We start from the raw sequence: 52,540 nt of genomic DNA, 5'->3' as shown, positions 1-52,540 counted from the left end.
CAAAACCTATTTGCTCCAAACATTCGCTTTATGGAAGAAATCCTCACACAACACATACCAAAAAGATGAATTTCTCGTGTCTGTGCAGCCTTTGGCCTCAATCCTAACGTGGAGTGTCAGATAGAAGAAGATGAATCAATCAATCATGGAAAACCCACTTAAGATTCTGAGCTGTAGAGACACAGAGAGACCATTTAGGATACGACACAGACTGCATTGTACGCCGCTGCAGAGGGGGAGCTTTGGCCTGGGTTCCCCCCACATGTAGTAAATGTAATTCTGAAGCTGGTACTTTTATACACGTTGGGAAACATATGAACATTTTGGAGAGAAGTGAAGGAAAATGTGGTTTCCTTGATCTGATATGACTTCACCCCCTCGTTGCATTCTGGGAGCTAAAGTGAGCGGTGCAAGGAGAAGAAACAACGGCAAACTGAGGTTTTACTCCAAACTGGAATACTACTGTGTAGATCCTGGATTCATAAAGATACCCCTCTACGTACAATTGGTATGAGGGCAGTTTGGAAGTTCTTCCTCTGGAAAAGTTAACCACACGCTCCATGACGATGTCAAAGGAATTGGCAAGCAGTCTTAGGCGGTGGACCCGTCCTGGCCGGACACCCCGCCAACTTAAAAAACACTTGTACTGATACTGACTCGACCTGATAAAACAATTGCGATGTACTCACATCTGACTGGTTCTAGAGTGCTGTCTTGTTAACTTGTAAAATCAAAACTGTTACTACATCGTTATGAATATTTTCAATTTGCACATAAAACGTGAAAAAGTGAAAATGACCCATATTACGACACCATTAGGGTTCGGTACACACAGTACACAGTACAATGCGGCTTGTTGTACAACGAGATACGTACGTTCACAATATGAAATACATTATTGACCCCATGAGGACATTGTCATGGACTAAAAAGACTGCAAACGTGATGAGACATAACTTGTTGTGTTGTCATCCTAGTTTTAATACAAGTAAATGAAAGAAGATTTTTAATATGTGTAGGTTTTTATCCAGGTACTCGCTACCAAGTGCTCCTACTCAATGTGGAGATTATTGGCTGGATCTCTGCTTGTGTAAGAACAGACTTCACATGATCCAGGAGAGAACATGATGAGAACTCACCGCCATTGGTGTTAAAGTGTATAAATATAAACTGCTTTGGAATAACGCTTTATAAATGCACTCCATTCGAAGGTGACCACAAGGTACAACGGTTCAAAGCCCACTGCGGTAATCACTTCTACACATGCTACCAAATGAAAGGCAGAATGGCTTTAGTTTTTGTAGCACCTGTGGATGGCTCTGACCTTCACTCGACCTCAGTCTTCATAGAGTCCATGTCCGACAGTCCAATCTGATTTCCCAGGTTGACTTTTTACCCCATTCCGCAATATGCTTCCCCCGTATTTCCTGCCTCTCGGCCCCCCGCGCCGGCTCTCTGGTTGGCATCTGACCTGACGTGTTGAGGGTACAATGATTCATTGGGCCTCGTGGCCACTCACCAAATCACACCGATTATAAACACTTCCTCAGTTGACAGGGGGTCATCGTGGGGACATTAGTGGTACATTTTCTCCCCGGATTTCAGAACAAGCTGAATTGTAAGAAAACGCCATGTAGGAGCTGAGAATCTGAAGCGCAAGATCAAAAGTTATCAAAGATTTTATTTCTTAAAAAATACTTTTGGGGAAGAAGAACTTGTCTGACTGCTGTTTTTTTGTCAGGGTGGTCCTATAAATCAGGATTGGCAGTGCGGACCCCGGCCACTGTCTATTTTGATGTGCCGGTGGACAACACACCACGAACAGCTCCCGTAGCTACGACTACGTTGTGCGAATGTTAATCATTGGGATACCAAAGATATACGTCTATATGGTAGGAATGTGTCATTAACAGAAGTCTCTTACCGTGTGTTTTGTGGGCGCAGGAGACCACGTTGCTCACTGAGGCTGTGCTGCTCCCCTGTGGAGGGTCGGTGTAAAGGTGCCTGTCCCTCACTATCTGCCTATCTGTGGCTCAGGACAGGACATTTAAACCCCAGGGTGGGACATTTACTCATATTTTCCTTTGGTCTATTGAATCGATAGATAAATGTGTATGCAAAATACAATATTTGCATATTCAACCATTTCAGAAAACTTAGGGAAAGAAACATTTTGTAAGCAGTCAAATGGGGACGCTTCATTGTGGTATAAAGGAGTTAATTGGATTCTCACATTTCATTAGTGAAATATCTATTAAACAATCTATCTATTAAGAACAAGTCTGTTCTTTTTTTTTAATTAAGTTTATTAAATGAAGTTGTGGTGGCTGCAACCAATAACAATGTCAACCGGTGGTGATGACGTGCGGTATGATTATTTGAATTGGGATACTTTGTATTTGTTTGACAAACGTTACATATACTCTGTATGTATCACAGGCCGTGATCACAGTTAATCTGCAGTGATCTTCTGCCACTTCCTCTGTGCCGGATACTCGCTCGCCGATCTGTCCAAACATCATACGGGCTGTTGTAGGACCATCGGGACGAATTGGCTCCCCTTGAACCCGAAAGAAGGACCTGCCCAAAAAGGCTGAGAGGGCCATACGTTTGATCTGGGAAGGCAAACTCCTGTTTGTGAAGTGGATGGACAAGAGAGCTGTAACAATGGGCTCCGCTGTGCATCAGGCCTGCAGCGGACAGACAGTGAGGAGAAAGGTGGGGGAAGCTGGGTGAGGATGAACAAATCCATACCGGTTCCGGACAGCATCTTAGATTACAACCAACGCGTAGGGGTTGCGGACTTGTCCGATGCGCTGATCGGCTATTACAGCGAAACAATGAAGTGACATTTCTCCATCACTTCATTGACATTTTAGTAGTGAACAGCGATCTGCTCCACAAGGAGCCGAGGCGAGACCCGACCCAGGCTCCGCATCGACCCACAAGGCCTTCAGGGGGCAGGTGATGAAGGAGCTGCTCGAGTTGGCTGCAGGCACCTCACCCGCCACCCCGTCCTCACCCTCTGCTGTAGTTGGGAGTATTGAACAGCATGCGCAATGTTTAAGTGAAATATATAACTTGGTGCATGACACATTCAGATTGTGCCAAAATGGCCTTTTTGTGCCTGAACGCACTAAACTGTACTAAAAACACCTTAATTCTCTTCTGCTTGACTTAATCCAAGTCAAACTTTGCGGAGGGAATGTCTCCACGCATGGAGCTGTGAATGGGAAGTTTAAAGCTGCATCATTCCAACAGGGTGCCTTCATTTGTTTTTGCAAACCTGAAACTTTTATTTCTGCCGTGTAACATTTTCATTTACTCTTAACCAGTAACACATTACACTAACATTAACACATCTGAACAAATCTCATAGGTGTTGCCTATTACATCATCAAAAAATATTCAAATAGAACCGAGGTATAATCTTTCAAAAATGTATGTATGTCATTTTAGCAGAGACCTAAAAATAGTCTCGTTTTAAAAAGGTACAACATGATGAGTGAGTTGTTGTCGCTCTAAAGGACCCCCCACATTACCATGGAGACCTTTTCTCTCACACCTCCTCAGAGAACAAAGAATTGACCGTGAGAAATCATGTCTTCATGTGAAGACATGTGTCACAACTGTGTGCAGAGATGCATCTCTGCCCAAACCGGTTTAAAAACGCATGCATCCATTTTGTAAATGTAGTTCTGCTGGCGCCGTTCACTTAATTTTACCAAAACTTGTCTGGTTTTTGATTCTCCGTTCAGCGTGGAGGCCTTTAAGAAAAAAGAAAAAAAAGAACTCAAGGTACCAACTGATTTAAAACCAAAGGATATTTTTTGTATTTTGTGTGTTTGATGCTTAAATCGAATAGATACACTGGCCTAAAATCTCTCTGTGTTTCAGATACTGGCAGCATCGCTCAGAGTAGTTTAGTCTGCGTGGGCCACTGAGTCCGGACGAGTGAGGTTCAGGTCCCTGAGATTTGGCTCCTGGTGGCTGAGAGTCAGCGATGCAGAGACGGTTCCTAGGACGCAGCAGCCGCCCCGCTGGTCGTCCTTCGTCTCCGCGGCTTGCTTTGGACGGAGCGGGCCGACGTTAAGGTGTTTACGCAGAGCACCCGGCGACACGTTGCATCAAAATGAAACACGACAAAATCAAAAGCACAATGGAGGCCAAGTTACAGAGTGGACTTTAAGAAAGATGTTAGCTGAAGATCACACCTTTGGCAACAGGAACCGAACAAACCCTCATTTCACATTATATCATAAATCCTCAGAACCGTCTCTCGCTGGTAAAAGCTGATGCACACATTTGTAGGGGAAAAAATAACAATAACAATGTACACTTCCACATTCCACACGTCCGATTTTCTTCCAGAGCGGCCGATAAAGGAGATACACACCATGCACCTGACCGCCTTGATGTCGGAAAGGAAGCCAATGAGCGGAAATGCCAAAGATTTGACACAAAACAAACAGCACGTTTGCAACTCGTACGAGTAAATACAGTGACTGCATGTGGAGGCCCGGGAGCGGACTCGGGAATCGAAGTGCTGCAGCGTTTCTGAACTACATTTACAACTCGATTCAACCCAGAACTGGTTAAATGATTATTGCTCCGACTAAAATTACAAAAGGAACATTTTCCGTCAGCGTGACGTGAGAGCTGCCCCGTGACCGACCTCGCTGAAGTAATGAGTGAGCGCTTTGAACACCAAATGAAGACGCTTCGAGTCCCTGACGTGTCCCCTCTGGTCCCAGTGGACAGCACGTCCGTCGGTCCACAAGTCTTTCTCACTGTGGGGCTCCCCGCTTTGTACCAGGGCCTCGGTGGGAGCGCCGGGCCCCCCCCCCTCCACCCGTCCCGACTGGGGTCGGTGCTGAAGACGCACACGTCAACCAGGTGAAAAAAGGCCAAAGTCAGAGTTACATGAATGTGCAAAGAAACTAATTGGTTTAAATGACGACTTCAATGACCTAAATATTTCCAATGCCAGAACAACAGGGGGGGGGGGGGAGTCGGGGGGGGGGGGGGGTCCAGACATTTATCTGCCAGGGAGGAATATTTCTACACCTGTATGCCAAGAGACTAGCTGCTCAGGCCATACAAATGCACATACCTGGTTGTTATTGGACCAGGCCAAAGTTTAAATAAGCAAAGAACGTTGTACTAAACCAAGACTAAAACAGTGGGGATGTGTTTGTCTATACGAAGGTTAAACCCTCGGGGAATATTGGACTAAACGAAGGCGAACTCAATCATTGGTTTGCTCTCGTGTGATTAAAACACTGCAACCACGACAGCACACAAGTATTTACCCACAATTACCCACAGTTACGGGGAACTACCTCAAAACAGTTTGTAACATTGTAAAAATGCTCAGGCCATCAAAATGCTGATGTTTACCAGTTTGAGTGCTTCTGGGTATTAAAAAAAAGGCATGTACACTAAAAAAAAGACCACGGGAAACGAGCCCGCAGAGGTCCAGTGAGACGCGGCTCAGTCTAGTGAAATGATATCCGATAGGCCGCTGTCCGTCCCTCCGCCGCCGCCGCCCCCTCCTCCCGCGATGACCCGGGTCTCGTGGCCGCCGGTGTCGTAGTGGCTGCTGGAGGAGGAGACCAGGGCCGAGCTGGTGCTGGCCGCGCTCTGCATGCTGCTGGTCAGGTTGTCCAGGAACATCTGAGGCCGGTAGTGCTGCTCGGGCAAAAACAAGTTGATCTGGATCAACGGGGTTACAGTCAGAACCTTTCAGGATGAGTGAACACGTCTCCAAACGTACAGCAACGCTTGTTTCTTCAATCGGCCTTTATGAAATGTACCAGCTAATCACCTCAGTCCCACAGGAGCTGCTTTGACTTCACTTAGCTAAGAGAATATTGCTTTTAAAATGAGTTGAGAACAAGAAAAGATTTGTTTTGACGTTTCAAATATTAAATATATTAAAATATTAAATAGATCAATTCCGAGTGCAGATTTCCTCATTTTAATATAATCCTATATACAAATCCTTGTCCCTATAAGCAAATCCCTTGATCTTTGCTTAGGAGGATAAAAGCAACTTGAACAAATAAAAGTGTCAGTCTCTGCTGCTGATAGATTCAAATACAAAATACGATGAGCGACATCACGCATAGCGCAGCCAGCGACAGCAAAAAACGGTCACAAACATACCTGAGGATCTCCTTGAATTAAGGAAAACAAATCCAGACCTGTAGGTCACAAAAGAAAGAGGAAACAGATCATTAACGGTGGTACGTGGTTACAGCGCTGACAGCGGCCCCTCCCACGCTGACTCACTCTGCATGTCTGTTGGGATGCTGGCCAGGGTGGACGGGTGGAAGGGGACTGCGTAGTCGGCCAGCGTGGAGGTCAGGTAGGACGGGTCCAGGGCCTGGACGTTGGGCACGCGCACGGTGGGCTGGTAGGTCAGCACGCTGAGAGGAAGAAGGTTAGCGGAACCGTCACTGCTGGAGTCTCATCGATACAGAGAACAGCTCATATTTTAAAAACTGAGGGGGCGTAAGTGATGAGCGGACACGAGCCCCCGCTGAAGCTGTGCAATGCACCCGCGCTGTATTTCACATACTTAAAAATGATGCACTTATTGTTTCTATATTTAGTTAACGCTTTGCTGCGTAAAATAAAGACGAAAAGAATGCAGCTCGATGCCGAACAACACCCTCCGCTAAATACTTTGGTTGTGGACGCGCTCTCCGGTGTGCGCGCACGTGTCTGGGCGATCGTGCCGTCCGCTAGCCCGCTACCGTAGCGACACAAGCGCTAAGCTATCGTTAGCTGCTGCGAGGAACGACTTCATCAGAGTGTGCAAAGTGTTTCAATTGGCTCAGGCGCCGAAAACGTGTGAGCTCACCCCTTCGCGTGCATCTCCTCGTTCTTGCAAATGTAAACGCAGCGCTTCTTCAGCGGAGGGTCCGAGTCCTCTTCGTCCGAGGAGGACGAGGAGCTCTCCAGGGTCAGGTCGATCACGTCGGCCTTCTTGGCGGTGCCGGACTCCGTAGAATGAGGCACCGCTGATGACTGCCGTAAGGGAGCCAAGGCTGGAGGACGAAGGGGAACAAATCATGTGTTGTGCGGTTCCCATGGAAACTGACTAGGCTCCAGCGGTCAGCATGATACAGTTATTGTTCTTATTGTGGGGCAGATTTAAACTGCTGTACTTTTCATACCGTGTACACCTTCCGCTGGTCGATAGGACCAATTCCAAGATGATGTACTTACTCTCAATTTTGGGAACCGACTGAGAGGACACTTTGACGGCCTCTTTCTTTGGTCTCATGGGACACCAAGTTCCGTCTTCCTGGAACTTGATCTCATCCACATCGGAGCAGTCGTTCAGGATCTCCAAGAACAAACTGAACAGAGAACCAAACACTTGCATCAATGGAAACATCTCTAAAGAAACTCTAGGATGGACTCCCTTTCTAGTCTCATTGTCGCAGTCTTTTGGGGGGAGTTTTGAGGGATGTGAGGCTTTTGGGACAGAGGATGTTGCATGTGCACAGACTGTAAATCCCTCTGAGGCAATGTTTGTAATTTGGGGCTGTAGAAAATAAAATGAATTGACATTAATTAAATGGATTATGATCATTGTGCGTTCCTCAGCTTCTGATCCACAAACCTGTTTTTAAGTCTCAACAGAAATGTCTGAGTTCATTATGCTGGAATTGTGCATTTTAAACCCTTTATTTACTGCTCCCATCAAGAATTTATTGCCCCCAATTCCAAATCTGATCTGACATTCAGATTTACGTGAATGTTAATTAAATACGTTTCCCATCCATAAGATAAACTTGACACATGTGCTGCTTGACCACAATCCAAAAGGCCCTGGTTCAAAACTATAAAGTTGATAAGCGTTATAGGGAAGACACATCACTCTGTCGGAGTTCTTGCTGATGCAGCACCATGTAAAAGAGTGACACTCCTTTCATCTCGTAAACAATCTTTGGCAGAGCGTCGATAATTTTGTCGGAACAGTTTTCTCACTCACACGTCCAGAGAGTAGAGGTGAAATATGGCAACTGGGCAAATTCACAGCAACGTTTTATAGATGTCCCTCCCATGTAGGGCGACTGGGGAGCACGGTCGTCCTCCAATCAGAGGGTTGTCGGTTTGATCCCAGGCTCTGCTAACCCGCACGTCAATGTGTCCTTGGGCAAGGCACTTAACGCAACGTTGCTCCTGTAGCTGTGACTACAGTGTGTGGATGTTAGTTACTGATGGCAGGTGTCACTGTGTGTGGTTCTCCTGTCATCAGTGTATGAATGGGTGTGAATGGGTGAATGATGTCATGTAGTGTTAAAGCGCTTTGAGTGGTCGGAAGACTAGAAAAGCGCTATACAAGTACAGTCCATTTACCATTTAAACCAACCAAATAAAAGATGGATGTGATGACCGCCACTGACCCGTCGATGATGAGACTCTCGTACGCGGCTTTCTTGTCGCACACGGGACAGATCCAGGTGGGCTTCTTTTCGTTCATCTGCAGGTAAAGGGCAGCGTCGAAACACTGCAGGTGGGAGCAGGTCACCGCCCGGCACGGCGCCGTCAGCCGCATCTTACCCAGCTGAGGGGCGACACATAAAGCAACACTTAATACAGTCTTACATGACATGTGAAGCAGTAGGTCTAAATATATGACTAAATAGACAAGCACAACATGTTCTTTCTTCTCATAGAGAAGCCAGATAGCTATGCAGCTAACGGTATCAAGTTTGACCACTAACTTGCTTGACATGGGGTCGATCAGAGGTGGGGAGAGAAGTTATTTTTTTAAACTCGATATAGAATATTATCCCAATTCCTCCGTGGCAACCTTGTATGAATATCCGTATGCCAAGAATGTTTTTTTTTTATGTATTACTATATACACTATTGATACAAATTAATGCATTTTTGGAAGCAATTCTTTTTTCAATCCACTAGATGGTGCTGAGTAAAGTCATTAACAGTTGGCTTGAATTGAGTGTGAAAACAAACAAATGTTTGTAATGTAACAAATGCAAATGTCTGTGGAACATAAAAGAAAAACTGCACGCCAAAAATGACCATTTGAATATCAATTGTTGTGGTTAAACATCGCACACGTTCAGTTAAATTCAGTTAAAGTTAAAGACTTTTCTCAGTTTTTGGATTCTTTCTTCACTGTGGGTTGATACCTCGAGAGAACGGTGAGTGATCTCCAGCTTCAGTGCTTCGCTAAATGTTATGTACTTGCTGTGCACAATGCATGCTCTAATGACATCTCCCTACAAAATGCAATCTAATCTTTACTCAGATTTCACCTTCACTCACCGGGCACATGAGTGAGACTCGGAGGCTTGTTGTGGCCACCTCGCTGTCCGGATCTGCTGTCAGCTTCTCTTTGACTGCAGCAGCGTTCAGGGGAAGGGGACAGAAAGAAATGATTCAACCACACGACACAAACAAACATATGAAGAAACTTCCCCTTCGGTGTACCTGACATCACCATGGGGACGACGCGCGGCGGCTATCGGCAAATGGCTGTGGCTGGATTTGTCCCTGTGTAATCGCATATGTGTGTCTACTTGACTTTAGGGTGTATTTCATAAAAGTGTTTTAAGTTTAGGTGTATAAAAAAAACACTGTGCTGTGGGCCGTGGAAACGGACTTTGGGTGTGTTTCCTTTTTAAGTAAAGAACCCCTGTGAGGTGTGTCTAATTCAGGGCGACAGTGAAGTGTCCTCTGTAGTTACTTAGCGCTCTGGAGTGGTCCGGGTTCCTGATGCCCTTCATCCTCAGCCTCTGCAGCAGCAGCGGTGACGTCAGCTGCCTCACCAGGTACACAGACATGGAATAGGTCTGAAAAAGAACAACGATCCGTGATGTCCAGCACAAACGTGTGGAAAAGAGAAGAGAGGAAGGAAAAGAAGAAAAAGATGTTGATGTTCTCACTTTGCCAATTTCAGGCGCCCATGTGACTGAAATCTGATTGGGGACCGCGGAGGAGAGTCGGACAAGAGAGGTGATGTTTAGAGATCTTCCAGGTCTCTTCTGTTCCACGCCGTTTTTCGGTGGCGGTGCGTAACCCTGGCGGAATAAGGGGCGTTGTTAGCGTTGTTAGCGTTGTTGCGGCCGAATGAAGGATTGGCCTCTATTGGGACTGTTCTGGAGTAAACTTACTGGCAGAGGGAAAAGTTTCCCATTAACCTTTATACAAAGACTGTTTGGGTAGTTATCCTCTTGAGGGCAACTCGTCTCTGACAAGCAAAACCTGACGACACAAAAAAAAAGAGAATTTAAGAGGATGATTCTAGAAAATCCTAAGCAGACTAGTACATAAGAATATAAAAAAGGTTTGAGTAATAGCCAAAGCAAAACCTCAGCAAAGTCAAGTTGAATATGAATGAGTTTCATTTGAACCATTTTCCTTAAATTAATTGAGTTCTACAAGGAAATGTAATGTTGTGTGGATAAAACGGTAGCATTGGACCGGTTTCTACCGGCAATATTATTGTGTTGGAATATGTGATATTATGATTATGGTTTCTCTTGATTACTGGAATTAATCTATTAGGCTCCATGTCTCGGGAGGAATTGAAATGACAGATCTTCAATCCGACATTCAGGAAGCATCAGCATCATCACATGGCTGAATGAAATGATGGTAAATGATGCGGTATTAAGTATTTAGTGTCTTCTGCTCTCCAGTCGAGACGGCATGCCTGAAACCTGGGATGTACCCTAGAAATAAACATCCCATCACCTGCAGATTACCTCACTTACTCGTGTAGGTAAAGCAGAGGAATCAAAGATTGTTTCATAACCAGCTGAAAGTTTATTTAACTAACATACATTTGATTTAGTTTGAGGTTCTATGTTTCTGCGAATGTCCGAATGTATTATTTCCAGGAGAGAAAGCTGAAGATTCTCACCTCAGCTGAATCTGAACCATATAGTCCCTTCGGCCACCTGGTAGAAAGTCCCTGTGAAACAGACCAGGTTAAACATACAATTACAACACAGTATTCTTCACATTTATCATATATGGACCTGGATGGGAGTGTTTTCCTCAGCATCAGCCCTACCTGGATATGCACACCTCCCGAACTTGCTGTGGCGTCAAGGCAAAGATGAAATATTTTTCTTGGTGGTGCCTCTGTGCAGGACTCGCTCCTGAAAACACAAATGCTGAGTGTTAGAGCACCAATACCATGAACTATGCCTCAAAACACACACAGCACAACTAATCATCTTTACACAGAGCACAGGGTTTACATGTGGGCGACTGTGGGTGAGTGGGGAACACAGTCGTCCTCCAATCAGAGGGTTGTCGGTTCGATTCCAGGCTCTGCTAACCTGCAGGTCGATGTGTCCTTGGGCAAGACACTTAACCCAACATTGCTCCTGTAGCTGCAACTACAGTGTGTGGATGTTAGTTACTGATGGCAGGTGTCACTGTGTATGGTTCTCCTGTCATCAGTGTATGAATGGGTGTGAATGGGTGAATGATGTCATGTAGTGTTAAAGAGCTTTAAGTGATCGGAAGACTAGAAAGGCACTATACAAGTACAGTCCATTTACCATTACACATTAGGGTACTACATTGTTTTTGATAGTCTGCATTCAATCCCATCATGTGGCATCACAAAGGCTCATTGTGCTCTGAATGAGGTCATGTGCTTTACTAAAGACAGCAGCACTGGGAGGACATTCAACTCAAGGAAACTCATGGTGTCATATGTGATCATGATCCTTTTTAAGTTCTCGACTCGATCGCATTAACACTATATACTCATCGTACGTGAAATGACTTTTTATACACCTAATTATTTGGAGACCATAGACTTGCACGATATTTGGACATGACCTTGATCATTTTTACATTATTGAGTTACGTTAGTTACATTTTTTTGTTTATTTGTGCAGGTGGGGGGGGGAGGGTGACGAATCGAAGCGGCCGCGCATTCGTAGGGACTTTTCTGTTAGTCTCACAATAGTAAAGTCATCTGGGCTGAACTCTCACCCCGGGGCGAGAGTTTGACATATGTGGTGTAGGGGATTGGGGGTGCATGAATGGATGAAGAAAGGGATTAGCGGCCTAAAAAGTTTGGGAACTGCTGATCTAAGATAAATCGATTTTTCTTGTCACTCGTGTCCCTGCATCTGTACTGCACATTGTTTGCAGTTGTGTTTAGCTCCTTGAATATAAAATGAATTGCACTTTGAAAGGGTATACTTGCATTATTTGCTTGTATATTGTCATTGTATGAGGCCTAAAATGGTCTTGTAGCAGTTATTTCTGGGACCATCGATGGTCTGACAAAAACATTTCTCATGCCCGTCATATGGGAGGTTTGGTAAGACGGCTCGTAAGCATTCAAGGCAAATGCTGATGAACGACTACAGATTGGTCATTTAAAGATTGAAATAATGTTTGTGAACAATGTAACTCACTATCCACTACATCTTGGGCATTATTTCATCAAACGAAGGATGTTTCCCCATCGAAAGTGAGTCTGAAACTCATATGAGACATGATTGTGGAATCATATCCAGGAGCTATTTCTTGGCTGGTTGTATGTACACAATTTTACACATTTATGGGCTTTTTTTCATCACCATTGTGGTGAACAGCAAACGGTTATGTTATAATACTAAACCTTAAATTTGTATTTAAAATAAGTAATAATAATACGTTTTACAAAATAGTTTCAGCGGCTCTGTGTAATTATTTACAAACAAACAGAAGAAACAGACCTAGACTTGAAGGCTTGATCAGGACGTCCAGCACGTCATAGAAGGGCAGCGGCTTCATCTGCACGTCAGGGTGGACGGGGGGGACGAGAGGTGCCGGCTGCTGGAGATTCATGCTGAATTCCTCTTTGTTGTCGCGCCACATGTGGCTGTTTCACCGGACTAACGGGCTGAAGTCTGCGTTACTCAGCCGACTTCTGCAAACAGAGATGTGTGCGAGGTCACTAAGGCGGCCCCCCTCACATCAGAGGGCAACAGGGACTTCATGTAGGCCGACTCAGGGGCTGGGAAATGGGTACACAGAGACACAAAGCAGGTGATGAGCAGAGCACTCGCGCTGAGTCCCGGTCTGATCAGAAGACAGAGTCAGGTGTTGTTTTCCGTCACATTGTCAGACACTTCCCGAGCCACTGAGAGCAACAGGCTTTCGCTGCTTTTATCGTTATCTTTCAAACATGTTTTCAAAAGTGAGTCAGTTGGACATGCTGGATTTATTCTAACGCTTTTCACCAAAGATGAGTTTAGCATTACTTGAGAGGGTGCAGTTAGTGGCTCCTATAACTTGAGAAAGTAGCGGCAGGGGAGTGGGGCTTAGCGAAGGCTCAGCGCATGGCACAATCAGGAGCAAAGAAAACATATCAGTCCATCGCCTTTGACATACGCTTTTCCAAAATAAGGGCCGATGGGAGCAGGGACGTTGCCTCTAAATAGACCTGTTTTGTTTTTCCCAAAAAGCAGCGTTATGCTTATTTGATCATCATGGAAGGATTCCTCCATGTTTTGTTGTATCCCGGCTCTCGGATTAATTAATATAGGTTGATGTTGGACTTGAGGTCTTAACAGCTTGTCATTTTCAATGATTAAAACAAATGCGTTTCACGTGACAAGTCGTTCACATTGACCTAGTCAGCACACTGCGAGAAGGGAACGGACATGTTGGAAAGGTGCCCAGATAAAAGCCTTCATGCGAAAGGTGAAAGGTCAAATGTGACTGTCGCGTAATCAGTTGGCAGTGGTTGTTGCCCCGGTAACCACAAGCCACCTCAAGCAGCGTAACGTCACACTTTATCTGGGATCGGAAGCGCAAACGATCAACACAACTCACATTTGGATGTTACCCTACATATTGAGCGTTCACTTCAACAACGTAACGCGGAGGCCTTTCGATCAGTTCGATTAACGCTGTAAAACAACACGTTAATGACCGATTTCATCCGCAGCAATTCCACTTTGGGTGCTAAACAGACACGTAAAAGTAACGGCGGAGTTTGTGCATAACGCAACAATATGAACGGAGTATGTTATTAAATCGACGGAACAAATCGGCTTCCAAAACCTGTCCAGCTAACGTTAGCTATATAAAGTTGTGACATTAGAGACAGTTCAGCGTCTTTATGCTAGCCGAGTGTAGCTTCGTGTTATCAGCTGCATGGCATCGATCTCGCGCAGAGAACAATGGAGATCACGTCAGGGTTACTCGATAGCTTCAACCCCCACACGCTCATAGCCGATATATTTGGTAGCAACGACTGCTTAACTAGTTGTGTTTAAAACACAACTCAGTAATGTAATGGGTGCAGCAGGCTAGCAGGGGACCTATTAGCCGCGGCTAGCATTGAGGCTAACTCCTCTATCTATCTTACGTTGCGCCCTCGGCGTGCGCAGCGCTGCCTCGCGACAGCCCGTCGTCCGAGAGCGTCACGCGTCGACCACGTCGGTCCTTTCGAGTCGTGCTTACATGTTGCAATGTTGACAGAAAGTAAGACGCCGTCAATGTTTTTCTTTTTTGCCTACCCGAAACTCTCCGCCATCTTGTTGTTCCCGGGTCACCCCGCCCAGCGTGACTACTTCCAGGTGACGCCACAGCTGGAGGTGGAGGGTCGGGACCGGACGGGACCCCCTCCCTGCGCGCAGCGCCGCTCGCGCCAAAAATAAACAAACAAAGGAAGTGACCCGACTGCGAGAAGAGATTCAACTGGGCTGCAAACTCGTTAACGAAGCTGCTAGGTTTGTCAAAATGTGACTCTCGTGCAATAAAGAGTCTTTTTGCAGTGAAAGCAAGCGACACGTGACAATCTCCGTGCGTGACGTGCGCACAGTCCTTTCAAAATAAACCATCGTCTCCCAGAAAACATCCATATCACACAAGCAACATCCCAATGTTAAGTATAGTTAGTTACCAAAATCGCTGTCTCAGTACAACCATGGAAGGTAACGGTATTTATACTCAGGGTCCATATACTAATAAATGTTAAAAAATGTGCTTCAGAAATTTGAAGTGCTCCAGAATGAACGTGTGATTTCATGCTGTCATTGTTTGTTATTTTGCTTGGATATCCCAGATGAAAAGTATACTCGTAATATCATGTTACGTAATCAGTTACTACGAAGTGAATGTGCCCCTTTTAGCAGTTTGGTAATGGTTTTAAATTAAAATACAATAGTGTGACTGATATGCTTCTTTAATGGGAGATTGATATAAAAGTGTTCAATCCCAGTAGATGGCACTGTCCACGCAAACACTTCAGTAGCAGTACAAGTAGATAGATAGATAAGTACTTTATTGATCCCCTAGGGGAAATTCACAACCAGCTTGACTTGTACTAGTGTTGCAAAACAAATACATAGAATGAACACGAATGCCTTGTAGCACAAACATTTCTCAAGGAAACAATGATGGATTTAATCCCCCTTGATCAAGAAGATGAGCTGGAGCCCCAACTATTTTATTTTTCTGCTTCACATACTTAAATACAATACAATATCACAATAAATACATAAAAAGTCTCTGAGAGCGGTAAAGTCCTGTAATGGCTCATATTAAAAAAAAAAGACGTACAAAATCAAAAGATATAAAATGAATACAAGTTAAGTTAAAAAGTTAAGTTTAAAAGTGTTTTTGTGCCCATGATGAATGCCCCAGATGAATCCATTTAATGAATAAATAAATAAACTCATTGATTATTCAAAACAGTACTTTTCATACAAAAATGCTCAAAACTTCACATAATAACAGAGTGGGAGGACCGTGGCCATTTTGCTAAAAGACAAAACAATTAATTGTGAAAAAGCGTAATTATACAGGTGATGGCGCCGAGCTTCCATCTAAATATGTATTCTCATTACATCAAGCCACAAAACACAAAGTGAAGCACGACACTTGACCTTTTGCTGGTCTGTGACCCTGTTTTCTGTTGGATGAGGAACCATTGCATACATCAGGGTTTTGTCTGGAGCCCTGGCTTTAGAAATATTGTTTAAAAAAGGCATTTTCCCATTGTTGGCCATATCGGGGGAAATACATGTCCTCCTGTCCTGAATTCCACTACAGGCATTGCTGCCGTAGGAATGTGACAAAATGTGTGCCACTAAAACCATACGCAGGTGTTGTCGTGGAGAGTCGTGTGGGATTTCCCGCTGAACAGATAGAAAATGAATTGTAATGTTATGGGACAACTCTTAAATCATAGCAAATGGTGGAAGGCTAACACAGGGGATTGAGGAAAAAGGATATTTATTTACATAGTTTTGAAGGTCTGAAGACCAAATTGCAAACAAAAGGTAAATCTGACTAAATAAGGCCGTTACAGTAGTGCAGGTCACAGTTCCCCCCCATCCCAGTGTCTCTCTCTCACAGCATTTCAATACACGATCCTTCCAACTCAATAAAATACCTCCCAGGTGCAGCGGATTTATTTCATGGCCAACAGTATAGACTCTAAAGCTTTGAACTTAGGTGTTATATTGTGTGTAATTGTATGACTATGTAAGGCAAGAGCTCTTGTGCCTGTTGTTCAGAGAGTTGTCTTGTATTTTCCCTTTATTTCTAGAGCATAATAAATTCTGTCGGCCTGTGTATGGCTGTGTGTTGTACTGTCTGCATTTCTAATAAACAACAGAAATAATCTACAGTAATAAATATTATGTGTTTGGAAAAGGACCCACAAAAAGGCCCAAACCCTTTTCTGTTACGCAAACAATTAACTCAATACAGCAGCAAAGGGGGTAGTCCAATAGTTAATAAAATTAATAAACTGGTCCTACACTATGTAATTAAACAACAAGAAACTGAATATAACAAGTAGACTAGATTAAATGGTTGTATTTAAATTGTTGTACAGCTGCTTAGTCACATCTCATAATACAATTCTATAAGTGGCGTACACTAGGAATCAAAACGGTGAGATTATTTTATTGAAACTTTACAAAGCGACAGATTAACAGCTTGTTGCTCACAGGACTCCCGTGTGTGCATTTAGTGCAAATTCATGCTCATGCATCCGGGCATTTCCTGGGTACAAACACAAATACACACGCACTGCACGTGGATGGACAACATGCTCGACTTGACGTCATACATACAATGAACGGTATCTTCCTATGCGATTTTGAACACAGCCGAGGCACATATTCCCCGCGCGGTGTATTCTGGGAAGACACAGCAGTTTCAAGATGGCGGCGAGCAGGAGGCTGGGCAAGGTAAATCTCCCGAACCCGATATTTTCTTTATATTTGTACTGTGTGAAGGCGCACTCGCGGCCGCTGGACGGTTTCGCCTAAACTTAGACGAGGTCATGTCGTTTCAAGAGTCACGCGTTGCCGGTCTTCGGATTCAACCTTAACGTTGTTGGAAACGAGAGGTCACTACTGGCCAACCAGCTAACGTTAGTCGGCCAAATATTACCTTTGCGCACCGGTAAGTTAGGCCAAAGCTTCGAGAGGAAGCTCCTCCGGGAGGCGACCACGCAGCTTATGCGCCGTTCGCCAGCCGAATGTAGTGTTTGTGCGGCTGCGGGTTGTGTCGCCGAGGGGGGGGATTCTTTTTTTTTATTGTTTTGGCCGACGTAAGCCCGCGACCGATTTTCCACGGCACAACACGGCTAATCAGCTAACGCGTTAGCCCGAGAGATCTTCGCTGCGTTTCAGCTAGCTAACGTTAGCCAGCTAGCGGCGGCCGAACTCGCAGTTAGCCCGGTCTGGAAGTTCGTCACGGCGGCGGGTGAGACGGAACTCCACGGCCCGCGTTCTGCATTGGCGGTGCGCGTGTTAAGCGTCACTTCGGGACGGGACGTGGGGTTTTCCAGACAATAATTCAGCGTGGCTTTGTACAGGAACTGGTCACGCGACAAGCGCAGCGGTGTTAAGATTCAACGTCAGCCGGCATACCGGAATAAGGAAATACGATGGAAGCGGAGTAAAGCGCTGCCCTGTTTCACGGATCAACATCGAGGCCTTAGTTTAGGCCTCGATGTTGATCGCAATTACCAGCTGGTGTAAAAACGTGCATCATATAATTACTCGAACGGGAAGTGTCGGACTTTACACGGCAGATGTCAGTGTAATAACCCGCCTCCTTCTGACCGATCCCACCCAGCCCCGCTGTCCTCATGAGATACGGAGGATGACTACACACTATTCCATAGACAATCACCTACTTCTCCGTAGGCTGAAATTATAATAAAATAACACTGAAAGACGTATTATATTGGTTAAAATTGTCCACCAAATTTTGGAAATGTAATATGAGCCTGTTGGTATCCTATTTATTTGATTATTTATATATATATATATATATATATATATTATATATCACTGTTGTGGTTACCATATCATTAGTGTGTGTATATAAGATATGGTAACTAACCAACTGTGCGGTTGTGTGTTGTTTACAGTCTGGTCATTTATTTTTATTAACAGAAAAAGAGCAATTTTATTTATTGATTCCATGGCACATTCTCTGCCACAACTTAGACGCATGTGCGCTACCTTCTTTACATGAGCTGAACCCACACGCCTCAGTGCTGCTCCCCTTGTGCCTGTATGCCAAAAACAACTGGTGAAAGTCACTAGCACAGCAAAAAAAAAAAACGACTCATTAAAACAAAAAAGATTGGGTCCCTCTTCACCTACCTGCCTTCGAGCTAAACTGCTGCGAGGCCCAGCTAGAGTTGTCAGTCAGTAATTACTGGAGGTGTCGGAGTGGTGGGCGGGGTGCACCGGGTCCGATTCCATGAACGTTTTTCCCTTCTGTAACTTTCGCTGTCTGCTTGCTTTCCCAGGAACTTGACGAGATTCGCAGGTCTGGAATGAAAAACTTCAGAAACATTCAAGTCGAGGAATCAAACCTGTTGTCATGGCAAGGGCTCATCGTTCCTGTGAGTAGCCGCTCCTCGTTCCTCCGTCTTATCTGCCGCCCGTCCACCTGCGCTTCCCATCGGTTGACCCTCTCTGTGGTTGTTTTTTCTATTTCCGCTTGCAGGACAACCCTCCTTATGACAAAGGCGCGTTCAGAATCGAAATCATCTTCCCCACGGAGTATCCCTTCAAGCCCCCCAAGATCACATTCAAGACAAAGATCTATCACCCCAACATCGACGAGAAGGGCCAGGTGTGCTTGCCTGTGATCAGTGCAGAGAACTGGAAGCCTGCCACCAAAACTGACCAAGGTATGTGTGTGTGTGTCTTTTTATCCTGCATTGCAGTGTTATGATAAGTGATTTTTACGTTAAGTTTTAGTATAAACAGGGTTGCATTAGTCCCTTACTTCAGTAAACTGAAAAAAAACATGAGCACTGGAAGATATTTACTACAAAAGTAGATTTAAGACCTCTATTCTCAAGCATCCAGAAACCGATGCTTTTATTCATGAGCGGTTTGTGGCGCCTGACAAGCTCTGATCGATCAGCCAGTCTCTCCAGTACCAAACTTTGGTTTATGGGTCGGATTGTGGTCACTACAGCGAGATGTTCAGCTCCATGGGAACCCCCCCAAGATGACAGCAGATAACGTTGGGCGCTTTCTTTCTTTTTTATTCCAACAAGAGGCGTTTGGGGCTTTCCTGTCTCATCATTTCTCAAAGCATACACCGCTATTTTATTCTGTTATCACAAATTCCGGCAGTACACCTGCCTCGTTTTTTTTACTCTAACTCTTTATCAATTGACTTTTCTATCACTTCAGTACACCGTCATAGTGGGACAGAAAGCCATGTAGTGTTTGAACACTAACGAAACGCGTCGCTCTGTTCGAGCGTTCCAAGTCTTTGTAGGGAGACACGTTGTTCACGTCTAACTGGATTTCCTTGGTTGTGTGTGTTGCAGTAATTCAGTCTCTCATCGCGCTGGTGAACGACCCCCAGCCGGAGCATCCGCTCAGGGCAGACCTAGCAGAAGAATACTCAAAGGACCGTAAAAAATTCTTGAAGAACGCCGAAGAGTTTACAAAGAAATACGGAGAAAAGCGGCCAATGGACTGATCAGCTGACGAGCGTGTAGCCCCCCCTCTCTGTCTCTCTTTCTGTCGCTCCCCCCTTTCCCCACACACCCTCCCACCCATCCCCCCCCCTCCTCTCACCTGCCCCGACCAATTACTTTCTCTCGCCCCCCCCCCACCAATCCTCATCACCCCGCCTCCCCTCACAACCACCACACGATCCTCCCTGCAGTCCCTAAAGCCGCCCAGCTGAAACCGGGGGTGGCGGCAGCCTCCGCCTCCCTCCCTCCCCCCCCCATCCAGGACTCTCTGTGGATCAGACAGCTTCCACCCTCCCCTCTTGACTTCAGCTCCTCCTTGGCCAAACTCCTCCAGACCATTTCCAACTTTCTACTCTTTTCTTAATGGGAAAAAATGGGTAACGAAAGGCTAAGGAATAGTTAGATGGCAAGTCGAAGTAAAATGTAATCTCTTTTCCTCCGTCTAAGCAACTTTGTGTTGAATAGAGCTAGCCTAAACTTTATTTTTTCATTTTTTGCATTGCAGGAAAACCGGTTTATACTTTCTTCTTTTTCTGCCCCACCGTCAATCTTTAAAGCTTAAAAAACCTAAACAAAAAAAAGACGCCTAGTGTTACTGAAATAAGAAAAGCTGTAGGTAGCACCCGGAGGGTGCGTGGCAACTGAAACGTTTGCCGTACTCACCTACGCTGCTTTTAGACATGCCACCAGTTTGTAACACACTGAGCAGAAATGAAACAATGGCAGGCCGTAAATTTAGCTCTTAAGATTCTTTATTGTGGAAATGAGAGAACCATATCAGTTTCCAATCACAATACGTTTTTCTTAATATAATTTTGCCTTCTCCATTTTGACAACTGATGCAAATACAATTGGTAATTGTGGGGAAAAGTCCCTTTGGTTGATTAGAATCTGCAACGCATGTATCCCGCGATCAGGCAACACCCCGCCCCCCACATGTAACCACGTTAGATACAGAGCCCTTTACCAGACGGACTGTCAGCTGGCCAGCTGCAAAGGGACCTACTCGTGGAGGGGGAGAGGCCGGAGGAGGTTGCACTTAGCTGGAATGCTCAGCTCCTGGAGGCGGTCCTTTAAAAAAAACAAGCACCTTGAAGGCAGCTGGGAGAGGGCTGGCTAGGACACGGGAAAGGGGACTGCAGTGGCCAAAAAAACAACACCATGTAACAGCTGTTTGATCTGGTCCCAATATTGTTTCATAATAAAGATGGCAAACCATTTGGCCTCACTGTCTGCCTGGTAGTCAAGTGGATGCTGCTCATGTTTGACATAACCTGTTTTTTGTGCTGAACCCATGAATGTGACTAGAAATGTTGCATTATAAACCAAGCGGAGCTTCAAATATAGACTCCTGCACCGGGACTCTCGCTAGATTGTCGACCTTTGGTCGTTCTTTACCTTGGAACCTCTTCTACTATTCTGGAACATAAATATGTATTAAGTGGAAGAAAATGATTGTCATTTTTAATTTACCCTCATTTTAACAGTAAAAGATCATGCATCATAATCTTAGACAATTACTCTGTCATTGACCAAGGGATCAAATTGATGAACGTAATTTGTCACCTCCCAGCCAAAATGAAAAAGTATTACTTTATTATTAAAGTACTGCAGAAATAGTCAGACATCAGATTTGTTAGCTCGAACAAATCAATTAAAAAAAGTTTCAATAAAATTTATTTCAAATGCCCAGGTACTGGCTGTAAATATTAGTGTTAAAATAACACCTTCCGTGACACACATTTGGCACTTTGATTCGATTAGTTCAGTACTTGTACTATACAGTCCTGAGATTTTTGGTAGTTATTTCACCACACAAATACATGACTTCCATCACCTGGCAGCATTATGCCCCTTTAACGACATTTTACACACTAATAGAGGCAATATACAACACATAAAAAACACTGACAGTTAAAAACTCAGGATCAGATAAACTGAACTCAAAGTGAGCTCACTTTCTGCCAACATTCCTTCTAGCACAGGAAAACCGGGTGAACAGGACTCACGTGACTAACGGGAAGCCAAAGTGCAAGCAGGAAGTAGCTCCTTCATTAGCACCGCCTTAAACGACATTAGATCACACTCGCCATTGTTAATGTTACATACCACCATCAACTAAGTTAATCATTTATTAGTCGGCATTAAAAACAACTACAGCGCTCTTCGAGTTTTTGCTTTTAGGAACCCTCTCTAGAAGAAAAAAAAAAAAAGATGCGCCTTTTGTTACAGAGACGAGTCCATTCTTGTAGCAGTTTGAGGTTCATTGAAAACGGACATGAACTAGGAAAAGTGACCTCAGTAAAGTGCAGATCTCCGCCGTAATGTAGCACTAAGGTGGTTTTACACGCCAATTAAAAAAAAAGAAGACAACTTGTCACCGGACACGAGAAGACGTGCCTGGTTCCGTTTGTCATTTGCTAACCGAACCCTAAATAATGGCTTATTTAAAGGGTGCAACCTGAAGTCGTTGGTCACCTACCGGACGGGAAAGAGTAACAGCACCAAGTGTGAATCACTGCCACGGAGCGGCGCTCCAGCATAAACACGATGATGTGGACGGTCCAGCAGCGTGCGAGAGTGGCCATGGACAGATGCACAAACGCACACATGATCCCCTGGTCGAGATCGAAATTGTACCACATCATTTTGAATTGTCAGCATCCCGGTTTTGTTTTCTTTCTCCCGGGACACAGGGAGGGGCCCACATTGCATACTCATGATTAGGGCCCCCGATTTAAGAACGCGTCAGTCAGAGGAGTCAGGTCCTTGAAGGAGCAGAGCTGCACCCCCTCCCGGCGGTACAGCCCCTGGAGGGCCGGGTCTCGGAGCACGCTCAGCTCATGCTGTCTGTCCGCCGAGCAGGAGAAGTCATCGGGGCCCTCCCCGCAGCCTCCGTCCAGGGGCTGACTCGGGTAGCCCGGGTGGACCATGAGCTCCGCCGTCACCGCGGGGCGGTCGGAGCCTGAGGCGCCGCCAGAGGCCGGGCTGGAAGAGGCCGCCGCCTCCAAGGCTTGGCCGATGGCCCTCTCCAGGTTGGGTACGGACATGTTCTGGCCCATGGTGGTCAGCCCCAGGTACACGTCTGGCCACCTGTGGACATGGAAGACGATGTTTGTCGGTCATCGAGCAGGCGGGGGGGGGGAAGCAAATAATTCGCTCACAACGCCGGAGGCGCTGTGACCAGCAGCCACATGGGTTTAAAATCTGGTTCACACTAAACTTATCAAACATTCACATGATACTTCGGTGACCGAAGTGTACAGCTCAGTCCAGGTTGGGTGTTTTGCGTCCTATTTGTGCCTCAAATCGTAATCAATGCAACCAGTAACATTTCTATGTCAGATAGTATTGTACCGCAATATATTGTCCTCTAAAGAAAAGCACATAGTGAGTAGTCTTGTTAGGTGCATCACTTATGTAATCCCTCGGTTATTTGCAGGACTGAATCCCCATCTGTGATTGATGAAAGGAACCTTATCAGATCTAATGGGATTTAGAAATTCATCCATCTGTGTGCCATGTGTTTACATGATAGAAAATGATGTGTCTCATATCCATACCTGATCTCTCCTGCAGATTGACTTTACAGCTCTGCGATACCACCTAATTAACGTAACTAAAATTCTGCGTTGCTGCGTTTTCATCCATATCTAAATAAGACAAGGATCTTTTGGTTGTATTGGGCCGCATCCATAAACTCCTGAAACCCCTTCTCCTTTGTGCAAAGAAAGCAGCAGACCTGATTCCGTAGCGGGCGAAGACCGGGATGGAGTCCAGAGCGTCCTTCTCCACCTGTGCGTAGAACCTTTGGAGGTGTGCCGGCAGCGCTGGGCAGCTGTGTAGACCCGTCTCCACTGGAACACGCGTGTATGGAATCTTGAAGTCTGCCAGGACCTCTGCAAACACCTCACGCACCCCTGCAACAACAGAGTAAACCACATCAATGCTCCACGCCCAGGGGCACTGATGTCATTTCATCCATTTAATGTTGTCATGGCCACAATAAAGAAGCTGGTCATGCATCAGCAACACTTAACACAATTGCTAGTTTTTAGTCCAGCAACAGAAAATCACTGGCAACCTTTTTGATCACTAATAGCATTAGCATTTTTTTTTTAAAGCTAATCAGTTCTGCATACTGACGTTTGAGTTCAGAGTACAGTTATTGTCTCCAACAAGACCGTATGTATGTGGGCTTGATCAGCCCAATAAGTCTTGTGTTTATTTATGACTGTATTCAATTACCTACCGTGGTTGCAGTAAATCACATTAAAATGTTTATTGACTGCTGACTCCTCTTATCTGGCCGGCACGTGCCTCAAGTGCCTCAGCAACTGCTTTAGTTTGGCCTCTTGTGTCACCTACGGAATACAACATTTCTATTTCCACGCATTTAAGATCATGTATGTATGACTAGCACTTAGCGGATGACTAAACCAGCACCGACTGCGATGCAACGCCTCCCCGTGTCCGCATGGTGGTGCACCTTCTAGCTGCATAGATTCAAATAATCAGACCGGTTGATCGAGTCATGCAAGAGAAAACCGAATGTCTTGTTATTTGTGTTCATTCAATAAATGATATTTCTGACATTAGTACTTTTTTCATATTTAGAAATGTGAAGCTGCTTGAGGCGTGTGCTGTACAGTAGCAGATCACAGATGTTGGCATTTATTTGGGTTTTTCCCCTCTGCATTACCTGGCAGCACGTGGACGTGTTGGTGTCCGTCCATGTGGAGCGGCAGGTGACCGGTCAGTTCCCGGAACAGCCCGACTTGGGCCCTCAACTCGAGCTCCACCTGGGAAGGAAAATGACACAAAGACACAAGGAGGTTACTGAACTGCAGAGAGACACGACCGCTTCTCCGCAGAGCAACATTTATTAGTTAGGAAGACACAAGTTGCCCCGACGAAGGTTTCCAATCGACACATGTTGTGACACTGATCAAGTGTGTGCTGATATTTGCATTTGTAGTCTGGATTGTCTGTCACTACAAACACAGGTGAACTTGTGCTTACAGTTAAAGGTGACCTGGGCTTTGCCCAAGTCTTGTATTTGATACACTGCCGATTTTGCAGGTTTTCCCACTTACAAAGAATGTATGAGAACGATTTTTTTCATATATTATTTTGCAAGTTATTGCACGAATTGTATTGGAGTAAGTATTTGATACATCAGAAAATCCCAACTTAATATTTAGTACAGAAACCTTTGTTTGCAATTACAGACATCATGTTTCCTGTAGTTCTTGACCAGGTTTGCAAACACTGCAGCAGGGATTTTGGCCCCTTCCTCCATACAGCCACTTCTTCGGCTGTGTGTTTCGGGTTGTCGTCATGCTGGAAGACCCATCTTCAACGCTCTTACTGAGGGAAGGAGGTTGTTGGCCAAGATCTCAGGATACACAGTCCCATCCATCCTCCCCTCAATACGGTGCAGTCGGCCTGTCCCCTCTGCAGAAAAGCATCCCCAAAGAATGATGTTTCCACCTCCTTGCTTCATGGTTGGGACGGTGTTCTTGGGGTTGTACTCGTCCTTCTTCCTCCAAACAGGGCGAGTGGAGGTTAAACCAAAAAGCTCTACTTTCCTCTCATCAGACCACATGACCTTCTCCCATACCTCCTCTGGATCATCCAGATGCCATCCATCCATTGGCGAACTTCAGACGGGCCTGGAGATGCGCTGCCTTGAGCAGGGGGACCTTGTGTGCGCTGCAGGATTTTAATCCATGACGGCGTAGTGTGTTACTGATGGTTTTCTTTGAGACTGTGGTCCCAGCTCTCATTTGACCAGGTCCTGCCGTGTAGTTCTGGGCTGATCCCTCACCTTCCTCAGGATCATTGATGCCCCACGAGGTGAGATCTTGCATGGAGCCCCACACCGAGGGATATGCATCGTCATCTTGAACATGTTCCACTAATTGCAGTTGTTGTCTTCTCACCAAGCTGCTTGCCTGTTGTCCTGTAGCACGTCCCAGCCTTGTGCAGGTCTACCATTTTATCTCTGATGTCCTTACACAGCTCTCTGGTCTTTCCCCTTGTGGAGAGGTTGGAGTCTGTTTGATTGAGTGTGTGGACAGGTGTCTTTTTATAACAAGTTCAAAAAGGTGCAGTTAATACAGGTGATGAGTGGAGAACAGGAGGGCTTCCTAAAGACAAACTAACAGGTCTGTGAGAGCCAGAATTCTTACAGGTTGGGAGGTGATCAAATACTCATGTTATGCAATAAACTGCAATGTAATTTTTTCAAAATCATACAATGTGATTCTTTTTGCCGCTAACAGGCTCAGATTGGGATTTTAAGTAAAGCAACATTATGGAAAAAAGGATGCACGTTATGGAGTCCTGCTCAAACAAACATTTTATTATTCATCACAAATGGGACTGCACGATAACAATAAGATAAGATTTTGGGTGTCATCAATTCTCATTGTCACCAAGCGTTCGGTGACTTTCTCGATGACCACTAATGTTGGTCACGGAGTTCCACAAGGTTCTGTGCTTGGACCGATTTTATTTACCCTCTATATGCTTCCTTTGGGCAAAATTATCAGAAAACGCCGCATAAACTTCCATTGTTATGCAGACGATACTCCACTGTATCTGTCAATGAAGCCAGAAGAGACGGACCAGCTTGTTAGACTTCAAGAATGTCTTAGAGACTTGGATGACCTGCAACTTGCTAATGCTAAACTCAGAAAAAGAAAAAAAAAAGTCAGCTGTCGCGTGATACAGTTTCTATGGATGGAATTGCTCTGGTACCCAGCAGCACCATCAAGAATCTTGGATTTCTCTTCGACCAGGATACGTCCTTCAATTCTCATATAGAGAAGACTTCAAGGACTGCCTTTTTTAAGCTATGGACTATATCGAAAATCAGGATTATCAAGTGATAATAGAAAAAGGAAAAATAGTTAATGCGTTTGTTACTTCCAGACTGGATTACTGTAATTATTTGTTATCAGGCTGCTCTTGTAAATCTCTTAAGCCTCTCCAGTTGATTCAGAATGCTGCAGCACGTGTATTAACAAGAACTAAGAAAAGGGATCATATCACTCCTGTATTAACTTCTCTGCACTGGCTCCCTGTTAAATCAAGAATAGATTTTAAGGTACTTCTCCTCAGCTTGTAACACCATATTGCCCTACAAGGCAGCTGTGCTCCATAGATGCTGGGTTATTTGTTGTTCCTATGGTTTTAAAAAGTAGGCTGGGGGCCAGAGCCTTCAGTTATCAAGCTCCTCTTTTGTGGAACCAGGTTCCACTTTCAGTCCGGGGGGCAGATTCGGTCAGCTTTTTTAAAGTAAAACTTAGAACTGTCCTCTTTGATATTGCTTCTAGTTAGGCTGGCTCAGGTTAGCCCGGACCAGCCCTTAGTTAAGCTGCTATAGGCTTAGACTGCCGAGGGACTTCTTAGGACACACCGAGCTCCTCTCTCACTTTCACCTTCTACAATAATCCACGTTTTATTAATGCACATGACTAATTCAGCTTCTCCCCCTGGTCCTGACTCCTGCCTGGCTCGTGGACACCTGCCACTTCCAACACCATTGATATTCCCATTTCTATTGCTGTAAACATTAATGCGCATCACTAACTTTTTCTTTCAAGTATTTGTGCTTTCTTGCCTCATAGTTTCAATGGATCATGGTTCAATCTGAACCCTGTTCCTGCCACCTACCGTGGCCCTGCTGACACCTGCTACTCCTATCATCATCATCATCATCATCATTTGAAATATTAACCATATTATTATTACTGTCATAAACCAACATTACCCTTTCCTAAAGTCTTTGTGCTTACCCTCCCCACAGGCTTCTGTGGATCTGACGGTGGTTGTCCCTGCAGTGGACCTTTAGACTTGTTTTTGCCAGAGTGAAGTTTGTGTTGTCTTTGTGGTTTCTTTCTTTTGCCTCCAGCCAACATGCGACAGTGGCTATAGACGGGTGAATTCACGGTTTCGGATTAAACAAAGCATGAGCTTCAGCTCGTATTTTCCCCTAAATCTTAATGGAGCATGCGCAATGAACACACAATGACGAAGATGATCGCCAATGAGGCGTGGGAAGGGTCAGTGTACCTGCCACATGCCGAGCTGACCCCTCTCCAGGGCCTGACGGAAGCCCATCTTCCCACGGAAGAAGCCGTGCTGGTTGGTCAGTGTGGAGGCCTGCTGACACACCGGAACGCCTTCGGACAGGTTGGCGTGGAGGCCGATGGGAATGCCGTGCCTGACACAGAGAAACTGTCAGTTTTAGCGCTCCTCAGAATGGTGCATTGATGCGTACTCGCCGCTCGTTTACTAAACTGGCATCAGAATGCTATTGACACAGTCATGTGAGGCAGTAAAAACCATCACCCCCGCCAGTCTTTACTCTTTACCTGAAGCCTCAACGGTACTTATTTTTTTAAATCGGCCACCTTTTTGCCAGGTCCGCTGCTTCTTTGGCAGCACAGGCGTTAACCAGCAGCGACACATTGGAAATGCCTCCAGCCTGGAAGCAGTCCACGATCCCCTGGTTCCTCCTGGAGCAGTAGCCAAAATCATCTCCCGTCACCACTAGCATCACTCTGGGCTGAGGCATTATTGCTGCTCTCTATGGACACACACGCACAAAACGATAGTCACGCATCATGAGGGCGGCCAGCTGTGGCCTGAGATACTGGAGGTTATTATAACAGAGAAGATAATGTAGGTTCTTATAAAACAGGGAGAAGCCGCAGGAACCTGAAGGCCCCACTGAGCCTGCAGGTGTCGAGTGCAGGTGGATTACTCAAATCATTTTTTTCAATCATTATTCTGGCATCCAACGAGAACCAAAGCAAGAAGATTGAGATGAAAACATCACAGTTTAGTCCCATGTTGTAAATCAAGCGCACCCTTTCTTTACAGACTGGAATGTGTTGGGCAAAATGTTGAATATATATTTAGGAGTTTGGTTATTATTTCTATATTTGATCAAACTTGTATTGGTCTGATGCATTTTTGAATGTTTTATACTTGGATTTATTAGCCTTCTGCAGGTTGTGGAAGTGCACAGAAATGACAACATAGTTTACCGTATGTGCTCATTTTATTTGTTTTTACTTTATGTATTATGATATTGTAACACTTTTTTACAGTGGAATTATGCTGTGAATTAGGGGAAATCAAGAATTGTGATTGTGTTTAATATTCATGAGCTCAATTTTGATTGGTCAGTTTTTTAATTTCTACAGAATTCACCAAAGGTGCTGATGAAATAATTGCTCACTTGGATATTTACTCATAACTGATTAATAGAAAACCTTTTTTCATTATTGCTGCAGACAGAATAGTAACACCAGTGGAGTGAAAGAAATATACAGCCAACAATTCTGAAAGTAAAAGAAAAACGATTTAGAACCGATTCTTCTACAATGTAAGCAAATGAGCCCATATTTGGTAAATAGAGGTTAGCCTTCATTTCTATGTTAAGAACGGAAGAGAAAAAATAATTGATTGATTGAATTAACAAATCAGCTGGGGGAAGTTTCCGGGTGATTTTAAATAAAATGTTATTCAAATTAATAATTATCCCATGACGTTTCATGCAAATTAAGAACAAAAGAGACATGTCCCGGAGTACAGTTGTGGACTGGAGACATGTCGCAGAGTACAGTAGTGGACTGGAGACATGTCCCAGAGTACAGTAGTGGACTGGAGACATGACCCTGAGTACAGTAGTGGACTAGAGACATGACCCAGAGTACAGTAGTGGACTGGAGACATGTCCCAGAGTACAGTAGTGGACTGGAGACATGTCTCAGAGTACAGTAGTGGACTAGAGACATGTCCCAGAGTACAGTAGTGGACTGGAGACATGTCCCGGAGTACAGTAGTGGACTAGAGACATGTCCCAGAGTACAGTAGTGGACTGGAGACATGTCCCGGAGTACAGTAGTGGACTGGAGACATGTCTCGGAGTACAGTAGTGGACTAGAGACATGTCCCAGAGTACAGTAGTGGACTGGAGACATGTCCCAGAGTACAGTGGTGGACTGGAGACATGTCCCGGAGTACAGTGGTGGACTGGAGACATGTCCCAGAGTACAATAGTGGACTGGAGACATGTCCCGGAATACAGTAGTGGACTAGAGACATGTCCCGGAGTACAGTGGTGGACTGGAGACATGTCCCAGAGTACAGTAGTGGACTGGAGACATGTCTCGGAGTACAGTAGTGGACTGAGATATGACCCCGAGTACAGTAGTGGACTGGAGACATGACCCAGAGTACAGTAGTGGACTAGAGACATGTAGTGGACTGGAGACATGTCTCGGAGTACAGTAGTGGACTGGAGACATGTCCCAGAGTACAGTAGTGGACATGTCTCGGAGTACAGTAGTGGACTGGAGACATGTCCCAGAGTACAGTAGTGGACTGGAGACATGTCCCGGAGTACAGTAGTGGACTGGAGACATGTCCCGGAGTACAGTAGTGGACTGGAGACATGTCCCGGAGTACAGTAGTGGATTGGAGACATGTCTCGGAGTACAGTAGTGGACTGGAGACATGTCCCAGAGTACAGTAGTGGACTGGAGACATGACCCGGAGCGGATCGGTAACATCTTGGAAACATCTCGGATGCAGCAGCCTCACGCAGCCGGCCATGACTCACAATTACAGATTACACGGATTACACAACGTGACGCTCTTCCGAGCGGTGATGTTGGTCACGGACACGTTACACGAGGGGACAAAGACGACCCGGTGAGTCGCACGTGTTTTCCTCCCACCTGAACTATTAACGGGGTGTTTTAAAGACGACACCGCTTCTATTCGCCGGCTTAATCTGCCCTCTCCCTCGCTTCCCCGTTAACGCGATACCGACGCGTTGGCCGCTGGAACGACAGCGTGGTCGCTTTTACCGACGGACATGAAGTCTTACCCATCCTGCTACACGCGCCTGTCCATACGTCTCCAGAGAGGACACGAAACGGTGGAACCGGTACTTCCGACAAGCAACGCGCATCGGCGCAGTCCGCAAGAGACTTTACCGGGAGACGACGCCCTCTGCCGGCGACAGGACAGACTTCAAAATAAGACGCGCGATGTACTCTACAATGTACATCTTTACAACTGTAAAGTGGGGAGTCAAGACATATTTTAGTTGAATCATCTCTTGCAAACACGGTTCATGGGTGTATATATATATATATATATATATATATATATATATATATATATATATATCATGATTAAAACTATCTATTATTTTTGCTCAGTCCCGTTATTTAGCAGCGAAGCAATATATACACGAAAGGTGTCTTGATTATTAACTTTGAATGAATACTGTTCATGTAATCAATAACTTTTATTTTGAAAACATGAAACCGGTACGGAAGTTGTTTTTGTCCGCAAAGGGTACGTCATCCTCTTTAACCAGAAACGTAACAGCGTAACGTTAAATCCCTTCAATCAATTAGTAAAAACATAAATATGATCTGATTTACCTTTTCCATAAGTTTCTTCTCCTGGTCAACAAATAAATAGACGTTACGTTGTATGTAAACAACACAGACTACGGCGACACAAGTGGCCTTTGTAGAACGGTTCAATGAAGTCTCCAACAAAACTTTATATGAAAGCGTTGTCATTGCGTCACCAGAACCATCTGGTCCGGACTTAATGTACCTACCGTGTCCCTGCGAGAACAGCTGAACATCGTGCAGTCAACAGCCTCACTGCATGCGGGGACACACACTGCCGTGTGATGACAAAGAAGTGTGCACAGGTGTGGCTTCCACCTGGTGTTTGGTCTAAAAGGTCATTCCATTGAGTTCCTGTCTTTTCTTTACAGCACTCGATGGATACGGTCTAGTCTTTATTTATATGCGCCGCAGTTCAACCAAAAAGGGAGATCGCTCATCTGTGGGACTTTAACCAGCATCTGTTTGACCGTCTAGATAACAATCTCACAGTATTGCCACACAGTATTGCCTTCTCCTGCTTAGAAGAGTGGGCATATTTTATTCTATTTTGAACTGTGTGCTGATCAACAGATCTACAAGAAACAACACATTCAGTGATTTGACTTAACAGAACATTAGACTATTATCCTAAAACAGAAAGTTCTTGAAGCAGGTTTTGATATTAGGAATCGAGAAAGTTAAATAAAAAAAAACTAATTGGAAATGCTGGAGAGGATGAACAGACCAGCAGGGGCATTCAAAAGGTACTTTGTCTGATGGTACAGGTATCGCATCGCTTCACAGTACGTGAAGTTCCCCGTCTACTATATTGACTCCTGAAAGATGTGTAAATGGCACAAATTGTTGGCACAAATTATGCTTTATGTGTAGTGTGATTTGTGCCTAGAAGAGGCTTCATAACGTCCGTCCGCCAACGGGTAACACCACGATGACGTCTGTGCTTTAGACATGGAAACAGAACCCCAGCAGCCGTGTAGTTCTCACTAGGGCAACGCTAGTGTTCCCCAGTGGCCATTTATTTACAAAAAATGACGACATGAATGCAGCACCACGAGTGCTTTGATTAACACTAATCTGCAATGGATTAAAGTCCCGTGACGGGTGATTTTTTTTCTTTGTCATAATATGGTTGTGACAGTCCAGCCGGCGGCCCCCGGCCCGGCCAGAGGGGGGCATCTAGTTGTTGTCCTTCATCCACTGCTCGGTCCACTGAACCAGCTGCTCCAGGTTGCGCTCCAGGTCCTCGGGGGTGTCGCTGGGCAGCTGGTGGACGATCTCCTCGCTGTAGGCCTCCCTGGCCTCCTCGTAGATGGTCTGGAAGATCTCGCACTGCACGTTGTCCTGCAGCTTCTTCCCCGTGTAGCCCCTGGGGGGGGTCACACGAGAGGTCAGAGTCCACGTCAGGCGGGAGGGGGAAACAAACAGTGACTACTTGGTTCACGAGGGGAGTGTTTCACTTACTTTTATGGTAAAGGATGTCGCTTAGGAAACTTTTAGGGGTTAGACTATCAAGTGTGGGTGGTGGGCAGGATTTATGGAGCAGAAAAGTTTCTTCAGTAGTATTTTTTATGAGTAATCTCAAGTATTGCTTTTGAAAACCTGAACTGATCAAAATTCTGTAAAACGAATTATCAGAAAGATTCCTTCCAGAAATAACGTATTAAATGGATTATAGAAAAGTATAAATTCAGACCAATATTTGCTGACTTGAGAACTAAAAACTTCTTCTTTAGCCCAACTAAAACCCATTCCTGAACTATCAAGGAACGGGCGGATTAAAAGTGCCACACAGTTGTACCGCAAAGGCGATGTGCTGGTGGGGAGAGTCAGCACACGCGACACTTTACTTTGAAGGAGCGGCAAACCAATTCCCCATTTTCCACCAGAATGAATGCACAAAAATACGCCTGACAATGATGAGCAAAGACTCAAAACGGTTTAGGAGTTTTTACAACGATCAGCAATGTAGATTACAGTTTCTGTCTTAGTCTTGTGGGAGTAAGGTAGTAGAAGACCACATTCTCTTTCTTTATCCATCATATATTCACTTCATTTTCTCATCAAAAACCAGGTGTCAGTTGGTTTCTTGGTCCAGTTGGAAAAGACTAGCAGCGCCTCAACTACGACACTGCCACTAAAACATGAGTGGCCTCCACCAGCCAGTCGACCATCCTGGAACCTTTAACCTTTAAAAAAAAGTGCAAACCAAAAGCCCAAAACCAGGGTGCCGCTGGTTCATGGCGACGGTCGCCGAGGGTCTTGGTGGAGACGGGTTTACCTGTCCTCCAGCCGCGTGTACAGCTGGGTGTTGTCCGTGCGCAGGACGAAGACGATGTGGAACCAGCGCTCAGGGAACAGGTCGCAGCCGTGATAGTCGATGATCATGCCGCCTTCGACCATCTTTTCATCCAGCTCATCCACCACCTGGGGGATGGGGGGTGGGGGGGGTCACAGAAAGTCAGACAGAATACATTCTGTAATAGAAAAGGGAATCGTGGGGATTGGATTAAGTGCAGCAGACTCCTCCTGGCTGAGTGAAGCGCAATCGCAGAAAAATAATATGGTTGTGCATCCGAGACGTAGAAATCTTCACATATCGGCACCAGGCATGTGGGATTCAACTCACCCCGTCCTCGTCCAAAATCGGGCACTGGTACTCCTCGTCATAGCCGTCATAAAGCTGACCTGGGGGACGAAATCAAGAGCATTGTTTAGAACTGGCGTAGGACATCTGACATATTTACCATGTTCAAGAGCAAACGGAAGAATAAAGAATAGCTCGCTGGTTTCCAGTCGGCTCTGTAAAAGTCTTGTTAAAAGTGTTTACCCTCCTTCGCCAGGTCTCCTATGTTGACGTAGGTCAGTCCTGTCCGCTGGGCCAGCTCCTTCCCCAATGTGGTCTTTCCAACACCCGGGGTACCTGCATAAAGATTTAGGAAACTCCACGTTTTCACATCCAAGGAATTTGCTTTGTCATATTGGTGACTGACAGGTAGGATGCATCATCATTTTAACTTTATTTTTATTCACTTTCATTTAAAGAGAAAACGTAAAGAAAATACAACATTTATATAGAATAAAGGACAAAAAAAAAAAATCCACATTTTGACATCCAAGGAATTTGCTTTGTCATATTGGTGACTGACAGGTAGGATACATCATCATTTTAACTTTGTTTTATTCACTTTTATTTATAGAGAATAACGTAAATAAAATACGACATTTATATAGAATAAAGGACAAAAAAACAAACAAAAATAAAACCAATAAATAGACAAAAAATTCAATCGCAATTTTAAAAAACGAGGATAAATATTCGAGACCTAATTAAACAGACCCACATTACATATTCAGTATCGCCCTATTTTAAAAGTGAGGTGATGCATGTGGGAGTTTTGATCAGGTGAGCAGCACCAATGACTTTAGCGTCTGATGATCACGCACTCGTGCCCAGAAACGGTCGCACGCGCCGCCTTCACGCGCGGGGACCGAACGTGGGCTGAAAGACACGCAGGTCCCATCACCTGTTAGCAGGATGTTCGGTCGCTTCCTCATCTTCATAGCTCCGCTGGCGGCCAACACGTGTCCGGACGACGTTCACCTGAAAGACAGACATGTCCCATTATCGCTTACTGCCCCTCGAGACACTTCCGGACAGTCCCGAGGCCAAATGTCAACGAACAAACCTGAAACACGCGAACTGCGACAGAGCGGAAAGCTAGCTGGCTGAACGCGACCAGCTCGAGGGAGACTTTCAACGAAACACTGCCGCCAGTGAACAGCTTCGCGTCAGTTTTACGCCACCGAGCGGTCAGTTTGCGGCACGCTGACTCCCCGGAGTTTAAAGCAGGTAAAGTTGACTCGGCCTCTTTGCTCGCGGAGCTCTGTTCCTCCCCAAGCGGCCTCGCTGCCCCGCAGCCGGAGAGCGAAGCGCCGGTCCGACCAGGTAAGACCCAACATGTAACGCTAAGTTATCATTCTAGCTTCACGTGAACTGACCGAGTTAGGAACCGTTAGCTAACGAGCCCCGTCAGTCATGTAGCTGACAAGTGGACGCGTCGGTGCATCACCGGGAGACACAGAAATAGAGTCCAAAGAACTGCCCCTTCGCGGATAACTTCTAGTTAACTTCATCTTTATGCAGAATTAGCATGCACAATAACAAGAGACATGCTAAGCTAAAGACCACAAGACGCCTCTGCATGCTGAGGTCACCGCGCCGCTCGTTCTGCCCTGTGTTCCCTCAGCCTGAAAACATCAGCAGCAACATCTGGCCGCACTGCGACCCTCCATGAGGAGCAGCACCGCAGGATGGAGAACCTGTCCGCGGGAGAGAGAGCGGCTCCAAGCCGAGTGAGTTCCCTTTAACGCTAACGTGACCTCACGTGTTCACCGTGGCACGTTTAACATCGCTATAACTAAAATATAGTTTATACCTTTTGTATTTTGAGTGATACGATGCAGTTATTTATGCCAGCTCAATAAGTCACGTGTACACGTGCTATGCGCATTCGGTTCAGGCTTTGCTGTATAGTTTTCCGTACAACACAAACACACACGGTTCTTTTAGTTCCTGCTTCTGTATTATCTGGTTCTTCGTTGGCTGAATCTATGGTTTGTTTGTTTGTTTGTTACTAATGTCGACGGGTCAGCTAAACTTTCCTCCCCACAGCCAGACAACTTCATTTGCTTCTCGGTTTTTCTCTAAAACAAGCGCTTGTGTGCAAGCGAGTTAAAGCATCAACGCACTGTAACAGCAATATTTAAATATACAACAAAATAAAAATGTTTAGCTGTTTGCTGTCCTAATTTTATTTATATATATATATATATATATATATATATATATATATATATATATATATATATATATATATATATTGAAACATTGAAAACATTGTTTCCTGTACCGATTGTAGACACCCTCCGTCAGTTGTCCCTCATGCATCTTTAATAAAAGTATTTTTTTATTAGCTGAACCGCTGGGTGGATCAGTCCTTCGCCGACTTGCCGGGGGAAAGCTTCGCTCCGCCCAGACAGAAAAAGGGCTGTCGGGCTTTGCCGTCCAAGGCTGAGTCCAAGAAGCCCAGGAAGAGGACAGGCGAGTCCCGCAGCTCGGACGCTCCCGCGTCCCAACTTCTGAAAGAGTCGGCCCCTGGGGAGCAAGATGAGCCGTGGGTGGACAGATACACGCCGCGTTCACAGGTCAGCATCACCGCTTTGGACGTTCATTTATGGTACCCATCAGCACATTTTAGAAACCACGACAACTGGTCTGAATCACGTAGCCTCACGTGTCCGTAGGTTCTATTACCCCAATTCAAAGCAACATGAAAACATGGGAGAACTTGTATAAATGTCTTTGATACAGTCCTTGTCCAGTCCATCGTCTTTTGGGTTACTGAAGGAAATCTGCTCTGGGAAAAACAAACACTGATGTCACTTTCAAACAAGATAATCTTCACAAGCCGGACCCCAGTTTATGATTTCGGTGAACGCGTCAGCAGTAAGAAGTCCGTCTGTAATGGACTTACGCCAAGTGACCACATCACCAAAGGAACAGTGATGACATTTATTTGTGTCATTTTAGTCTAAGAACAATCATTTACTGATGTAAAAACTCAGTCAATCTGTTCAGTCTCTGTGAACGACAAACTTTATTTCAGGCGTTTAGCCAAAAACCCGATGAATAAATGTCAAAGAGTTTGGAGGCCGAAGGCAGCAATTATGCTACGAGTCCCCAGAATAAACCTCGTGGTTTGTAGCAATGATTTATGTGTTTGCGTAGGTCGAGCTCGCTGTCCACAAGAAGAAGATCGAGGAAGTGGAGAACTGGTTGAGAGTGCACCTCAACGCACACAAGGTAAGAACAAAGTTTGTGGATCTCAGTATCCGAAGCCGTCGTCTCCTCAAAGGGTTTGTGAGGCCTTTTTGTGGTGAGGACAGTGAGGACTGAAAGGTTCTGGTTGAGCTCGGCTCTGTCCTCCGCAGGGAGGCGTCCTGCTGCTGACGGGACCGTCGGGCTGCGGCAAGACCGCCACGGTCCGCGTTCTGTCTCTGGAGCTGGGCCTCCGGGTTCAGGAGTGGACCAACCCCTCCAACCTGGAGCCGTACGGCAGCGGCCAGCACGGTGAGGAGGCGTCCCACTATCAACCCCCCCTTTAAACGTTGATGGTTAAATGCTCAGACCGCTTGTTTTCAATATAAATCTACCAACCAGGGCCAACAATAACGAATCAAAAGTTTAGACCATTTAAAATAGTCTTCATATTTGCAGCGTGCCCGTGTACATCGGCACAAGTAAAGTACACCTTTTTAGTAGTAATTACTCAGTTGAGCGATCATTCTGTAGAGGAAATTTGACTTGTGAAAGTCCAAATGTTTGACATCTTGAGCGCTGGGATGAATGTTTTTTTTGGGAAGGTGTCTGTCTGTGTGCCGTCTCTGATTCTCCGTCTTCCAGCAGACTGGAGGACGAACGGCTCGTCTTGCAGCTCCCAGCTGGTCCAGTTCCAGGACTTCCTCCTGCGAGCCAACAAGTACAACTGCCTGCAGATGGTGGGGGACGGAGAGGCCACAGAGAGGAAGCTCATCCTGGTGGAGGTTTGTGCTACTTCTCGCTGGGTGGTCCATGTACTGTATTGACACACGGACGGAGGAATCTATCTCTTATTCTGTGAACTAATAATATGGCAAATAAAACCCAAATCTGTTGAGCTTCTGTCCACTAGATGGCGCTGGTGGTTTTCTGGTACCGTTATGACTGATGAAACGATTGTGTTAAAAACAAACCAAAATAAAAAAGAATTCCTGTGAGATAAAAACTCCATCTTCTAAAACGGATGTAGAGGAACTTTCAATTTGTAATTTAAAAAAGCAAACAAATAAATACAATGCAAGATATTTCATCACTGTTGCTAATGTAATATTTAGGAGAACCGCTGTCACCAAGATGCTGTGTAGAATGACGCAAGCAATGGTTGGTTAATTCAAACGGCTGATTGGAGCCAGAAATGATGTTCTTCAGCTTCCATGTTCGACTGTACAGTTAACACTTGGTCACCACTTGTTCCTCTTCAGGATTTCCCAAACCTGTTCTACAGACAGCCCGGCAGCCTGCACGACATCCTGAGGTGAGATCACAGCATCGCTTGTATATGGTTTTCTATAAAAAAAATAATTTGTGCACAGATGCATGTGAATATACTATACAACTATAAAGTAAAAATGGCGGAACAGCTCCAGGCCAGAGAGCTCGGCCTGTCCGTCCTCGGATCTGACGTGTGACATCGTGTCCTCCAGGCGCTTTGTGAAGACGGGCCGGTGTCCCCTGGTGTGCGTTGTGTCGGACAGTCTGAGCGGAGACAGCAGCTCGCGCTTCCTGTTTCCCCGAGAGATCCAGGAGGAGCTGAACATCAGCAACATCAGGTTGGCTTTGTTTACACGAAACCCATCACTCAACTTCTGCTCTTCTTTCCCAAGCATTATATATCAGTGGCTCAAATAGTTATTGCATTGCATTGCACACTTTTCTGGGGGGGGTACCCCCTGTAATAATGGTAGGGAAAACACTGTGAAGCATCTGCAGGAACCCTCTGGATTCCCCTGAACATCTTCTTGTGTGTTTTCAGTTTTAACCCCGTGGCTCCAACCACAATGATGAAGGTCCTGAGTCGAATTTCAGCGGCCGAGGCAGGAAAGGTGAGCGGAATCGTCCCAACTTCATTACACGTATTTGTAATTTTCTGTTTTTTGTTCGACGTGATTTCTGCAGTGCATATTTTCTCCATAACTCCGAGCAGAGCTGCGGGCGGATGTGCGTCACCGACCCGGCCGTGTTGGAGACGCTGTGTTCAGGAAGCTCTGGAGATATCCGCAGCGCCATCAACAGCCTCCAGTTCTCCTCCCTCCCAGGTCTCACATCAGCACCTTTTTTAAATATGAGCTACCTTTGTACTCGTGTCGTTGCCCGGTCTCGTCCGCTGACATCAAAGGGCGTCTAACGTCAGTGTAACTTTCCAGACATGTCGTTGGAAGCGGGGATGTGGAGGCTAAAGAAGGACAGACATGGGACTTCGCTGAGCAAAGCCGTTTCCAGAACGAACCAGAGGAGGAAGAAGTCCAAACTGACAAAGGAGCACAGGGAGGAGCAGCCCATTGGAGGGAAAGATGCTTCCCTGTTTCTGTTCAGGGCACTGGGGAAGATCCTGCACTGCAAACGTGAGTCGTACCGACGAGTATCGCGTCAGTGCCTGATCGTCTTCCTGCGTAAACCGAAAAGCCCCATAATTGAGCCAAGCCTTTTGAAAGTGGTTGATGTCTTCCTTCATCACCATGACAACACACTGCCGTTTGTTTTGCCTCAATTGCCTCACACCATCCTGCTGCCAGGAAGGCTCAATGGAGCACATCATTTGTGTAATAGTCCCCAGCAAACTATCGCCCCATCTGCTAAAAAGTGGTGACTATGAGTGATGGAGTGCATAAGAAGTGGGCGTGAAATCACCCATCGATTACTGGAGCCTTGAGTTTGACTTTTTGGCCATTCGACACGTTTTTGGAACCAGAAGTGACCCTATTAGGAAAGAGGGGGGCAGATTCCAGGTCCAAGCTTTGCTCACAATGGGCTTCCATAATTCACGCTTCCTCCTCCTTCGATGCTAATTTTGGCTTTTGACTTGTGTAAAACGGGCTTAACAGAACATGTTCTCACCCTCTGTCTTTGATTACAAGGGAGTCATGGTAGCAACTAGTCAATCACAAGGTAGCCACGGCCCGTTTGACTCTAAATGGACCATCATTTACTAAATGAACATCATGCAGCATTGAAGAAGACTTGAAACTAGAGATTGAGACCTTAAACTAACAAACGTTGGCTGGTCAGCAGAGATAATCCCAGCTCTGTGAGCTGCAGACGGGGTGCAGACATCAAGTCTAAGACCATGTTGGTTTTGGTCTTTTGAAGTGATTTTTCAGAATACGTAATTCTTTTAAAGGTGTGATTGCAGCAAAAAGGATCTGCAATCAACTAAATGAGCCCGATATAGAAATGTGTGTGTGAGTGTCACCCGACTCCCACTTTTGCACCATAAAAAGTTCAGTTTTCAGTCCATTCAGTCGTCCCTCAGTCATTTGGCTTACGAGGACCACCTGAGGGAGAGTTTCCCGTGTGTGATAAAGCTTGGAGTCAGTCTCTCTGACTTCAGGGATTGAAAGTGACACACCGCCGAATGATTTGTGTCCTTTGGCCGTCTGTGACCAACAGGAGGGAAACCCGAGGATGCCGAAGCAGCTGAATGTGTCCCTGGAGCCGGTCTACCGGCTCACCTGGCTCATCATCACAGAGAAGCATTGCTTGTGGAACCCGAGGTGAACACCTGACCCCCCCCTCTCCTAGTATTATTAACAGGTAACACATCTATGTGATGTTTGAGACGCTGAGATCTCTGCTGTCCATGTCTCCTCGGTCAGTCGGTGGTTGAGCGTTCGCACATGTCGGGAGAGTTCTTCAACCTGTACCTCCATCAGAACTACCTGGACTTCTTTTCCGAGGTGGAGGACGTGGATCGCGCCAGCGAGTATCTGTCCGACGCCGACCTCCTCACTTCTGATTGGGCGGTTAGTCTTTCTCCTGGCACTGAAATGTAATCCGAAATACTGAATCCCTGGAAATGTACTTAAGAAGTTGCTGTGTATCTCCATGTGCCAGAGTCGCAGCACCATGGGGCAGTACGGCTCTTCGGTGGCCACCAGGGGCCTCCTCCACTCCAACTCCCAGCAGGTCTCTGTGGGCTTCAGGCCGCTGCACAAACCCAACTGGCTGCTGGTCAACAAGAAGGTGAGGCGTGTCCCAGCTGAGCGGCAGTTTAATGGCACACGGTTGAAAGAAATATTCTCAAACAGACACATATTTGACATTTCAATTATTGATTATTGTCGTTATACAAAACAGGATTTCACCATTTAAATGGAGTTAAAACCCCCTCCACAATACACTGACAATTGTTTAAAATAATTAAAAATATTGAAATAATAGTACAAAGAATCAAATACTATTCAAAAGTCTCACTAGAAGAAGATCGATAATGCATAATTGTATGGCTATATATTTCTGTAAATTAGTGTTTTAATGTAAGAAGGGTCATTGAGGAGATTCACACGGCAGCACGGTGGAAGTCGTCTCCTTTGGGTGCGCAGGCTCCCCCTGTCACCACCGCGCTGCTACGCTGACACCACGGAAGCTCTGGGCGGTTTGAAACCCCTCCCGTCCCGGTTTACCCAACGCAAACTTGGCCGGGGGATTTTTCCTTCTTTGGTTTCTGCGAGTAATCCAGCGTGATGTTTAATTACTAAATGACGGTCCATTTAGTCTCTAAAGGTAGACGAGACAGCAATGACTCTGCCCTTCCGTCCCGTCAGCACCGTGAGAACTGCCTGGCGGCCCAGTCGCTGTTCAGGAGCTTCTGTCTGACGCCCGTCAGCCTGCAGACTGAGCTGCTGCCGTACCTCGCCAAACTCACCAACCCCATGAGGAACCAAGGTAACACACACACATGTGCATAGTGCCGTGGTTGTGGTTGGGCCACTGGACATCCACGTCATGTATGAAAGTCAAACATGTTGTTAGCCCCAAATATGAATGCTTCCAAATATTCCAATTGTGCTTTCATTTTGTGGTGACTTACTGTATTGCTTCCTTCACATCTGTGTTGTCAAAGGTAATAATGGGCTTTTATGACCCTTAAGTCATTTACTGTGATGATCAGACAGCTCGGCACAGCAAACGGAGCTTTGAACTCATTTAAGCAACTGATAGTTCTGAGGACTCACTGACGGTCGAATGTTCTGTGCTACGCCGTCTCCCAGCTCAGATAGCCTTCATCCAGGACGTGGGCCAGATGTCGCTGAGGAGGTTCCCCGGCAGGTACAGCAGACATTTTTCTCTTCCTGTAAGGGTTGTTTCCTCCTGACATGGATGGTTTCACCCAGACTTCCGCCTGTCATTCAACTTCAGACACACACCGTGCACTAGACCGCTATCTCCGTTTGCTTCTTGGGCAGATTAAAGCTGGAGGCTCTGACGGACAAAGAGCCGGCGCTGCTGGACAAGGACAGCGAGGACGAAGAGGACAGTAAGTGTGGGGTGGAGGAGGGTCTGTCGGCCAGTCAGCCCCAACCGACCACAACCCAGGTCCTCTTGGAGGAGGAGGAAGTGATGATAGAGGACTACAACAGTGACTGACGCCATCAACTCGGCCATATCTCACTCTGTCCCACGTCGTCAACTTTAGTTCTGTGGTTTGGACTTCCGGCTCGGGACGGAGCGCCACGTGAGAGAGAATTTGAACCTGGATTAAATGTGATCCCCGGCTCGATACGGGCTCCTGATCATATGGAGGCACGGGCATCCATGGAAATAATAAGAAATACTCCAACCCAGAAACGATCATTTGTACATCGATACAAACTACCTGTTACGGCGGAAGAGAACTTGTTTTTTTCCTCAAATGTCTCTACGCCAGTTAAACAATCAAAACCTGAAGGAACTCCTTGACTAACTTCTCCCTCTATAAGCCCTCAATGTTTAACACTAGAAAACTGTTGTTTTAATATGATTCAGCACTTGTTAAATGCAGCCCCCCCCCATCCATTTGTTCCGATTGAGCGAGATCTTTCTCTCCATTTTTTTAAAATTCTCATTTCATTGTGGACATTGGGGAGACAAACAACGTTTTCTTGCAGAATTCAAGGTGACACCGGGTGAGGGATTGAGATGCAAAGGATCTTCGTGGAGCTCGAGTGTTCCTTCTGAAGCTCCGATAGAATGTTGTCAGTATTTATTTGTTGTGACTTGTTTTCTCTGTACCTCACAGATTTATGTTTTTGGCAGAGTGACTTATGTTTGTCATCCAGTGTGCCAGTTATTTTTCTATCTTCCATGGATGGACAAAGATTCCCAACATATGCTCATTGAGATATACGTTTTTTTTTTTTATCTGAATAAGCAAGTGAATAAAACCCAATTTCTGAAAAGTGTATCGCTATCTGATTGCAACACTTTCCTTTCACACACGCCTTCATCCGTTCACACACGCCTTCATCCGTTCACACACGCCTTCATCCTTTCACACACGCCTTCATCTAATATTTGCTCAGCAGTTTCACCCGAGGCTCTTCTTAAATATTCCCCTCTGGTGATCGACTTCAACTGGAGAAATGACTCCACCTCTTTAAACACCTGGTTTGGACGTGGCTCAGCTTCACGCTGCTTTTTATTATTTGGCTGCGGTGTTGCCTGGAGAGGAAACTAGCATCGTGCTTCGTGGAATTAAACCGTGTATGGATTTTATTTTTCAGTGATGAGTCGCCTGGCTGCTTCTAGCTCGTCGCAGCAGGGGAGTCAAACCTTGACGAATATAAATATACCTGTTAGAAAGTTTCAGGTAAGAGGAAGTCATTCATTAGAAATTACATTGAATGAGAATCTCTCTAACGAATCAGGTTTAATTCTGGATTTGCTGTTTCGTGAAGTTCCCTTGATGAACAGGGGAGACTAAAAACGATGTAAGTCACCGTGATGAGGCCTTGTCCAAAGTAAAGAAAGTCTGCGTAGAGTTTATTTAATGGACAGATGTTTAAAACAATCAGGCTTTCTACGAAGCACCACTGTAAAAAGTTTAATGCAAATAAGTAATTCAGCATAAAAAGATAATCAGGAATCAGGAAACATTTATTAGCCAAAATATGTCAAACATACAAGCAATTTGTCTTGGCGGTTAGTGCGCGACAGTAGACAGACAAGACAACAGTGCACAAGTAATAAAACAAAGTGGAAATAAAATCGACTTAGTAAAGATCTATTAAGTAAATATTTCTTTGACTTAAGACCAAAAAGTCCAATCAATCGACAAAGAGGAGCCCGAACCAGCTGGATTGTTACTGAAACCTGTACCATTGTGTAAATAACAGTTTGTTGATGAGTCATTAATAGATATAGAAATGCATCGTGTGACTAAAGAAACTCTTCTGTGGGTCACAGATTGGAACCGTCGTGCTCCGTTAACCCTTCTGTCAGATCTCTGCTAAGAACAGAAACACCAACTAAATGAACTCCAGCATGTCAACAGGTGACGAGAGTTCAATCGATGTTTGTGGACTTGAACTCCTCTCTGCAGACAAATGGGAGACTGTTTTGAGCTTCATTGTAGTCGTAGTACTAGTCGTACATTTGAGATTCCTCCGGGGAAGGTCATCCATCAAGTGCTGCACGGACGACCAAACAGGAAGAACACATCACTGTTGTTCGCTCCACAAACCGCTGGTTAGCAGATGTTGTGCTTCGTAACGGGACTCGCTGTTGACATGTTTCTAACACGTGTTCTGTTGAAACCAGTTCTCTCCACCCTGGCTGGTGAGGAAGTTTTCTACAGCAATAAATCGGTTCCCGTATGAGATGAGAAACGACCTAACCCCTACGATGTCCTGGACCACAGAGACACCGTTGATGGATTAAACAAGTGGAAAGGATCTTCAGCGGCCGGCAAATAATATACTCGAGGTAAGTTAACATTGGAAATTTGAGCAAATCGGTATCTCTGGCTGGTGTGGAAGCTCCGTGCTGGAAGTTCAGGGTTTGGCCTGCGGCAGATGCAGGAGGCCGCTGAGGCCTGCAGCCTGGACGATGACATGGCGGACGGGGACCTTGGGGACGGGACGGGAGTCGGAGCGGCACCGAGCTCCCCGAAGAACAAGAGCCACGGCTTTACCGGCCAGACGGAGACGCTTCTGTCCCGAATGGAGACGCTGGGACCGGAGGGAGAGGCGGGCGGGATCCACGGACTGAAGAGCACGGGGACGCCGCTGGGAACCCGTTGGAAGCCGCCCCCCTGCGGTAAGAACAGTGGAAGCATCACACTCATGTATGCACCTAATAATAAAGATACACGTGTTTATTTTGTGGATCAACAGGCTCACTAGTGGAACTGTCCCAAGAAGAGCTCAGAGACCGGCTACGGGAAGCGACTGAGGTAAGAAGGCAAACTGCAGTTGAAATAACGCCGTCCGCTTTCGGCCGGGCGAACGGCAAGAGATGGTTGTGCTGTTGTTGACAGGCGATCGACGTATTGTGCTGCGAGTTGGAGGTGGCGCATCGCTACATTGAAGGCAAATACGAAGCTCTGAAGATCCTGCAGGGGAAGGTAGAGCCGCTGTCTCGTGCCCAGGAATCTCTCATCAGTCTGTATGTCGTCTCCAACCAGCGTTTTTCATCCTCAGCCACAAACTGGTTGTATGGTGAACCTGTAAGGTTTACTGAGCACGTCTTGGACCCCTTAGAGCGGGGCCCAGTTGGGGGCCCCTGTGTTGCTGGAGTTTTGACTCTTTTCTTGCCGTTTCCGGCGGTCAATTGGCCAAAAAACTACAGACGGCCCAAACTATGAAAGTAGGGTCAATGTTAAACCAAAAAGACGCTTCAAATCCAGTTTGGAATAATGTACGTAAATATATTCTATTCTACTGAAACAAAGTCAAAGTGAGGCTGGTTGTGAAGACCAGTCCTCTCGCGTTTGGAAGACCGTTGTTCCTGCATTGAATACGAACCGCTCTTCTTCACACAGGCCATTCTTGACAAAGCCACGAGTCACACTAGGAGTCTGCTGCAGAAAAGCGAGGCGCAGGCCAAAGCTCTGGAGAAGGTGAGCAGAGGCTGCTCAAATAAGGGATCGGTCTGTTTGCTTTAACATCCAACAGCAGGTTTCTGAAGCACCAGCGTGATCGCACAGGACACGGGGTCACAAAGAGGCGGCTCACTGCTCACAGTGACACCGCGGCTGGTGAGCGGTATCAGTATCAGGAATGAACAAACCATTCAGGAAAAAATGTTTATTTAGACACATTTCACATGTAAGCCACACCGTAACATACTACTAATCCTTACAAGAGGATAAAAAAAGACGTGCAACATCACTTGGATTTGAGCCTTTTGCCGTGATGATTTAATGATTATGGTTCAAAAGTATTTTATTTCAAAAGTGTGCCACGATTTACATTATTAATTATTAATTTCCTGATGGATACGCTGCCATTGAACCTGTATAACACAATGCTAGTGTAGGTTAAGTAAACCAATCTTATAGAAGATCATAGAATATATTTTATCACTGTTAATATGCAACTTTATATCCATGCTTGTATTCAAACTTAATATATATATAATCCAACACATGTGGTATTATATGATAATTGTAGTTAAGCTCATTGAAATATGGTGATTCCAATCTTACACATTAATACGTGTCCACATCGAGATCCGATGTCCAACAAACAATCGTCACACCTTCCTCTCGTTTGCTCTTGTGACTATTTCCACATTTTGGCGCTCCACAAATGTGAAAAGGAGTGAGAGGGATCGCTTGTTTACTTTTTTTCGGGCCAAATTGAAAACGTACTCCACCCAGCGTTCACCGTGCAGTGTTTCTATCCGAGTATCTGAAAACCTGGTATATTCAATGTGGTCCCGATGCGTCGCATACGCCGCTCCTTGGCTTGGCCAATGGGATGATGGGATGATGATCAACTCCGCTGCTTGTGAGAACGCGTTTGACTGGTGTGGTCGGCGCCTCCATCTCTCACAGGAGGTGAACAGATTGCAGTGGGAACTCAGCTTCAACCAGGTCCAGATGAAGAAGTCCCAGCAATCCTGGGAAGAGAAATGCAACAGGTTGGATTCACTCCACACACACACACACACACACACACACACTCATGTCCGCGGTTCTTTATGACTTTTGTTGCTGTTGTTCAGAATTTTGAGTGAGAACAAGAACCTGAGCGACAACCTGGAGGAAAGCAGCCGCGTTGTCCTGCAGCTCCGAGCAGAGAATTCAGGTAATTGAGGAATACTGTCGAATGACCTTTAGGTCACCGAACCTCATGTAGCTCCCCCTCAGCGGGTCTCAAGCCAAGACGCCGTTGCTAGATTCCTCTTCTTCTCACAGAGCTGAAGTGATGTGATTTGGCCGTCTTTCACTGACCCGTAGGTGTGTTTGTGCTTGCAGCTTGCAGTCGGCAGTGCTTGGAGCTTCTCTCCATGCTGAGTGTGAAGGAGCAGAGAGCTTTCCAAGGAGGCCAACTTCAAACCAGCCCAGAGAGGGACGCCAGCGTTCTGGAGGTGAGAGAAGCTCGAAACCATGACAGACATTCCCCTCATTCCCCCGTGTTACATCCAAACCGCTAGGCACGTCTTCTTAAGACTTTGGCAGATCTTTTTCTTAGTCAAATGAAACGTTGCTTTCTACCCTTCCTGTTGTTGGGAACAGATAGGAAAATAAGTCACGGCGGAAATTTGCCTCGTCTTAAAATGTTTTCATGTTCAAAGTAAAATGAACAATATTCCAATATATGTATTGGTAATTATTTGTTTTATTACACACCATGTCAGCACAATATGAACCAAATACTAATGTGTAGTATTTGGGGACGAGGCATCTGTGTTTGAAGACGTTGAATCCATGCTGCTCCGCTTGAGTATAACTTGTCAGTGACTTGCTTGGTTGCGTGTCCAGCTTGCGGTTCTGGGGGCCTGCCGGTGTGTCGGTGCTGCTGAGGCTTGTCCGTGCAGCCGCGCCGCCGCCGCCGCCAGCAGGAAGCAGCTCGTCCAGCTGCAGCAGGAGGTGAACGACCGCAACTGCCAAACCCTCTCACAATCTCTCTTTCTTCTCTTTATTTGAGCCGGTGTGAACAGTGGCCATTTGTTTACCCTTTTCACATTGAGTGAGAGAGTTTATGTGTGTGTTTGTTGTTCAGCTGGATTCCCAACGTTTGAGGAGGGAGGAGGCGTCGATGGTCGCGGATGCTTTCCGCATTGCCTTCGAACAGCAGCTGAGGAAACGAAGCGATCACTTCCTGTTGCTCGCCGAGGCAAATATCCTGAAATCCCATCACTCCAAAGCTGAAGGCGAGTCTGCTTCCAGCACACAGACGGCTGCGGCAGGTCAATACTGCAAAACTTAAGCCCACGAGACAGCAAAAATTAGAAAAACAAAACCGAAAGGCCCCTGAGGAGACAGAAGAGGAGCCTTCAAAATCCCACTATGGAGGCTCCAATGACATTGCACCTGTCAGTGACAGACAGGTCGATGTGTGGCCAGGCTCCGCCCCCTCACAAATCATTCTAGAACGGTTTCTTTCTGTGAGATGCGAGGAGGGGTGGGATGGGGAAACGGCGCCCTCTGTTATAAATGAACCGGGGTTGCGTTAAGGAACCCAAAACTCTTTTTCTAACTTGGTTCAGTCTTTTGCTCTGAGAGACGTAGAGCAGCTACGAAGATCCCCAAGAGGTTAGAAAAAGTATTTGTGCCTTTGAGACACCGCGTGTGGTTTAAATCCATCAAAGTGCATGAAGCGCCTTTCCGCTCCTTCTGATTTGAACCGTAAGGCCAACCATTGCAGCAAAATCAATTTAGAGATTTTGGTCTATTTTGTCAGTATATATTTTTTTAATAATACTAAAATGTATCATTATTGAACACTTCTTTTAAATATTTACACACAAACATTTTTAGGATAATAAAACAAAGAATTGTCTTCATATCGTTTATCAACTAAAGAGTTTTCAGGGTGATATCTATCTTTTTATTTATACCTTTAGTGTCTTTCAAAATGTACATGTGCATGTATTTGTAAATGTTGTTCAGACTCTGATGCGTGAGATCTCCACTTCGGTATCTCTAACATACCCCAACCTTCCACTTTTAATTCCCTTCTATATTCCAAAGGTTTTTGCGGAGGGGAATGTTTCTGTAGCATTCCTAGCCTGATTTATAAAACATCTTACTACTGAAAAACTTGTCCCTGGTTCCCTCACAGTGACCGTTCACTTACCTGTAGTTGTTCTTACCCGGAACCATCAGAAAAGAGTCTGTTTCTATTTTGGCCCCCAGGTGCAAACCGGAGCCCCCTGATCAGCGTGAGCCAGCGGTTGAGAGGCTTGCTGCCGTCCAAGACGCCCGATGACCTGTTGGAGACTCTCTACAGACTGCTGGACTTGGTCAGTATCTCTTAACACCTGCAGGCCGGTTACCTGGAGATCACATGAAGGGTTTTGCTTTATTTTCCTATTCTGGTATCAGAATGTCACTGGAACTGAGTGAGAGTCTGCCGTTAGTATTACGGCTTCATTGGCGTGTGGAAGATTACCAAGCTTATAGAGCCTCAGTTACTCGTTACATCTCATTTCGACCAACGTTTCTCCCGTTGTACCTTTACTCCACGCCGGTGTGAACTCATCAAACAGGACATTTATTAAATGCTTGCAAGCATGGAGCAGAGTCATGATTCAAGGCTACTCAAAGAGGGGTTGCTGAATCCGCTTCCAATGGTCACTTCCACATCACACAGAGAGAGTTTGGTTTTTACAAAACCTTCAATTTACATAAAAACAATATCAATAAGTAGACAATATATGCGGCTGTGCTTCCTGCTGCAGCTGAACGATAAGGACGAGGCGCTGGCCCACCAGAGGAAGGTGAGCATCATGTTGGCCCGCAGTGCAGAGGAGCTGCAGAGACGGTTGCATCGGGATTCCTACGGCGGGCCGGCAGACCCGTCAGAGGACCAGAGTCCGAGCTGTGACCGCCAGTCCCACCAGAGTCCCGCGTCTGAGCAAGACGGCGGCCCGAGCGGCTTCGGCCAGGACCGCAGAGTCTCTCGGGAGTCCAGGACTGAACCGCCAGAGCTGTCGGACCCGTCGCAGTGCGACGTCCAACCTCCGTCCCACCACGAGGCTGACATCCGACAAAAGGATCCACCAGAGTCCTGATCCTGATTCTTGTGGTTTTAACTCACCGACCGGGAACTTTTCTAACACTCGCACTCACAGAACACACTGCAGGTTCAGATCTATCAATTCACGGACATTTATTTAAAGTCCCACGTACGAGGCGATGGAACCACTCTTTAGTCTATACATTCATTGAACATCACATTGTGGGGGGTCTCGTAGGTCCACCAACGAGTCAAAAGATTAGCACAGTCTATAAGCACCTTATCTTGCCTCATTATCCATTACATAGGGACGTCCATTAAGGCTTCCGACAAGTTTTGTCAGGGGACTTTTGTTTCGTACCAATACTGGACTGGACTAATAACTGGAACCTAAAAGACTTTCAGAAAATAAAAGCGTCAAAGAAGTATCTTTGAGGCTGAATGGAGAGTACACCAGTGTCACAACGCACAACGCCACGTTGAATCCAACGGATACCTCTTCAAATCCAGTTTAATTCCCTTGTCAGAATCCCCCCAAACCGAGGCGCTACTGTCTGCGTGAGTGACTGAAGACTGACTGACGATTCCCTCATCAGCCAAGTGGGACCCAGCGAGCTCCAATAAAGCTCTACAGTGCAATCCCTAATCATCAATTTTATCCAGATGTGTTTTGTTTCTTCTGTTATTATCGCGTGAAACAAACTATACAAGTTTAAAAAGTCCTGGTGGGACTGGAAGGCTGAGATGGGGCGTGTGCATCCGAGAATTTCAGTTCAATACATTCTCTCTCTCTGTCAATTCCCCCCAAATGTGTTTTGATATCTAACAGGGCATTAATTTGACTTGTGAGAGAGGGAGATACTATGGGAGCCCATTTCCGCCCCCCCCCCAAAAAAAGATTGATTAGAAAGTCAAAATGATGCCTTAAGATATGCGCATGTGCAGGCTCCTTGGTTGTTTGGTACAGAAGCCTCTTATGTGATTACACGCCGGTCCCAGTTGATGCCCCGCCCCCTGCGCCATATCAGGGTCAAAAGTCTAAATGTGGAGAAAAAAAAAAATTCGATGGATCCGAAAAAGATCTGAAAGTGAAAATATAAAAAAGTTTTGAATCTTTTTGAATCTGAAAATATAAAATCCGCAACCTAAAAATATAATGGAGTCAATATCAAAAAATATATATAAGTGAAGATTGAAAAAATATAGAACTGAGTCAAAACTATATTCATCCCGAAATAATTTTTTTCGTCCACTTATTTTTATTTTTTCTGCTTATGCTCTTGTCAGAAAAAAGAAAAAAGTGTTTCCATCGTTAGAGTTTTTAAGTCTCTCTTAATTCATTTTTTGTATAGCCCAAAATCACACATACCCTCAAAACTACAGGTTTGTCCCAAAACCCTCACATCGGCAAACTCCCCAAAAAATGAAAAACCCTTCCATGGGGAACAAAGAGAAGGGAGAACGTCAGAGGAGGGATCCCACTCCCGGGATGGACTGACTACAATGGATGTTGTGTTTACAGAATAAACAATGTAAAAGATGTATAATACATTCAATTCCTATGACAGAAATGATTCAAGTAATTGTGAGTAGTGAGCCAGGCGCACAGCAGGACCACTGCAGGGGCAACCACCATCAGATAGAACCACCATCAGATAGAACCACCATCACATAGAACCACCATCAGATAGAACCACCATCCACAGAAGCCTGTGGGGAGGAAGAGCACAGAGACTTAAGGAGAGGGTAATGTTGGTTTACGAGTACAGTAATATGATTAATATCAAAAATAATAATGATGATGATGATGGCAGCAGCAGGCGTCAGCAGGGCCACGGCAGGTGTCAGGACCAGGCTCCAGAAGGAACTGCGATCTACGGAGACCTGCTAGGGGAGAAAACACAAAAAAACTCCCGGAAAGAAGCTGAATTAGTCATGTGCATTAATAAAAGGTGAATTATGGTAGAACGAGAGCGTGAGAGAGGAGCTCGGTGTGTCCTAAGAATTCCCTCGGCAGTCTAAGCCTATAGCAGCTTAACTAAGGACTGGTCCGGGCTAACCTGAGCCAGCCCTAACTATAGGCACAATCAAAGGGGAAAGTTTTAAGTTTTACTTTGAAAGAGCTGAATCTGCTCCCCGGACTGAAAGTGGAATATATGTTCTTTGTTACGTGACAAAAAATATTGTCAAAGGGGTTTTAGAATCCTACTGAATTGATCTGATAGTCGTTTATTAATTACATGGAGCACGGCCGTCCTCCAATCAGAGGGTTGGTGGGGACCCCAACATTGCTCCTGTAGCTGCGTCTACAGTGTGTGGATGGTAGTTACTGATG

At 45.6% G+C, this 52,540-nt stretch overlaps 6 protein-coding genes and 1 long non-coding RNA gene across 17 annotated transcripts; 3 read left to right on the top strand and 4 right to left on the bottom strand.

The window, feature by feature from the left end:
* Nucleotides 1-4,166: 4,166 nt before the first annotated feature.
* pias2 (protein inhibitor of activated STAT, 2) lies at nucleotides 4,167-14,824 on the bottom strand. 7 transcript variants are annotated; one of them, XM_040195901.2, is made up of 14 exons: nucleotides 14,529-14,824; nucleotides 12,738-13,018; nucleotides 11,066-11,153; nucleotides 10,913-10,963; nucleotides 10,161-10,251; nucleotides 9,933-10,067; nucleotides 9,734-9,839; nucleotides 9,313-9,386; nucleotides 8,424-8,584; nucleotides 7,237-7,370; nucleotides 6,869-7,055; nucleotides 6,295-6,431; nucleotides 6,169-6,206; nucleotides 4,167-5,715 (listed from the first exon to the last, which is right to left on the bottom strand). In XM_040195901.2, the coding sequence occupies exons 2-14, from the start codon at nucleotides 12,877-12,879 to the stop codon at nucleotides 5,494-5,496; spliced, it is 1,566 nt and encodes a 521-aa protein (XP_040051835.1). In that variant the 5' UTR covers nucleotides 12,880-13,018; nucleotides 14,529-14,824; the 3' UTR covers nucleotides 4,167-5,493. The 7 variants fall into 7 exon arrangements, with proteins under 7 accessions (XP_040051835.1, XP_040051839.1, XP_077943178.1 ...); XM_040195905.2 differs by having other exon boundaries at nucleotides 4,167-5,691; XM_078087052.1 differs by having other exon boundaries at nucleotides 4,167-5,691; nucleotides 12,738-12,931.
* Nucleotides 14,825-17,016: 2,192 nt separating this feature from the next.
* On the top strand, nucleotides 17,017-21,205 carry ube2l3b (ubiquitin-conjugating enzyme E2L 3b). The gene is made up of 4 exons (XM_040195096.2): nucleotides 17,017-17,213; nucleotides 18,794-18,889; nucleotides 18,994-19,180; nucleotides 19,835-21,205. Exons 1-4 carry the CDS (start codon nucleotides 17,187-17,189, stop codon nucleotides 19,987-19,989), a joined length of 465 nt encoding a protein of 154 aa, XP_040051030.2. The 5' UTR covers nucleotides 17,017-17,186; the 3' UTR covers nucleotides 19,990-21,205.
* On the bottom strand, nucleotides 20,722-31,796 carry ydjc (YdjC chitooligosaccharide deacetylase homolog). Of its 2 annotated transcripts, none has more exons than XM_078087049.1 (6): nucleotides 31,650-31,796; nucleotides 28,411-28,586; nucleotides 28,070-28,220; nucleotides 24,690-24,789; nucleotides 23,730-23,907; nucleotides 20,722-23,080 (listed from the first exon to the last, which is right to left on the bottom strand). In XM_078087049.1, exons 1-6 carry the CDS (start codon nucleotides 31,674-31,676, stop codon nucleotides 22,711-22,713), a joined length of 1,002 nt encoding a protein of 333 aa, XP_077943175.1. In that variant the 5' UTR covers nucleotides 31,677-31,796; the 3' UTR covers nucleotides 20,722-22,710. The 2 variants fall into 2 exon arrangements, with proteins under 2 accessions (XP_077943175.1, XP_077943174.1); XM_078087048.1 differs by lacking the exon at nucleotides 31,650-31,796 and adding an exon at nucleotides 30,900-31,088.
* Nucleotides 31,797-32,410: 614 nt separating this feature from the next.
* On the bottom strand, nucleotides 32,411-35,387 carry ak6 (adenylate kinase 6). Its single transcript, XM_040195093.2, has 6 exons — nucleotides 35,130-35,387; nucleotides 34,968-35,044; nucleotides 34,271-34,363; nucleotides 34,070-34,128; nucleotides 33,722-33,867; nucleotides 32,411-32,809 (listed from the first exon to the last, which is right to left on the bottom strand). The coding sequence occupies exons 2-6, from the start codon at nucleotides 35,002-35,004 to the stop codon at nucleotides 32,620-32,622; spliced, it is 525 nt and encodes a 174-aa protein (XP_040051027.1). The 5' UTR covers nucleotides 35,005-35,044; nucleotides 35,130-35,387; the 3' UTR covers nucleotides 32,411-32,619.
* On the top strand, nucleotides 35,230-43,476 carry rad17 (RAD17 checkpoint clamp loader component). The gene is made up of 17 exons (XM_040195084.2): nucleotides 35,230-35,389; nucleotides 35,691-35,796; nucleotides 36,418-36,648; nucleotides 37,232-37,306; nucleotides 37,435-37,573; nucleotides 37,910-38,046; nucleotides 38,524-38,576; nucleotides 38,746-38,871; nucleotides 39,075-39,144; nucleotides 39,246-39,357; nucleotides 39,466-39,663; nucleotides 40,709-40,812; nucleotides 40,915-41,061; nucleotides 41,153-41,281; nucleotides 41,863-41,983; nucleotides 42,310-42,367; nucleotides 42,505-43,476. The coding sequence occupies exons 2-17, from the start codon at nucleotides 35,755-35,757 to the stop codon at nucleotides 42,683-42,685; spliced, it is 1,923 nt and encodes a 640-aa protein (XP_040051018.2). The 5' UTR covers nucleotides 35,230-35,389; nucleotides 35,691-35,754; the 3' UTR covers nucleotides 42,686-43,476.
* Nucleotides 43,477-43,723: 247 nt separating this feature from the next.
* On the top strand, nucleotides 43,724-50,863 carry ccdc125 (coiled-coil domain containing 125). Of its 4 annotated transcripts, none has more exons than XM_040195086.2 (13): nucleotides 43,724-43,886; nucleotides 44,837-45,001; nucleotides 45,091-45,334; nucleotides 45,412-45,470; nucleotides 45,555-45,641; nucleotides 46,059-46,136; nucleotides 47,076-47,161; nucleotides 47,246-47,328; nucleotides 47,499-47,611; nucleotides 48,006-48,113; nucleotides 48,247-48,397; nucleotides 49,383-49,489; nucleotides 49,928-50,863. In XM_040195086.2, the coding sequence occupies exons 3-13, from the start codon at nucleotides 45,091-45,093 to the stop codon at nucleotides 50,258-50,260; spliced, it is 1,449 nt and encodes a 482-aa protein (XP_040051020.2). In that variant the 5' UTR covers nucleotides 43,724-43,886; nucleotides 44,837-45,001; the 3' UTR covers nucleotides 50,261-50,863. The 4 variants fall into 4 exon arrangements, with proteins under 4 accessions (XP_040051020.2, XP_077943171.1, XP_077943172.1 ...); XM_078087045.1 differs by having other exon boundaries at nucleotides 43,725-43,886; nucleotides 48,247-48,433; XM_078087046.1 differs by having other exon boundaries at nucleotides 43,744-43,886; nucleotides 44,937-45,001; nucleotides 48,247-48,433.
* LOC120830449 (uncharacterized) lies at nucleotides 46,309-47,502 on the bottom strand. Its single transcript, XR_005713904.2, has 2 exons — nucleotides 47,280-47,502; nucleotides 46,309-47,140 (listed from the first exon to the last, which is right to left on the bottom strand). It is a non-coding gene; the product is annotated as an uncharacterized LOC120830449 (long non-coding RNA).
* Nucleotides 50,864-52,540: the final 1,677 nt, after the last annotated feature.

This window comes from Gasterosteus aculeatus, chromosome 13, assembly GCF_964276395.1.
Source record: "Gasterosteus aculeatus chromosome 13, fGasAcu3.hap1.1, whole genome shotgun sequence".
NCBI classification, from domain to species: Eukaryota; Metazoa; Chordata; class Actinopteri; order Perciformes; family Gasterosteidae; genus Gasterosteus; species Gasterosteus aculeatus.
The sequence above is the reverse complement of the archived record's forward strand: the minus strand, read 5'-3'. Positions and strand labels throughout refer to the sequence as shown.

Coding starts and splice junctions, on each gene's coding strand:
- pias2 (XM_040195901.2), bottom strand. CDS start 12,879: ATGTGGCGCGACAACAAAGAGGAATTCAGCATGAATCTCCAGCAGCCG. Junction 7,371..8,423: donor GAGAGTCTCATCATCGACGG/GTCAGTGGCGGT, acceptor TTCTCTGTTCAG/TTTGTTCTTGGAGATCCTGA. Junction 6,207..6,294: donor CATCCCAACAGACATGCAGA/GTGAGTCAGCGT, acceptor TGTGACCTACAG/GTCTGGATTTGTTTTCCTTA.
- ube2l3b (XM_040195096.2), top strand. CDS start 17,187: ATGGCGGCGAGCAGGAGGCTGGGCAAG. Junction 17,214..18,793: donor CGAGCAGGAGGCTGGGCAAG/GTAAATCTCCCG, acceptor TTGCTTTCCCAG/GAACTTGACGAGATTCGCAG. Junction 18,890..18,993: donor GGCAAGGGCTCATCGTTCCT/GTGAGTAGCCGC, acceptor TTCCGCTTGCAG/GACAACCCTCCTTATGACAA.
- ccdc125 (XM_078087045.1), top strand. CDS start 45,091: ATGCAGGAGGCCGCTGAGGCCTGCAGCCTGGACGATGACATGGCGGAC. Junction 45,642..46,058: donor TGAAGATCCTGCAGGGGAAG/GTAGAGCCGCTG, acceptor TTCTTCACACAG/GCCATTCTTGACAAAGCCAC. Junction 47,329..47,498: donor GCTCCGAGCAGAGAATTCAG/GTAATTGAGGAA, acceptor TTGTGCTTGCAG/CTTGCAGTCGGCAGTGCTTG.
- ydjc (XM_078087048.1), bottom strand. CDS start 30,983: ATGCGCGTTGCTTGTCGGAAGTACCGGTTCCACCGTTTCGTGTCCTCT. Junction 28,587..30,899: donor AGGCGCGTGTAGCAGGATGG/GTAAGACTTCAT, acceptor GTGTGTCCATAG/AGAGCAGCAATAATGCCTCA. Junction 28,221..28,410: donor GCAGCGGACCTGGCAAAAAG/GTGGCCGATTTA, acceptor TCTCTGTGTCAG/GCACGGCATTCCCATCGGCC.
- ak6 (XM_040195093.2), bottom strand. CDS start 35,004: ATGAAGATGAGGAAGCGACCGAACATCCTGCTAACAG. Junction 34,129..34,270: donor AGGAGACCTGGCGAAGGAGG/GTAAACACTTTT, acceptor TTCGTCCCCCAG/GTCAGCTTTATGACGGCTAT. Junction 33,868..34,069: donor CGATTTTGGACGAGGACGGG/GTGAGTTGAATC, acceptor CCCATCCCCCAG/GTGGTGGATGAGCTGGATGA.
- rad17 (XM_040195084.2), top strand. CDS start 35,755: ATGGAGAACCTGTCCGCGGGAGAGAGAGCGGCTCCAAGCCGA. Junction 38,047..38,523: donor GGAAGCTCATCCTGGTGGAG/GTTTGTGCTACT, acceptor GTTCCTCTTCAG/GATTTCCCAAACCTGTTCTA. Junction 42,368..42,504: donor CTGAGGAGGTTCCCCGGCAG/GTACAGCAGACA, acceptor CTTCTTGGGCAG/ATTAAAGCTGGAGGCTCTGA.